This window comes from Vitis vinifera, chromosome 2 (assembly GCF_030704535.1).
Source record: "Vitis vinifera cultivar Pinot Noir 40024 chromosome 2, ASM3070453v1".
NCBI lineage: Eukaryota > Viridiplantae > Streptophyta > Magnoliopsida > Vitales > Vitaceae > Vitis > Vitis vinifera.
In genome coordinates, this window is record NC_081806.1 from 4405278 (window position 1) to 4471444 (window position 66167).

At 32.2% G+C, this 66167-nt stretch overlaps 7 protein-coding genes and 1 non-coding gene across 9 annotated transcripts; 2 read left to right on the plus strand and 6 right to left on the minus strand.

The window, feature by feature from the left end:
- The first annotated feature begins 3788 nt into the window (after positions 1-3788).
- On the plus strand, positions 3789-11941 carry LOC100244375 (AT-hook motif nuclear-localized protein 1). The gene is made up of 5 exons (XM_002274720.5): positions 3789-4803; positions 7129-7196; positions 7997-8128; positions 10328-10489; positions 11318-11941. The coding sequence occupies exons 1-5, from the start codon at positions 4401-4403 to the stop codon at positions 11591-11593; spliced, it is 1041 nt and encodes a 346-aa protein (XP_002274756.1). The 5' UTR covers positions 3789-4400; the 3' UTR covers positions 11594-11941.
- A 4364-nt stretch (positions 11942-16305) lies between these two features.
- On the plus strand, positions 16306-16864 carry LOC132255269 (uncharacterized). The gene has a single exon (XM_059743328.1). It carries the CDS (start codon positions 16315-16317, stop codon positions 16828-16830), a length of 516 nt encoding a protein of 171 aa, XP_059599311.1. The 5' UTR covers positions 16306-16314; the 3' UTR covers positions 16831-16864.
- A 3253-nt stretch (positions 16865-20117) lies between these two features.
- Positions 20118-23433, minus strand: LOC100256891 (ATP-dependent Clp protease proteolytic subunit-related protein 2, chloroplastic). The gene is made up of 9 exons (XM_002266344.4): positions 23283-23433; positions 23156-23199; positions 22953-23025; positions 22045-22165; positions 21464-21601; positions 21239-21355; positions 20788-20856; positions 20572-20667; positions 20118-20439 (listed from the first exon to the last, which is right to left on the minus strand). Exons 1-9 carry the CDS (start codon positions 23360-23362, stop codon positions 20302-20304), a joined length of 876 nt encoding a protein of 291 aa, XP_002266380.1. The 5' UTR covers positions 23363-23433; the 3' UTR covers positions 20118-20301.
- A 4305-nt stretch (positions 23434-27738) lies between these two features.
- On the minus strand, positions 27739-31022 carry LOC100263663 (uncharacterized). Its single transcript, XR_009467946.1, has 3 exons — positions 30769-31022; positions 30491-30548; positions 27739-27776 (listed from the first exon to the last, which is right to left on the minus strand). It is a non-coding gene; the product is annotated as an uncharacterized LOC100263663 (transcript).
- A 1903-nt stretch (positions 31023-32925) lies between these two features.
- Positions 32926-36661, minus strand: LOC100258514 (protein cornichon homolog 4). Of its 2 annotated transcripts, XM_002266525.5 has the most exons (4): positions 36404-36661; positions 34978-35159; positions 33335-33457; positions 32926-33233 (listed from the first exon to the last, which is right to left on the minus strand). In XM_002266525.5, the coding sequence occupies exons 1-4, from the start codon at positions 36473-36475 to the stop codon at positions 33194-33196; spliced, it is 417 nt and encodes a 138-aa protein (XP_002266561.1). In that variant the 5' UTR covers positions 36476-36661; the 3' UTR covers positions 32926-33193. The 2 variants fall into 2 exon arrangements, with proteins under 2 accessions (XP_002266561.1, XP_059599323.1); XM_059743340.1 differs by having other exon boundaries at positions 32926-33457; positions 36404-36628.
- A 572-nt stretch (positions 36662-37233) lies between these two features.
- On the minus strand, positions 37234-38850 carry LOC100253377 (uncharacterized protein At4g22758). The gene is made up of 2 exons (XM_002266560.4): positions 38368-38850; positions 37234-37545 (listed from the first exon to the last, which is right to left on the minus strand). Exons 1-2 carry the CDS (start codon positions 38738-38740, stop codon positions 37400-37402), a joined length of 519 nt encoding a protein of 172 aa, XP_002266596.1. The 5' UTR covers positions 38741-38850; the 3' UTR covers positions 37234-37399.
- Positions 38851-46906: 8056 nt separating this feature from the next.
- On the minus strand, positions 46907-48456 carry LOC100265823 (uncharacterized protein At4g22758). The gene is made up of 3 exons (XM_010663820.3): positions 47927-48456; positions 47484-47706; positions 46907-47329 (listed from the first exon to the last, which is right to left on the minus strand). Exons 1-3 carry the CDS (start codon positions 48254-48256, stop codon positions 47103-47105), a joined length of 780 nt encoding a protein of 259 aa, XP_010662122.1. The 5' UTR covers positions 48257-48456; the 3' UTR covers positions 46907-47102.
- Positions 48457-50089: 1633 nt separating this feature from the next.
- Positions 50090-53692, minus strand: LOC100855020 (pentatricopeptide repeat-containing protein At4g22760). Its single transcript, XM_003635506.4, has 2 exons — positions 51589-53692; positions 50090-50693 (listed from the first exon to the last, which is right to left on the minus strand). Exon 1 carries the CDS (start codon positions 53641-53643, stop codon positions 51901-51903), a length of 1743 nt encoding a protein of 580 aa, XP_003635554.1. The 5' UTR covers positions 53644-53692; the 3' UTR covers positions 50090-50693; positions 51589-51900.
- Between the last annotated feature and the right edge of the window lie 12475 nt (positions 53693-66167).

Consider the following 66167-nt stretch of genomic DNA (forward strand, 5'->3'; position numbering starts at 1 on the left):
CCAATTTGTCTGAAGAAGACCCCTTGGCCCTTACTATTGCTTTCTGGGTTGTGGCTTAGCCTTGGAGGCTGATATTTTTCTTATTGGATTTGGGTCTGTGAAAGGTTCCCTCACCGCAAGTTCCCCCTTTTGCTTTTTTGGGCTAGGCAGGCCGCTAAGCAGGCCACCACCAACAAACCTATTTGGGGTATAAGCTGGGCTTCTTTTGCCTGAGAAGTGCTTACCAGGTTGGTGGGCTTTTGGAGGAACACCTGTCTGTTTAAAACCCTTTATTTTGCTAAAAAAATTATCAGATTATACCATTTTAGCTACATCCTTTCACTATTAGATGCATCAATGCTTCACCACTTGGAGATTTATATTGTGAGAGTAGCAAACTTGCAATGATTGAAACAAGGCATTAAGGGCTCATTTTGGGACAATTTTTTTTTAAGTTTCAACACGAAATTGAAATTAAAGCCGAAGTCATAATTTTTAAAGGATAATATTGGTATTATAAAAGTTTTATTAGACAAGAAAAAAAAATTTTGCTTGACCAAAATGAAGTAATGTTTTCTTGAATTTCATATTAAACTCTTTGAATAAAATTAATCATACCGATATACAACTTTTTATTGAGTTTAAAAAGAGTTTTTGGATTTTCAAAAATCCATTCAAACAGGGTATAAGATTTACATAATGCATAAATACTCTTTATTTTTTAAAAAAATTTAAAAATTATTTGATTCAAAATCATCTCATCGTTTTAAAGCTCTTGCACTCCTCAATTTTACTTGCATGGGCTCACCCTGCAAAAAGCACAAATCCATGGTTTTCAGGAGACAATGGGTTAGGCCCATTCATTCGAAAAGTTCAAACCATGCACACTCCTCAATTTTGCTTGCAACGGCTCACCCTGCAAAAAGCACAAATCCATGGTTTTCAGGAGACAATGGGTTAGGCCCATTCATTCGAAAAACTCAAACCATGCCTAAGAGGCCAGGATGAACAGCGTCAATCCATGGGCTTGAGAACACTAACAGTTCAGTTATTCGGATTCCCAGGGCCAAGCCTAAGCCCAAGCCAGGATGAACAGCGTCAATCCATGGGCTTGAGAACACTCACAGTTCAGTTGTTCGGATTCCCAGGGCCAAGCCCAAGCTCAAGCCCCATTGGGGCGGCTCATACTCATAGTGCAGTCACGTGGTCAGAAAGCTACTGCAAATGAGCGCCACCCAAAAAGAAGATTCAAAAAAAAGGAATTAAAAAAAAAAAGAAGAAAAAGAAAAAGAAAAAGAAAAAAGAAAAAAGAAAAGGAAAAGATAAAAAAGCCTTGCGTGGCGGTTAAAAGTGGGGCCACGTAGCTAGATTGGGATGATGATGATGATGCACCCAACAGGGCAATCATTAGCAACGTGTGCCACCATGATTGGCCACCTCTCTTCACATTTCCCTCTCTTACTTCAACCCATCCCCACATTTCCCCTTTCTTTATCATTTTTCTCATAACTCAATCCCAATAGTCTTCCACTTCCACCTTTTTTATTTTTCGAAAATAATTTTGAAAAATGTTTTGTTTTCTACCATTCGTCAAAGTGAATGCATACCTAACCTCCACCCTTCAATCCACTGTCAAGCTTTTGAGCCTATAACGGGCTTCCAGCTCTCAAGCTCTCCACTGATCATTACCCTTTCCAAGCTCAGCCCACACTTCTTTGTATGGAGAGGCTGCTCTTCATTTTTTCCTTTTTTTTTTTTTTTTTTTTCTTCCCAAATATTTGTGGAAACCACAAAGTAAACATAGCTATTTTTTTTTTCTAAAAAAATAATAAAATTATTTTTTATTTTAAAATATATATATATAAATAAGAAAATAATTAGAACATCTACCAATTTTTTATTACTTAGGTATAGGAGGCTACACCAAGAAGCTAATTTTACTCATTTCAATTTCCCATTCCCAATGTTTTTCTCTCCATGGATTTACATGTAGAAGTTTAACTCAAGTTGAATTGGACCAAGGAGAGAAAAACAAAAATGGGAACCTATACCATATGCATATATGCTAATATACTCCTCAAAAAATAATTAATTAAATAAAAAGAAAAATATAAATAAGTTTGGTGGAGCTAATGCATACCCACCTTGTCACAATTATTTTAATAATAAAAAAATAAATAATATATAAAATTGGTTTGTTCTTATCTAAAACTTGGCCCTTTTTAAAATTTATTTATTAATTATTGGTAACTTGTCTAAATATAGTTTTACAAAGATGCCTTTATTCCTGTGAATATTATACTTGGGCCTTTGTATTTGGTTGCATTCACTTGGTCAATGCTTGGGGTCCCTACACCCTTAAATATATAGTTTTGTTGCCTTCTTGGAAGTTGAAATTAAAGCGTCATCACTCCATTCTCTCCCTCCTTTTTTCCTTTTTTTTAAATAATAATAATATAAACAACTTGGAAGAATAAAATTATTTTTTTAATTTTTTTAAATAATTTTAAAAACCATCATTGTAATTTTCCACTAGTGATGAAGTATTCATATATATATTTTTTAATTATTTTATTACAATAAATGAGGCATCTTGCATTGTTGACTAGTTGCTTTGTCCAGATCTAAAGTTCCCAGCCCTCCATACTATGCAATAAAGAAAATAGCAATAATTATAATAATAATTTCACCTTAATATTATAATTCTTAAATGAAGGGTTCCAGTAACCTAAGGAGGCACTTTGTATATTAAAATGTGAAAGACAATAGAGATCAATCATGGTGGTATGCAAAGGAAAATTAAATTTTTTTATAAGAGTGCGTTTTGGGTTGACATAAATATTTTTTTTTTTTAAATTTGGATTTCTAATATGTTATTTAAGAACGACAACGAACGAATGAAAAATAAAATAAAGGTTCTATTTAAAAATAATTTATGAGAGTAATTTTTTGAACAAAAATAATAAATTGAAACGATAAAAAAATTATTTAATAAAATTTTAAACTAATAAGGAACGGTCGGATATATTTAATCAAAATGTTAGGAATTTTTCAAATACTTTTTTTTGTTTTGTTTTTATTAATAATGATGAAAGAGATGGAGGCAATGGAAACATTAATTTTTCCCATTTAGTATACTTTTATTCTAATTTCCGAGAATGAATTCAAAAAATTGGTTTTATTCTAAAAATTTCAAAATTCTTATATTTTGGATCTAAGATCACAAGGTGCTCCTGTATGAGACAATGAACCCTCCAAAAAAAAAATTGTACTTTCCCTCCAATGCTCTAATTTGCAGATGAGGTCATTGACCAGTCTTCAATGGATGCCATGCCCGTTACAACAAGACAATCCATCATTGACTGACTCGTGTGATTTATGCATTAATTTTAATTTACTTTCAATTGGATTAATATTAACCATTCTTAATGAAGGCAAACGACACCGTTTTGCACAAGGAACATTGAATTAAAAAATATAAATAAATTATTTAAGAAGTGGAAGAGAGAAAAAAGAGGGACTGCGAATAGAACCTCTCTTTTTTTTTCTTTTTCTTTTTTTTTTAAAATTTTTTAAAGATTATTTATTTATTTAAGTTCCCTAACCAATAATGGTTGTCTGGGCACTTGGGCCCTTTTTTTCAATTTTATAATATATAAATATTTATTTATTTATTTCTTTTTCTTTTTGGACAATGCCTTCATGCACTGGCAACCTAATTTCACTTTACTCAATTCCAATTAATTTATATTTTCTTCACCGGACTCCAACCATTTTCTTAACCAAAACATATATTTTATCGATTGCTCCATAAAAAATTAATGGAAAAAAATAAAATATTTTACAATACCTAATATTTAATATTTTTATTTTATTTTTAATCTCATATTCGGACACTCTTAGGAAAGTTAGAGGCCAATTAGCTCAACAACAAAAGAAGTTTTCCATATTATCTGATCATTTTCCTTGCAATTTAACCCACCAACAAAAAAATTCAATCTGCCTCTTCAAATTCTTTGTATATTTTTTTTTTTGGAAAAAAGAAAAAAAAATCAGAGTGTTTCCAGAAAATAATTTCAACGCCATCAAAGCTCTGTTTCTGCTCAACTTTGCTCTCTATAGTAGATTTTTTTTTTTTTCGAAAAAAAAAATTTTCAGTTCTGAAGATTGTATTTTTTCTGTAAAAGCTGTTCGTTTGCAATCTTTGAACACTTGAGAAAGCTTCTCTAGCTGTGGAATTTAGGTTTTAAAATTTTTTAGCTAGTTTTTTTTTGTCTGGGTTTTGGAGCTGAAGTGGGCTTTTGAGTGTGTTTTTGGATTTAATTAATTAAATTCTTTTTGGGAGGGAGGCTTTTGGGTGTCTGGGTTGTGAGGAAAGGAATGGGTTTTTGATGAGAAGCGGAAATTTTTAGGGTTCATGCATGGAAGGAAGAGAGGGTGCAAGTGGTGCTGGTGGTGGGGCAGTTACAGTGGTAGGATCAGATGCTCCGTCGGAATACCATGTGGCAGCTCGGACAGAAAATCCTAGTCCAGTGGCCGGATCATCGCCGGCGGTGACACCTGCAGTGGCCGTGCCTCAACCTGCTCCGGCGCCGGCGCCGGCGCCCGTGCCGGCGGCAGCGGTAGCGATGATGCCGGCTAAGAAGAAGAGGGGTAGACCAAGGAAATACGGACCAGACGGGACGGTGACGATGGCTCTGTCACCAAAGCCGATATCTTCTTCGGCTCCTGGACCGCCGGTGATCGACTTCTCAGTGGAGAAGCGTGGAAAAATACGGCCGGTGGGTTCAGCGAGCAAAAGTAAGATGGAGCTGGAGAATTTAGGTAACAGTTCTACACTGCATATATCATTTCAAATGTGATATTGCTGTTATAGTCAAAATTTTCATGTTTATATTTGATGTTTGTGGCAATTGGTTGTTGTTTGATGCGATTTTGTAGTGGAAGTACTCTAATAAGGTTTGAATTTAGGTGGGTCGAAATGGGTTTCTGGGATATACTTGTTGGGGGTAGACGTGGGACCTTTTCTTAGATGCCCTATTGAGATCTTGATGTAAATGGTAATTCTGAAAGGATGGTGGGAGTTGCGAGTTGGTGTGTGAATGATGGAATCTTTCTCTTATGACTGATTTGGCAGTTCTGACCTTTTTCCCAAAGAAAATAACAAGAATAGGAGAGGATGAAAATTGTGGAAGGTGACCTTTGGGTAAAGTCTGTAAGTGATGGTAAAGAAATCTAGATTTAAGATCTTTCCTTCAACTTGCAGAGGTTGTTTTTCCCATGTTTTGCTGCAGACTTATTCCCGATTGGATGTATTGTTGTTGGTTCGTGCGATGTGACTATAGTTATCTGAAGTTAATGATATCTTGTGTCTTATTGAATGTGACTCCTTCTATCAAGTGGGGATAAGTATGTTACCTTTATTTTCTTGCTGAACATCTGGACTTATGGTTTTGTCCTTCTAGTTTTTTGCCACTTTTATCATCGGGATGGATTTGGTAGTCATTTTGCATAACACTCATATCAGAAACAGCACACCTGCTGTTGCAAATGTTGTTTTTGTGTTTATAGGTCTGATGGTTTTAGAGATACTGCATAAGATTTTTTTCCCTCGAGGGATCTATAAGATATATTCCTCTGTAAGAAGCAGAAATATAATATATGGAGTTTACAGTACTTTGTTAATTAGTTATAACTTATAACATAATGAGTGATAAGCAAGGTGCTACACCTACATATAGTGGTGTGTGATTGTATATGAGTGTCGGTTTGAAAACGTACAAAGATTCTCACTGCAGCCAGCACCAGTACCTTATGGTGAAGTAATCTTGATGATATGTGATACAGAACTACAACTTTCCTTTTTCATTTCATAAAGTCCACTTTTTCATCTGTTTGATCTTTTAGTTCACCAAGACCTTGACCTGACCATTATTGATGTGCTGGATTTATGCATCAATTGCAACTGGTTTGAATCAAACAACATATCAAAGTGGGACTGAGGAGAATCACCTTCTTTGTTATTTTTATTAAAAATATAGCTTTTTTTCATTGGTCATGTTTTTAAATTGACCACAAAAATTGATATGATATTCTGGTTGTTGTGATTTTCAAAGGAAAATTGACTAATGGTTTCATTGTTCGTTTACAATTTTACCAGTTTTAAAATTATTCTGTATTGTTTTATTAAAGGTTTTGTTTAAAATATTGTTATTATTTTCTTTTCCTAGCTCAGATGATGATTGTACACTATTTATATGACTCCTCAAATTAGCAAGTAATGAAGCTGGACCCCCCGCTGCACCCCTTTTCAGCAGTCGGAGCGGGCCCAAATTGGGAGATTTCTTGCAACCTAGTACTAAGGACACTTCTATTTCTAGTTTTTGTCCCCTTTTTGGCCATGTTGAACACATGGAAATATGTGCAGACATTTCTAGCTCTGGTGTGTGTAAAGTGTGCATAAATATAAAACCAATGTGGTTATATCACATGTTTTATGTGAGAAATGTTTTTTTTTGTTAATCCCTCCAGCTATTTGTCTATTTGACACCTTTATATACTACCGATGCACTTTGGTGCACCCTATTCTGTTTAGGCACTGTTGGTAATTTTATTTTTTCCTATCAAAAGAAAAAGAAAACTTGGTTATATTGTGAATTCACTTGACTAATTCATCCATGGGTGCAAAAATAGCCCACAGATTTTGTTGGTCTTAATGAATAATAGACAACTAAGGGAATTTGGAAGTTCTATCTCAGAATCTCTGGAATATCATAAACCGGATTCATGATGTATATACAGTTACATATGATATGGCAGTTGTTTCATGTCTTGAAATTTGATGGGTGAAAATCCAAGCTGTTCAATCAGTCATTGCACATACAATATGATAGCTTTCTAGTGCAAGCATATGAAATTCTGATGATTCCCTAGTCTCATATTATTTTAGTTTATGATACATTTATGTTTTTCTTAAGTTTTAAAATTTGGAAATCTATTGCACTGTCAGAATTCAGAAGGAGCCTCTTATTTTTTGATTGCATGATACATTTACAATGTTAAGTTTGTAAACTTAGAAATTTATTGCAGTGTCAGAATTCAGGTGGTCTGATCTACTAGTCACTAATCTTCTAAAAATTCTGGTTGTAGGTGAATGGGTTGCATGCTCTGTTGGTGCTAATTTCACACCTCATATCATCACCGTTAATTCTGGCGAGGTAAATGTTAACCACAAGACGTTTTTTAGTTGAATTATGTCAGAACCTGCCTTTTGATGTGGTTTCACAATGTTTTGGGTTCATCTTCTCATAGTTTTCAATCTTCACAATATCTTGATAACAAAATATTATTATATTTGTTTTGATTGGCCTGAATTTTATATGTTTTATGGAAATTATGTCTATCGAAACATGGAAGAGAAAACAGTAAAATATGGTGTTTCACCAACATTTTCTGATTTTTCTAAAAACCAAACTGGGGAATTGATTGTAGTAGAGGAGAAACAGGATCATGATGTAATGTCTTTGTTGGGTAGAAAAGTAGAGTTTAAAACTTTTCTTCATGTTCCTAATCCTGAATCTCAGTATATTAGTTGAGTTTCTTTTCTCATGGGATCTTGAAATGCTCCAACAATAAAGGAAACTGCAACTTATGCAATGAAGCTTCAACCAGGGGTGCAATCTTGGTTGAATGTTTATATATACTTTTAAGTAGATTGAAGGCTTTAAAATGAAACGCTAACCAGGTACATGTTAATAATTTCTTTTTGCTACAGCTTCTGCATGGAAAATTTGTAAATATAAGGTTCAATTTAGGTGGACTTGAATTTCTTATTTTACATGAATCAATTACATGGCTAAAGAGGATCAAATATAAAAAGCGTTTCAAGACATATTTACCTAATAAATAATAAATAAACAAAAAGCTGTATCCTTAGTACCTTCTTCATTATAACTTCAATTTAAGAATGGTTTTAGGTTGATGTTACTGCTCTGGTGGTTTTCCTTTTGTTGTTTAGGACGTTACCATGAAGATTATATCATTTTCTCAACAAGGGCCTCGAGCAATATGCATTCTCTCTGCAAATGGAGTGATTTCTAGTGTCACACTTCGTCAGCCTGATTCTTCAGGGGGCACCTTGACATATGAGGTACTGGTTGTGTCTTTCCTCTTGTGAAATATGATTATTCTTTTGCTTTAGTTGTAGTTAATGCCATTTATGAAGAATTTTGGATGTTTTATCCGTAGCTTGGGGTGTGGATGTTTTTCACTTATTTCAGGATTTTTCTATAAAATATCTGTTATGGAGATTTCCATCAGAATTTTGATGAAATTTCTAATGAATCGACATTTGTTATCTCTGCTTTTATAAGATGCAGTACATTCCCACTTTGTTTGGATGTTAGATGGGTGGAATGCGTAAGTACATGAAATATTGTTGGGAAGCCTAAGTTCCTTGGTTTTTTCTCCAGAACAGCCAAAAAATAAAATATTGGACAATGGGCCATTAGATTGAAGAACTCCATGATGAATTGGGAGTTACTGTTTTTTGGTTCTCCTTTGATAGCTGCTTTTTGAAATGCTGTGGTGTCATGTTTGGATCATGGTATCTTTTTGTCTGTATTATGGGCTTTCCCAAATTGAATGTTGCTATGGAGTTTCTTTGTTGAAATATGCAATAAGGGTAGTTTATTTAGAGAAAGTCTTTGTGGTCCGGGGGCTGTAGTGTTGCTTGAATCATCTCTGTAGAGCTAATAGATTATGCATATTGAATTTCTTAAGTGTGTTCTAGATTTTGTTTGCAATAATCATAAGAAAATGAATTGAACTATACTTACCACTTGGCAAATCAGAGGATGAAGGTGCCTTTCCTTTTCCTTTTTTTTTTTAAAAAAAAAAAATGAAAAAACAAAGATTTAGGGTGGAATCTCTTTGCATATGTGATCAGATTCTTATTTTTGTAAAACCTCATTCTGGAAATTAATGTTAATCTTGAAATTTTTATATAGTTACTGGGAAAAGAAGAAAGGTTTTGATTCACAGTGAGCTAAGTTGGCAGAAGATTTTTTTTTTAAAGTTGAATGAGGTGCAATAGATGAAAGGTTGGAGATATGGTCAAAGGAAGTGCACAATGACTTGTAGTAAATGGTGACAATATGGTTATTTGTGACAGAGACCAATGTTTGCACCTTTAAGGGGTCCAATGGTTCACTAGATAAGGGAAGGCCAAGGAATGCAGTTTGAAGTGGTGAAAAATGACTTGGCTTTATGATTTGACAGAATATCTGGTCCCAAGGGAAGGCTGGGCCAAGGATTGCAGTTTAAACTCCAAAACCCTTCTACATCAGTTAATATCCTTATTAATGCAGTTTGAAGTGGTGAAAAATGATTTGGCTTTATGATTTGACAGAATATCTGGTCCCAAGGGAAGGCTGGGCCAAGGAATGCAGTTTAAACTTCAAAACCCCCCTACCTCGTTTAATATCCTTATTGTCTCATGGTAGATAAGTTTTTTGAGGTCTCATTTTTATATTAAGGATTCTCTAGTAGACATTCATACTTGGTCATCCAAATCATTGATTGATGAGTATGGAGATAAAGGAAGGATACACCATGTTTCTTAATTTTTAAATAGCTTTCTAGACCAGCTGTGATCCACAGAGAGGCTTTTCAGATCATTGATTGGTGTGTGGAAAGAGGGAGAATACCCTATGTTCTAATTTTCCAAAACCTTTATATATCAGTTATGATCCAGTGAATATTGGACTCTTAAACAACTAGTTATACTCAAGTTACCCTGATAGTAGTGAATGGTGGCTTGAGTTACCCTGATAGACGTGGATGGTGATAATCAATGAAAGATTGAATACTCTAAGCATTTGTGTGATGGACTAAGTTTTTGATAGCATAAAGAAGTCACAAGCATTTGCCTGATGGACCGATTGATTGGAATGCATGAGGGATGAAGCACTAGAGATCAGCTACATAAATCCTTGACATTGACATTATTCTATCTAGGTTCATGTTCTATCATTTGCCCTCCAGCTTTCTTGCTGACTTGATACCCATTCTTTTAGGCCTTCCAGCCTTTCCCATTGTTGTTGCAACCCTCTCTACTTGAACCATATTACAGTTTTTAGGATGCAACTTGGTCTTTGTTGAACATGTTGATATTACCAGCAAAGTTTCTTTGATCCTTAAATGGATAAAATGTTTAATTGATTGTGTTGGGATGTGATGGTGCTTAAAATGAAGGCCTTGTGGTATTAGGTTACCATTTGTCTTTCTATTTAGCTTCTGCTGTAAATCATTTACTGCAATTCTAACTCTTCCCCATGTTCTTTTGCAGGGTCGCTTTGAGATACTCTCCTTGTCAGGATCATTCATGCCTAGCGATAGTGGAGGAACAAGGAGCAGATCTGGTGGGATGAGCGTTTCTCTAGCAAGTCCAGATGGGCGTGTTGTAGGGGGAGGTGTCGCTGGTCTGTTAGTAGCTGCCAGTCCTGTGCAAGTACGACCCTTCTCTCTTTTATTTCTTTCTTTCTTTCTTTTTTTTCTTTTTTCTGTTTTTTTTTTTTTTTGGTTGTTACTGTTGTTTTTAATAAGCCTGCAAGGGCCATTGAAACTGAGATTCAGGGAAAAAAAATGACCCTGGGTCGAGTATCTAAGGCCAGAGATGATTATGTGAGCCTTGGAATTGTTAAGCCTTGGGATGAGTGTGGATAGGTGTAACCTTGAACTAAGGCCACAGATAGACCCTGGATTGAGTATCTAAGGCCAGAGATGATTATGTGAGCCTTCTTGGAATGGTTGAGCATGAGTGTGGATAGGTGTAGCTTGACCTCACTTGTGGCCAGTTGCTTTTCAGATGAGATAGCTAATGCTTTGATCCTAACAATGATTAAAAATAAGATAATTACTCTTATAATTCACATGGTTCAGTGATCCTATATGGGTACCGAGAAAATCAACTATTCTTCATATGAGAATAATAAGCACAAACTTCAGTCTGATCACCAAATTGTTTGTGGCACCTCTTTCACAAAAGCCGAAAAGGCATTGTTAATCACCCATGAGATAGCTGTGGTTAGAATAGAACTTTTATGCCCTTGTCATACAAGAGATACCAAAATGGTAGTTTCTTTTACCACAAGGAAAACGCCCCAATTGTAAATACAAGTTCTGTTCATGATAAGTGCAAAAATTTTCTATCTTTAGAAGAATATGAGCCGGACCCAATAGTGGTTGCAAGGGAGCTTTATGGATTGGTTTATTTTGATATATGAGGAAACATGAGTTCTTATATTTATTCCTTTTTTTTTTGTTGTGGTAAAATTAGGTTGTGGTGGGCAGCTTTCTAACAGGGAACCAGCATGAGCAGAAACCCAAGAAACAGAAAATTGAACCTATATCAGCTGCCAGACCAACTGCAGCAGTTCCTATTTCTAGTTTAGAGATGGAGGAGCCCTTTGGTGGACATGGGCAGCGCCCTTCAGCTACCCCAAAACCAAATCTCTCATCCTCCACTTCATTCCGTGGAGACAACTGGTCTCCATTGCCATCAGATTCAAGGAATAAGGCAACTGACATTAATGTATCTTTGCCTGGAGGTTAAGCTAGAGAGGGGCTCACCTGATTGTGCAATATGAGGTTTGTCACTGACCACATTGGCAACCAAAGTCCACCTTTAATCTCACTTCCCACTTGTTTGAATTATCTGTAAACTTCATTGGCTCTTTATTAGCACTGGCATGTTGTTTTTCAACCACGGTTTTCCCCTTCTTTTCCAGGTAGGACCTTTTTTTTCCCCTGAAAATTAGTTGGCTGATTCGGTAGGCTTACGCCGATCTTCGGTCCTTTTTTCCTTCTTTTTTTTTCCTTTTTCATTTGGAGTATTTCGATGTACTATTCTCTCATGGAGTTTTACCGTCTGAGTGATGTATTGTGATTTATGTTTCTAACATTTTCAAATTTTCTCTTTGGCTCCACTGCTTAGCAATCTCCTCAAGTACTCCAAAACTATTATTAATATCATCATTGCCAGCCAAAACCATTCTAAAATTCTTGTTCTATCACACTAAATAAATTAAGCATACTTGAAAAATGTTGACTTTTGATGTTGGGAAGGGTTGCTGCCTGTTCTGTAAACGTACCAATTTTGATGACACCAAATGGAATGCGCTTAGGCAAAGCTAGATTGCTGAAGTTTTCTTGCAATGTAGTTCTCAAGCTTACCTAGCACAAGGCTCGCTTCATTCATGTCTATCCTTTCTCTTTTGTAAGTTACAAAATGTAGGAATTTAGAAAAATGTTTTTAAAAATATGGTATTTTAAAAACTATTTTTCAATGGAAAATTGTTTTTGAAATTGAATTTTAATTAATGTCTGAGAAAAGTGTTATAGACTTTTTAGAATTATCATATTTTAAAAAATGTTCTTAAAATGATTGCATTTTATTTCAATATTCCGTGAGATCAGGGGAGAAATAAATATCAATGTAAGCAAATAAATGGAAAGAGTGTTAAAACCAATTATATTTTGAACTTGCTAAAAATGTGAAAATTGTGCCCAAATATTAAACAGCCATTTTCTTCACATTTCACTGTCTTTGGAATTTCCCCAACATTTACCCAGGAAGGAAATGACAGCCAAAGCAAGGGTAAAAACTACAAAATTTTCATCTACATTACCGTCCAAATCCAAATTTCCCAGACTAAGCAGGTCTCCAAGGAGAACATACCACTGATTACTTTAGCATATGGTCAAAAACCAGAATTGCACCATGTACACATAGGCCATAGCAGTAAAGTGGGTATTTACTTCCTCTAGAGCTGAGGTGCATCATCCTAATTTGTTTGTTCTTGACAAAAAGAGAAGCTTACCATCATGCTGAGAAACTTCCTTGCACCACAAGTACCAGTTCGGCGTGAGATTTAAATATGTTTAGAAGCTTTTAGTTAACTCCCTCACATACGAAAGCGGGCTGGTGAATGAACCCCATGAGTACTGTCATTCCAGTAAGGAACCCTCTCGGCTCTCTCTCAGAAACTGCCTCGTACCAACCCTTTTCCCTCTCTGCATGAGGAGCAAAAACATCAGACACCCACCAACCTCTTTGCTGTGTATGTAGGAGAATATGAAGCCATCTGGGTTATCTTCACTTGTGTGTCTTCTTCTATGTGTGGCTACTGTTTTGATCAGTTGCACATTTTTCTTGTTGGTTTCGGCCTCTCAGCATCATAATCTTCACAGCTTTTCATATGATTTAATGGAAAAGATGAATTCTAGTTCAGTGTTTGTGTTTTTAATCTTGAACTTGATTATTGCTGCGATCCTCATTGAAAGCCCTAGTGCCTGTCTGGCTTCTCTTGGTGGAGTGAAGGAAGCGAAAGTGGAGGAGAAAGATATCCATGGTGATGTGGAAGATGGTGCTAGCAGTGATGTTGATAGAGAAAATCATAACCATGGAGAGGATGGACACAAAGAAGAAGATGAAAATGGTAACAAGCTGGAAGAAGACAGTGATTTGGAAAGGAGGATTGAGGAGTTCATAGCCAAGGTCAACAGAAGGTGGAGGGAAGAGTTGCTCATGGAGAAACTGATCATGGCCATGGAGTATCAACCTTCTTAATCTCCTTTGGCTAGTTTTCCTATCCACATGTATATGCCATGCAACCAATCTCTTCCACATAACTGCTTTCCTTTTTCTTATCTTTTTAAATCCCCATTTTGGTCTGGGATTCACCCGGTACCAAATTAATTTTCCATCTATGACCATGGTCTGATAATCAAGCTTTTTTTTTTTTTTTTGGGTGTTGTGGGGGCTGGGGGTGAGGGAAAGAAGGGATATTGAAGCTCTCTTACCAGAGATAATGCATAAAATATCATCTAGTTACATGATGAGCATGCATTTTCTTTCAAGCTTTCTTCAGTTGTTGTCTTTCCTATTATGTAAAAGGAAAAAAAATAATTCAGGAAGGAGTCTTGGAGAGAAAAGAAAATGGGTTGAACCCTTTGGAAGGCTCCAACAGTCTGAGATTTGATCCAACTTAAGGATGGCTTCAGTCTTGTTTTTGGGTAAGCGATGGTGATGGAACAACTCTTCTCTATTTTCCATTTTTTCCAAGGGAAAATGATTCATCTTCTTTTACAAATATACATTTTATGAAAATTTATGCTTGAAAGAAGCAAATAGAAAAATCCAATGAAAAGAGGTAGCAATGCCCTTATAAAAAACATGTCATGCCCTTATTATTCAAGGCCATCTTTTATCATAGAAAAATCTGTTAGAATTTCATCTTCATATATGCCCATCATCTATACATGTGAAAAAGAGTACTTAGCTTGGATAAAAGCTATATTAACATTAACGTTCCCTTTTTCAAAATTAAGGAATTTAATATGCTATTTGACAAGTTTGATTAAAAAAATCTAGTCAACAAAAATATATACTTCTATCTCAAAACCATTTTTGCTCTTCAATACCAAATTATGTCATATTTGGACCCATCAAAACGAAGACTAGAAGTAGAAAATTCATTTTTTTCTTATTGATTATATGCCATTATTTTGATCCCTTATTCCAATCATTGACAGTAGAAGGAATCCTACTGTCAGCACTCATTTATTTTTTTCTACTACTTGCTAAATCCCACACAAAAGCATAGAGGAAAACAAAGAAATTCATTAATGTGGCAGCAGCCATATCTGGTTATAAATCAGCAGTTGGGTAAGGGAAGTCTTGCATCTTTCACGGCCAATTCATCCCTACCAAATTAATGGAGGGAAAACTAACCACCCAAATGACACTGCCTAATATATATTGTAATAGAACCTATGACTTCTTCCTCAATTCATTTATGAAATGAAGCTCAAAATCACCGCTACAACCGTCTAGTCAACCTGGAAAAACTAGATAGAGATTCATTTTCTCCTTGAAAATTTTGATTATTCAGGAAATTACTTCAAGGCTTCTGGCTTCTTTTGCAATCATTAAGTTTGAGAAATGGGCTAGGTTAATATTCTAAGAATCTCTCCATTTTTCTGGGTCTTTGCCAAGAACTAGGTCAAGGATTACAGCGGTTGGTTTGTAGTTGAGTGAGAGATCCACCCATCTCTTAATTTTCAGCCATCTTGAATTTAGGCCTGGTCTTTCATCAATGGTGAACCGTGAACCTCCATGGCAAAGTTTCACCCGACAGATTTGTCCAATAAAGCGGCTAAAAATTTCCTTTGTTTCTAGATCAGAATAAGATAAATCACACAAAAACAGGTCAGGATTTAAATAGTTTCGCAGTATTATCTATATGAATTTCATGGAGTCGAAAATTTTGAAGTCAATGATCATTAATGTTCAAAATATAAAAGAAATTATGATTTAAATAACTACAAAATTCCCAAAAAGATCAATATCCAAGCCCATTAGTCCTCCAGCCTTTAAAACAGAAAATTCAATAACATAAAAATGCCTAAAATCTCTCAAGACCCTCCAGGAGCAGTGTAATGCGAGAGTTTTAAGGACATGTTACCAAACAAAACTGGAAAGTTGAAACCAGGTCTCAGTAATGTACTAGATGGAACCATCAAAGTTTATTTCATATCGGACAGGCAGGGTAGCTCAGGCCAGGGAAGGAATGCAGTGGCCCCATTTTCCATTTAACAATGAGGAGCAGAGGAAGCAAAAAGCAGTTCAGAACCTCAAGCAATAATAAGAGTGTACTTAAACTAGATTGATTACAGTTTGTTGATTTTCCACAGTTCCATGTGCAATGTTCCAGAAAATGGCAAGGCATAAGAATAACCACTACCCTAAATTATTGACAGAATTATAGTTTCTAAATGTTGCAAAGTTGACCAAAACTAGTAAACATGTATAGCTATAAAAATGGATTAAATATATGATAGTCGTTAAACCCATCATTTGGGTTGGGATCTAGACCATTCATACAGGTTTGACAAGGTCAGTTTCTGGCTCTAACTGGGCAACTATCTGAATACTTTCCTTCTAAAGGAATAAGAGGTGTGCCATCTCTAAAATGTTGACTAGGTATTTGTCTTTGTCGGACGGTATGCTTACAGTACCTTGCGGCTCAATCAATCATGTGCCGAGAAACTTCCTGGTATGCTATGCTTGAAAGATTTAACTTCATAAAATCAAAAAGACGTGATCAATTGTCATACTGAAATAATTGCAATACTGAATATATGCTCTATTAAACTTTCCAAGAAAAATCACTTCCTGGTTTCAAGTCTACTTAAACAACCTATAAAAGGATAGCCAATTGCAAGAGAATTAAAATCAAAGTATCACCACCAACAGATCAAATCCAACAGGGCATGAAGATTGAAGAGATATCCATACTTCCATTTCTTATTCTGTGTGTAGCTAGTATGCTCTTTCTGAGCCTTCGTTCATCACCATCAATCTTAGAATGTGAAAATCTTCTTGGATCCTCATTTAGCGTGGTCCTCATGGTTTTTGTGTTTAACACCATGATTTTTGCATTCCTAGTTGAAGGTTATATGCCGTCTTATGAAGAATTTGATAATTTTGATTGGTCTTTGCCTTTCCAACTCATGGTAGATGGAATGAAAGAAGAGCATGAGGAATATAGATGTAATAACATAGATACCGGTGATGACGATGACAATGATGATTATTGTTATCCCTGTTCAGATGGCTACAATGAAGATGACGACGATGATGGTAGTGATGAAGAGGTAGGTTGGGCAGATGAAGAACAAGATGACGATGATTTAGACAAAAGAATTGAGGAATTCATTGCAAAGGTCAATAAAGGATGGAGGGAGGAGTGGTTAAGGGAGAATCTTCATGATAGATTTGTGGTTTAACCAGATGTCTATGAAGGATAACATTAATCCTTTCTTGTCTCTACAAAATTAGATTCAGGTCTTTGTTATGTAATTAATTTGATATTTGTAGCATCGTTTGTTTGTTGATGCATCTACATTGAACTTTTATGTAGTTTTCTTTATATGCATATATTTTTAAATTTCCAGATGTTCATCCAGGGACTCTAGAATGTGCACCATGCCATTGCCTAGCAGCAATAAAAGAGTCTTGCAACACTGTCACCCATATGTACAGTTGTTTTATTATTATGATTATCTTTGACCTTGGGAGCAAAATTGTTCACAATTGAATCGAACTCAGTTTTGCAGTCCACACGCTGACTGCTAAACCAGAAAAGTGCTTTCTGGGAAAGAATTTGTTTGAAGCAAATTTGAAAGCTAGATACCAGTTAGAGGGAAAACAGAAACCACACTTGATGCATATGATTACAAACTATAAATTATCATTCTACTCTGCATGAAACCACAAATCAGAAATTACACTTGGATATGCATATAAAGATTACACTTGATGATGATGATGATGAATCATGAAACGGTGGGCAGTAAGAACGATTGTGATGAAACCCTTTTTAGCCTAAAATCATGAAATGCTCCTTATATACCAATTTCTATGCCAAAAACAAGACAAAAATGAAAAACTTAAGACATGGAATGTAGGAGGAAAAGAAAATAAGGTGGAAACAGGAAAGCAAAATTAAGGGCAAAAAATTCCTTAACTCAATAATTTTTTTCCATCAGATTTTTTTAATGTTATTCCTCTTTTATATAGAGAATAAAGAATTTTAAAATGTATAAGTTTTGAAATAATTCTCATTACATTTCAATTTCCTTCAAATTTTTCATGGCAAACCAAACAGGTGAAGTTGAGATTCCTTCCTTTTTTCATTTACTTTCTTGGTATTTTCCATGGTCATAAAGAAAGATGCAGTTTAGATGCAATTTTTACTTTTTCCAGAGTTTTGGGAAACAGAAAACTGTAGCAGTGGTTTGGAAGTTGCAAAACCCTTCAAGATGATTGCCAACAACCAGCTCAGTGACATGCTTAGTCAAGTGACCTTATGTCATTAAACATCTTTCATACATTTTTCAATCATAGAGTCCTGCAGTTTCTTCAACTAATAAGATTATGAGATGATTGAAACACTGATGCAATGATAAGTTAATCATGTAACTAATGTAAAATGATGTAATCGAGAACTCCTAAAGGGCCCTTCAAACACAGAAAGGAAATCATGAATTGGACCCATACAACAACAAATCCTAAAATCCCAATTATCTAATGATAATCCACATGAATCCTTGAAGGGCACCAAAACCATATCCTCAATTAAATTAAAAAATCTCCCATCTTTTCTGATCACATCAACTGAAGCTCCCATCAATCTGTCTTCCTTTTTGCATCTTTGTTTTGAATCAAATCACCCTTCCTTACTAGCATATCAGCTTGACTTTGCTGTTAATTTCAAAACCACTTTAAGTCACTCTCTCTCTCTCATCTTCTTGTGCTACTTCTACCCTCCCATAAATGCATTCATTTCTTATCCTATCTTTCATATCCTTTTGCCACTCAACTTCAACCTTTTTTTTTCTTCTGATAGGCAAATGGAGATTGTATTAATTTTAGAAAGTATACATGATGTATGCAAAGCAACCAAAAAACCAAATACACAAAATCAAGCAACCGCACCCTATGAAGAGTCTAACCAGTCCACAAAATCTAACAGTGACATGGAACCATCCCCAATATACAGTCTAACCCAATCCCAAAAAAGATACAAAAAAGAACTTTTAATTGTTTGGTTCAAACTTTCACAATTCTTATAAGCTCTCCTATTTCTCTACCCTCCATATAAATCAAAAAAGGCATAAAGGAACAACTTTCCAAGTCTTTTTTTTTTTTTTTTTTTGCCAACAAAGGAGTCGTCCCAACTCAAGAGCACCCTTAGCATCCTTTCAACTTTCAACTGTACCCATCTTTTGAACATAATATTTCTGGATTGCCAACATTCTTACTCATATCGCACGTCAATTATTATAGATGTCCCGTACAATTTTCTTTTAACCTGAGAGATGCCCAATGATCATTGCTAATCATTGGGAACAGGTGTTGCCTTTGTGAGCATGATTCTTAATCCTTTTCTTTTTTTTGATAGGCAAAGGCACAGGAGCATGATTCTTAATCTGCAAATCATGTCCTCTACATCATGATTGGCTCTTTCAGCTGTGGGCTGGTTTTCCCTTTAGAGGAATTTCTTGGATTATACCAAGTTCAGTTAGAGAGGTATTGAAAGGAACTTGTTTCTGCACTCAATGAAAGAAGGTTCTTGACGCTGATTCTGTTAGGTTTGGTCTGGACTGTTTGGGAAAAGCACAATAACAGGATTTTTTATGGATGGAACATACCAGTCTGGCTGTAAACAGTGGTTTTCTCAAGGAACTAGTTTGAGTAGTCTAATGGTGGCATACTCTCTTCCTCTTCTTCCTTGGCTGGATTTTGTTGATAGATTATGCATGGGTTAGTTGTTGTAAGGGCTGGTTTTAGTTGATTTTCCTTTCTCTAGGCATGGTTCATATACTTCGTGTACATGCTTGCCCCTTTTTTTGTTCAGTGCCTCTATTAAATATTAATACAATTCTATTTTGCCTACCAAAAAAAAAGGAAAATAAATCCCTATTGTGACTCAACCCAGATAACGAAAAGTTGATGGAAACAGTCATGGGTATTTCCTTCATGAAAAGGACATTGTACTCGTCAAATGGATCTTCATAGTTTGGGTTGTGTCTTCTTTAACAATATGGAAACACTCCTATCTTCATAATGTAAGGCTATACCACATCCTAAAAGCAGCTGGTTTACTGGTTTCAACATAGAATTCATGATAACTTGCCCACATTGAACCATCATCTCCACTGCAGTAACTTTCACAGATAAATAATGGATTTTCACATAGTTTAGGCTTCATAAAATCAGGAATGTGTAATCAGATTGTCATGTACTCTTGACCCTTAACTGTCCACTCACTAAGGAGCTAACACCTACCATTAATTGCCTATCAAATAAATAAAATAGAGTAATTAAAATAAACCACTGCAGTCAAAAGTAGAACTGACCGGGTGATAGTAAAGATAACTTAAAGACCATTATTGTTTGGGGCATTGTACCTGAAAATTTATTTGATCAGACCCAATAAATTAGAATACAAGATCCCAGTATAATAATGGTGAAAGTGGCCTGGCAATGGAAAATTCATGTAAAACCTTACTTTGAGAAAAAAAAAAATTCTATAAGTCTTCAATGGCCGATAAAATTCCTAGCAATCACAATAATAAACTCATGCATCAATTCCTCACTAAACAACTTATTATACAAGGACATAAATGAACTTCGGAGACTTTCTGGGTTGCTCAATAGTTATCAGCCAATTTGTTGGCAATAAAACAAAAACACTAACCGAGACCAGTTCCAGCATCTTTGCGTGGTGCATCAGCTTTAACTCGGGGTGGCCTTAATATACGATCAATGAGCCCATATTCAAGAGCCTCCTGGGCATTGAAGCGTTTCATCCGCCTTAAATCCTTGTTAATCTGCACATAGAATATATTTTCATGTCGATCATACTCTTTTCATAAGTAATGGCTAACTTGAGTAATCAAGGTTAGCATGATCATTAAACCAATGTTGTGCAAAAGTAACATCATTTGAAAGGCAAGCTACACCTTATCGATGGGCTGGCCCGTCTTATTGGCCAACTCTGAAAAAAGGTAATCTCTGATTCTAAGAAGCTCATTTGCTTCATTACGAATGTCATCAGCCTGTAAAAAAAAAATTACTATGTTCATCATAATGAACAAGGAAAAGAAAAAACAGTAATCTTGAAAAATACCAAAAACAGAGCTTTTTAATAACAATAATCGTTTGGTGCACAATCATACCTGACCACGAGCAGCTCCAGCTGGTGATTGTAGTGCAATCCTTGAAAGAGGCATTGCCAAGCGATTACCCTTAATAAAGCAAAAAAAAATATTGGATAAGAAAAAATCAGGGAGAACTTCAGAATTCAGCCATTTTTAATTAAAAAATCAATGTACACAGATACCAGCAAGCTATGTATAATATAGAACATAAGACCTGTCTATCAATGCAGTACCGTTACTGCTATCCAGAAAAAGACCAATCCTTTTGGATGCTAAAATAATATACTATCAGACCCTAAAGGATCTTTACAGAATAGATAGTAACTGGCAATGTGATGTCCATAACAGAGAGAATTAGTTGAATCTCTGATGGTCGCTACAATCCCTTCGCCGCATGCTGCATGAATTCTGGTATTCTAGCAATATTTAACTCACAGCATAATGGATAGATTCTGAAGAAGGATATTACCTTTTCTCCAGCTGCTAGAAGAAAGGTAGCTAGGTTATATGCAAAACCCAAACAATTGGTGCCAACAGGACTTTTCAAGCTTTGCATGGTATCATATATAGCCAAGCTTGGAGTAAGCTGCAAAACAAGCAAGTTTCTAGCAGAAAAATACCAAAACAATAACAAGACTTTTACAAGGTAGAAAAATGTGATCATAAAAAGCCTGATAGATGATAAAGAACTCACATCTCCACCAGGACTGTTAATATAAAAAAACATCCTTTTGGAAGATTCAATGCTGTCAAGGTACAACATCGTGGCTAATAGTTGGTTGCTAAATTCTTCATCTATATGTTGTCCAATGTAGATAACTCGTTCCCGGTACTGCAGCCCAATACATCCAAAGTTATAGAAATATAACAGTATAAGCGGGTCAGATAGGCAACCATTAGGAAACTTGACTCCCACAAGCAGATAAAAATCTAGGGCAGATACAGGGGGATAAACCGTTCAAAGAGGCTTACAAAAGAGACTCCAAGCAAATATATAGAGAGAGTATGCATGAGTTATTAAAGCACAACGATTTAACCAGCAGCATTCTTTTGTATATTTAGGCAGCTGCATGTCCACAGGGGTAAATAAACGAATCATATGGTCAGAAATATCTAATCAATTCAGCGACCAGGAGAATCTTTGATAAAAGAGAGATAGACCAACCCCTGATGTGCACCATGTGTATGTAAATAAACAGTGTATGTAGTGTTTCATGCTGATAGCTTGATAAAATAGTAGCCTGTTCGTTTATTATAAAAAATTTCCCAACTTACCAGGGCATTCCACAAATCAACCCATTGCCAAGTTCCCTCACCAGGAGTTCTATAGGGCACTCTTGGGGTCCCTATAGGCATCATTCGAACACGTGCTCGTGTCGATTTACTGTCACTAGTCCTGCAAACAGAGAGAAAATGTTACATTGAAAGTGGTGATGTAAAAAATGTGGTCTGTAGCCAATGAGGCTAAGCAAGAATTTTTTAGTCATTAAGATATTAATGCAGACCAGCAAGCACACCCAATGGAAGACCCTTCATCAACCAAAAACTAGGTTTGAAGGTTCCAAATATTGCAGTTCAAATACAAGTTATGGAAACTGTCTCAATGAAATACAAAGTACAGTGCTTCATTTTATCATGCAAACTTACAAAAACTTACAAGTGGTTTTTCCAGACTTCCAACCAATACTAGCAAAACATCTATATCGTAACACCAAGTAACCATAAAACACAACTATGCAAGACAAGTTATGACAAGAAGAAGAAAGACAACTAACATATAAAAGGACAGTAGAAAAATAGCCAATTTTGAGATGGCAAGACAACCATATTTTGAACAAATTAATCTTTCTTCGAAATTGCACTATATATATAAATTCAATATTTTGGTTCTAGCCTACATTAGCACCCATGTCTCTGTAGGATCTCTTGAAAATAATCAATCAAGTGTTCTTCTAAAATAATCCTCAGATATTAAGCAAAACAATTTCCCAGGTTAAATTTTTATTACTACAAACCATACTTGCAATTCAATTTTTCTAAGAACTATAAATTCCCCTTGTGTCTTTCAATGCAACCTCGTTTCTGTTTAAAATCTTTTGCACAAATACACAAGAGATAAACCCAATACCCATTACCTAATTTCAAAACTATAGAATGTAGAAATAAAACCAGCAAGGGATTACCTGGATTGGACGCTCTTATGAACTTTGTTGAAGAATTCAACTGTCAAGTTCGGCTTTCCAGTACCAAACGTACCTTTCCCAATAATTAAACAAATACATAACAAAATGTTAAAACGAGAAAAAAAATCCAAAGAAATACCAGGCGGAAAAGAAGAGAAGAAATCAAGAAACAATTCATGAATGAGAAAGGGAAAGAAGCAAACTTGCAGATTGAAGCTTCAATCCTGAAAAGAGCTTGGTCGCGCAACTGCCAAAGAAAAAAGAGAAGGGAAGCAAATTAAATAACAATTTCAAATTTTTATGAAACAGAAAGAGAGTGTGAGTGAAAACCTAAGAGGCGGCTGAGAGACTCTGGTTCGGGAGTGTAGAGATGAAGAAGAAGAGGGCGTGGAGTGAAGATGCACTGCCATTTTGGCGAGAGAGAAGGAACCCAAAGCGAAATAAGGAGAGAGGAAGAGGTGGATGGATAGAGGGAACCCATACTTTAAGTGGACTGGGAACCGGATCTACTATGACCCGACGACGACCGACTCACCTTATTTGGTCTTCCCAAGGATCTGATTCATGCCCTTTTTTTCTTTTTCCCTTTTCTTACTTCATTTTTAATGGGATATTAATGAAATAATATTTTTAAATATTATATTCAATTAGATATCTTATAAATATGATTTATAAAAAAATAAAACATAAATATAAAAAATGTTATACTTTAATATTTAATATTTATTTAAAATATAAATTATATTATATCCCGATACTTTATTAAATATTTCACATATTTAGTAGTATTTTAAAATAATTTTATAATTTATAATTTAATAACTAATTTTTATTAATAACATTTATAATTAAAATATTTAAAGTTTATAAATAAAAATATTATATTAAATCAAGAATATTTGTATATATTACTGTAGACCCCTATTTAGGCATGGGTCACTTTTTCTCTATTTATTTTCACATATCACATTTTTTAGCCAAGTGCCACTATCCCAATGGGCCACGTGTCACATCTTTAGTGGCCATAATGAATCAACCTCGCTTTTTGAAGCTGCAGTAGGACTTTGACACGTGGAGGAACTTCCTGGAAGGGAGTCCAGCAGGTCGTCAAGGAAAACGGATGAGAGAGAAGGAAAGTGGCTGCAAAAGGAGTGTTGCAGGAAAGGTGGCTGCGGTAGAAATCGTTGAAAAGGCAAATCCGAAAAAATGGGGAGGAGACAGATTGGAGAAAAAGAGAGGATAACCAGAGACTCGGGGACTCGTTTTTCAGGGGCAGCAAACTATGAGAGGGAGAGCTTTTTGGTTGTTAGAGAGGAGTTTAGCTTGAGAAGACGAAAGGAAAGAAAGAAATAAGAAAAAGAAAAGAGAGGGGCCGCATGGGAGATTTTTGGAGAACCTGTAGAGAGAGTGAGGTGCTTCCATGGTCGTTTGAGAAGGACTTTTGAGCAGAGCACCCACGAAATATGAAACAGTGAGTTGGAAGCCTCAAATATTCAGCAGAGAAAGGGATTTCTAGGTACGTTTATCAATCCTCTATATCTTTTATTGACATTTGAATACTCATTGATCTGTTTGGGGTGGATAATGAAGGTCACCAGTTTGTTTGTTGATATGTACGCCTGTATTTGTGTAGATTTGTCCATCTTTTAATTTGATATGCTTCTGTGGTGGTTATGAAATGCTTGAGAATCATGAGGGTGGTTGCATTTGATACGGTTTTACCCACCTGCTCAGAAGATTCATGGATGATTCATGAAGTGGACTTTCTGAGATTTTCCTTTATTTATTCATCTTCTTTCACGCTCTATTTCTCTACTTCCCTTGTTTCTTGATATTCATCCATGGTACGCACCCATTTTCTCATCCCTGCTCGAAAGAGATCCTAGAAAATCTGGAGTAGTTGTCATGGCAGCAAAGCTCACCTCATCAGCATCCCCACACCCATCTTCCTCTCGTTCATTCTCCATCCCACTCCCTCGCTTACATGGAGTCTCACGGGTGCATGTCATCCTTCACTCCTTCACATACCTATTAAAACCATTCACCCAAGCCCCCATATCCATACAGCCCATACCTATCCTTCATGCTACTCATAACCACATTCATTCCACCCGGACATATCGCATCCGGAATTCCTCCGTCGTCATTCCACCCGGACGTCCATCGCATCTGGAATTCCTCTCGCCGCCATTCCACCCGGACGTCTCCCACATCCGAAAATTCTCCTCCGCCAACATTCCATCCGGACATATCGCATCCCAAATTCCTCCGCCAACATTCCATCCGAACGTCCCCCTGCATCAGGACATATCGCATCCGGAATTCCTTCGCCGCCATTCCATCCGGACGTCCCCCGCATCCGGAATTCTTCTCCTCCGACGTTCCACCTTCCCCGAATATCTCACATCCGGAATCCCATTTTGTAATTCTTTTAAATCCTGGTGTTCAAATAGTCCTACTTGCCTCATACTTCATCCTTAGAGTTTCTTTAAATTCCAAAATCACATTTTTAATAAAGCTTTGCTGCTGCTTTCATTTTTGGCAAACAATTTTCATACTTCCTCGGTTTTGAAATAAACAAGGAATCAAGTTCCGTAATTTCGAACAATGGAGTTATCGTAATTGATTCAGGCAAGATAAAACGGGCTTTGGTGGGGGCCCCATATACTTGACTTCGTGACTGATTGATTGTTCGACTGATTTATTTGTCATGCATGATTGGTTTACTCTATTCCTTGATATGCGCTTAATTACATCTGTTCACTAACCATGTTTCATGATAGCACTTTGTCGTTTGCGACTAAGGTATGCATTCTCTCTTACTCTGTCCATTCCTTATGCATGCTTTGATTCTCATATGTGCATGATATTTCCGGGTATTCATTGATCTCCTAATTAATTGTCATGATTGCTTCATTTTATTAGTAGAGACCCATTTTAGGGACTTAGAGGGGTGCTACGGTCTTTACCGTACCTTCCCGATAAGTAACCTAACCCTCGAACCCAATCTGATTTTTCGTAGACCAACCTTTTCCAAAACAAGGAGTCACACTTAGGGTTTTTCTTTCTTATTCTGTTTACCCTTTAAAAATAAAACAAAAATAAGTGGCAACTCCAATTCAGATTTTTTAATAAATAAAAATCATTTCTTTTAAATGAAAATCGAGTTCGTCATCGAGTGAGAAACGCATTGAAATAGATCGAAATGCGAGGGCCACAATTACATAACATACATATAAGTATTATTTTATAGCATCTTTTATACATATTATTTTTAGTTTTTCTTTTACCTATAAATTCATCCTTTTTAAATCAAATTATTTGTTTTACAAAATAAAAAATATAAAAGATTTTAGAAAAATGCAGAAAATTAACAAGAACCATAAATTTATGATGTATAAAATTTATATATTTACAATATAAAGAGAGATAATAATAATAAATAAATAAAAAAGATAATATCACTTATTTTATTTCATTATCAATTTTATATTATCATATCTTTTAGAAGTGTTTGATAAAACTTTATACTTATTAGTTAATAACTATTTTAAATTAAATTATTGATTTAAAATATATTACTTAATTTTATTTTAAATATTAAAATTATTTAATAAAATTAACTTAAAATTTATTCCAAATCTTCAAATTTTCATTACAAATTTTAGATCGCATTACTTTATGAAACTTGGAGTCCCAAAAACAATCCTTAAAAAGCGAAATTGAAATCCTGGCTTTTGAAGTTTGTTTATACGATTTTCCTTTTATAAATATGAGAAGAGACCTAAGATCATTCAGGAAACATAGAATGATAGAGAAACTGCAATTTAGATATCGTATAGATGGGAGAGGAGTCATCACTAAATGAGAGGTAAGTATGGAGCTTATGTTGGCCGCCCCTCAGTTCTTAGGAGGTAATGAAAAACAGACTCCGCTCCTGTATTGACATCTCAATCAAGCAGGCTTCTCATAAGAATTCTGTTCTCTAAACTCGGAAATGGCACTTCGTATCATTTCAGCCACATGAGGTTGCACAAACAGATGAGTGCTATCCAGGACGTGTATTATAAATTTCTGTGATGCCGGCATTGAAGCATTCATGTTGATGATGAATTGTGCCATGGGTATGTCACTGCAATGGAGATATGAGCAAATTATTCAAGCAAGAAAGTGGGGTTGGGGAAGAACACACAAAGACATTCCACAGGCATAATAAAAATGGAAATCCATGTACTTAACATAATATGCATATGTTTTTGGATTAACAAACAATGAATTCCTACCACAACAAGAGCAAAAGAAAATAACAATAATATCAACAAGGAAATCACAAAGCAACTGACAGATGACTAGCTATTTGTATATTTCTATCATTTCAGTTAGGTTAATGCTCTTGGGGTTATCTAGGATGTTGTTCAAGAACTAACCCATTTTTTTTTTAATATGGAGACATTATTTTGATGACTTCAACCTCCACCTAAACCAACAGATGTAATATTAAAACAAAAAAGAGAGAAAAAAAATCCAATAGCAACTCCCCAAACTTCAAACATTTTTTAATGATACCAATAACTGTAATTGTCATATAGATCAGTGAAGTGTTATTGAGTTTTGATAGATGTCAAATTCCAGAAAATGAAGATTCAAATTGAAAAAAGGACATAACCATGATTCACTGAAATCAAACACACACTATATGACTTCTGCACAAATATGGCAATGCTAAAGTTATTCAACAGAGAAAAAAAGTAATTTTTTTACCATGAAATGAACAATCCTTTAGTGGCATTGACCATAATTTATCAGCAACCCTAAATGTTTGAACTGCAAAAAAAGCAAATACCAAAGGGTAAGAAGCACAATAATGTAAGCAGCATATATAAATCATCACTATCCAGAGTCAGCCAAAACCAAGTCAAAGAAATTCAGTTTTATATGCAACTGCAAAATGCTTAAAACACAAGGATCTTGGGTTATATGGCACTCAAAAGATTTAACTTCAGGCTCATTGTATGCAAAAATATAGCAAGGATGTTTTCAATGGCTAAATGGAAAAATGTAATCAATTTGCAGTAGAACAATCCGAAAGTGCTTTCTTGATATCTCCTTTCAAACAAAAACACAAATGTCCATGCCTGTAACTTCAACCGAATAAAGTTCTCCCACTCTCCTCTTTATCTCACCACAACCAGAAAATAAAACTTGCTTCTTTCAGGGAAACTTCAAACAATAGTTTCATCATGCCCTGGTATGGAAAATCATGGGAACAAGTCTTATTGAGGCTGTTTCACCCCATAGGATTGGTGGTGTGGGTGCCTATGTAGCTGTTCCTAAACCCTCAAGTCACAAATTAAGGATGTATTGGAACAGTATGGTAACAAATAATTAGATGAGGTTTAGACCCTGCATACAGTGCTTAAGGGCTAAGCAGGAAAGCATGTGCCCGCTTCAAGAGATAGAAAACCTATCTCTGAGTATTACAGAAGAAAAAAGATTGTTTAAGAGCATAGGCATTAAGCATCACCCATAAGCAACAAAAGTACTAGACAGAAATATCATATAAGACAGCTCAAGTATTGAAAGAGCATAAGTGTTGCCCAATACAAATCTAGAATCAAGTGCACTTAGACATTCACGTATGCATATAGAAAATACAAGATAGCACATAATTAATCTATATCTATACCATATATAAAATTGCAGCAGAGTTTGTAGATTTTTTCTTCCCAAAGTAGGCCTATTATATCACTTATTTCCCCTCATATTTCACATATTTATTATAACAAATTCACCTCAAAGATCAAAATAAATTCACCTTCTTATTATTTCTTGATTATGACTTATGAAATTAAATTCATTTTACTTAATTTGCACTTTAAAGTTCTTCATTTTCTATTTTTAAGATAAGAGTTTTTACTTTTACTCTTCCTATTCTTCCAAAGGCTTCCATTTTGGCAGCATGGCAGGTACAATTTATGTTTCCATGGTAAAATTAGTGAACATTCATTTAAGCTAAATCTTTTTTTATATGAATTGTTAAACCCAAGTCTGCCCCATTAAATGGTTAAAATGAAAGGATAAAGCATACAAAGCATGGAAATTCTATTGTAGATAAATTGGTCCAACTAAAAAAAAAAATATAACACCATCTATAAGTGATAAGCATAGTTGTGAAAAACTTATGATACACGATATGATATAATGATACAATACTTTTTTTTTTAATGGAAATTGATACATATCGCAATTTGTATCTTATTTTAAAGCATATCTTATGATACATATATGATACACAATACGATACATGATATTACAATACAATGATACATACCTCCCTTAACTATTTTCTATCATTTTTAAGAAAAAAAAAATTGTTAAAAAATTAGTATATTAATTAAAATGTGCTAAAAAATTTAAAATTGATCATAGAAAGGAGAAATAAGTAAAATAATTTTATATGAAAAGCTACATTTTTGTTGTCAAATGCTATATTAGAAGTTGAGTAAGTTTATTTTTACAATGAATATTGAAAAATTTTCATTTGAATGGTTTGAATGTTGATGATGAAAATGATAGTGATTAGTAAATAAAAATTTTTACTTAATATATAAGCTTTTTTTATCTTTTTTTTGGTGGAAAAGGAATGATGATGAACTTGAAAAGCTAAAACTCTGAAGATGAAACATAAAGGCATATATATATATATATCAATCAACAACACAATAGTGCATATGCCTAGTTAGAAATTGGAACTAAAAATTGAAGAACTTTATTTTTATGGACTATGTGATAAATCTATATATTAAAGTCATATTTTGTTAATTTGAACTTGTCAAAGCTCTAATGTTCAATGTTTTCATATGACACGATATTGTCAAAGGATAATATAAACTCATATAGGATTAATTGTAGAAGCTGCCTAAGAATATTCTCTTTTTCTAATAAGCTGAATGCATAAGAAATTGTGAAGAAAGATTGCCTTTGCAAGATCGTCCGCTTTACAAATAATGGATGTCCAACTTAGTGGCCTTCTTTGATTATTGTGATTTAAGAACCAGAACCTACTTTCAAATTGGGCCAATTATATGTCATTGACGCCTTCTACAAATTCCTCTCTTTCTCTAGCTCCTTTCCAGAATTAATTAATTTGTTCTAATATTTCCTCGACAACTGAGAAATTCTCCATGGTTATCCTATAATTAAAAAAGGCTTTAACATCATGATGAAAATGGTGCCCCAGTAATCATTTGGCATTTTCCGTCTGGTCCAAAATGAAATCCTAGAACACAAATTTTTCAACAATACCATTGACAGGATAAAAGCATTCAAACTGGTTTCCAAGATAATAGAGCAATAAAACAATTAAAAGGATGTTCTTGAGATCACATTGTTTTCTGATTTATAGAACATAAAAGGTTGATAGTAGTGTTTCTTTTCCAGGTGAATGGAAAACTGTTTTCAAAAACAGTTTCCAAACACGCCCAAAACTTCCCGCAATAGGATTCCCAATTTATAAAGCATCGAGAGTGAAATCCGACCCTGTGGTTTACCAAGAAAAACCACATTTCGATCACATCATCTCCCTCGCTTTGTTGGCTGAAAAAAATCCAAAAAAAAAAAAAAAAACCTCTGATCAACTAAGCCACATATGAGATTTAGGTGAAGTACAATCTTTCAGTACTCTCGAGCCCTGGATGGCGAAAAATTTACAATTCAAAATTTTCCCTCATCTTCTCATCGTTTCCTCAGCATCTAAACGGTTGTATCTAACATAGAAGTCGATTGATTGAATTGGGAATAGAGATTGGAACAGTACCTTGCACTCAGAGACGGATGGAAAGGCAGCGTTTGGAGAAGAAATGATTGAATGATTTTGGTCTAAACAGAGATCGGGCTTCTCCTACAGTCCAACTGCAAGCAAACCCTAAAGGCGTGCGCAACCTGAGTTCAGTCAGGTGAGGCGATAGTTTCCTGAGCCTCGGCTGCCCAATGTTTGAACCGTGAGGCTTTTACGAGCCCTGATTTCTAATATACAACTGGTTTAAATTGATTTTGGGGTTCACAAATTTCAAAAATAATTTAGCTTTTTTGTTTCCCTCTCTCTGTAGCTTATATTGATTAATACATTCATTTTTATAATTAGGTAATTTAGTATATCTCAAGATGATTTAGACGATATTATATTAAATTTATACTATTTTATATATAGGATAAATATTTATAGGAATTTGCTGTAAATGTTTTTTTATTTTTTAAATAGCGATTTGTTTTCAAAATATTTATGGAAACGGTACATACCATATCGGGCATTTATACATTATTATTATTATTTTCTAGATCTGAATTTAAAAAATATATATATTACTTTTCTAGCAAACTCTACTTTTAGATCCATCTTTTCATATGTAAAATATTTTTATAATATTACATTTATATTCAAAAGACTTCGCCACTTTTTTATTATTGTTATTAATTAATTTTAAAATAATTATATAATAATAATTATCTCACTCTCTAAAATTTTATTTTTAAATACCCATCTTGTTTGGCGAGTGTGTTCAAAAACAATTTTGAGAAACAATTTTTTTAGAATAGTTTTAAAAAAAATGTTATTTGATATTTTATAAAATAAAAATTTGTTTGAAAATTTAAAATAATTTTAATTTATTTTAAATATTTTAAATATAATTTTTATATATTTTATTTTTAATCATTTTATATGTTTGTATAATTATTTTTTAAAAATAATTTTTAAAGAATAAGTAAAAACCATTTTATATTTTTTTGAAAACATTTTCTTTTTTTTAAAAAAAGTCCGATTGAAAAATAAAAGTTATCAAAGAGGTCATATACTTCTTGTTTTATAAAGATTTTTAAAAGCTAATTAAAACTTTGAGTTATTAAAAAAATTACTATTACAATTTTTTTTTTTAAATAACTCTTAAAAATAGAAAATAAGTTTATACTTTATAAAAATGTTTCTACTTTTAATAAGAAAAAAGAAGTGTATCCAAGCAAAACCATTTTTCCTAGTGTTTCTTTGTTCACTTCATACTTCCTCCTTACTCTTATATGAGAAATAAAAACTCTAAAAAAATATAGACTAGTGGTGTTTGTTTTTTTACTTAATTCTAAATAGAATTTTAATGTTTAATAGTATTAAATATTAGATTGTTTATTTTTATAGTATTTTATTTCTATTAAATATTAAAAAGTAAAAAAAATCAATATATTATTTTTTCTATTTAGAAAAAACTACATATTTTGACTTTTTCTATTTAGTAAAAAGTTTATAATAAATTATGAAAAAATAGAAAAACAAACAACCTAAATTCTAAAACTAAATTGCTTTCAGCAAAAAAACAAACACCACTTTAGGTGATATTTGTTTTTTTACTTAATTCTAAATAGAATCTTAATATTTAACAGTGTTAAATATTAGGTGGTTTGTTTTTTTAACATTTTATTTCTATTAAATATTAAAAAGTAAAGAAAAATCAATAAATTATTTTTTATATTTAGAAAAAGCTAAATATTTCGATTTTTTCTATTCGGTAAAAAGTTTATAATAAGTCACCCTCAATTTTAAAAACAAATTGCTTTCAGCAAAAAAACCTTAAAAACAAACACCCTCTTAATCTACATTCTTAAACCCAAATTTTAGAATATTTTAGAAAAGTTCAACCTTGAAATAAAGATCCTACGTCAATTTTCCTTTGTGGAAATAAATATGCAACTCCTAAGTTATATTATTATTATTATTATTAAATAATGCACCATTATATTAGGTTGACCTTCAATCTCAAAATGACAACCATCTCTTAAAATCATACATTTCATGACAATTATTAATAACATTATAAAAAACTCATTAAAATCCTTACTCACCCCTCCTAATAGACTTTTATTCTATGCTCCATTTGGATTCACCAAAGTTTAACTTGAATAGATTTAGCCAAAAGTTAGCCCACGATTGAAAGAAAATATAAATGACTTAAAATTGCATTTTAAAAAATCAAAAAAATATCCTGCAAGCATACAACAATTTAGAGACATGCTATCATAAATAGACGAGGAAACCTACTTCCAAACCCTGAAACTTCTCCCAAAGCATATCAGTTACAACAACCTTGGTGTAGAAACATGGCAGCAATTGAATGCAATCATCCGATAGAAGGCAGCCATAATGGTACTGAGTAATTACACTGATGATATCCCGTAAAACAACCATCCTTGCCAAGCTAATCATTATCATGATCCTCCAATGCGCTCAAAATCATCCTACAATACACACAAAAAAGGTCAAACAATCTCATTCCAGTGGCCTCAGAAATGAAAGCAGTAAGTACATGTAGGCAGCAGCTTTTCTTTGATCAGAGTACCAGAATATGGAAAGGAAGAGGAGAAAAATTAGATAGCCAAGTTTGAAGAGCCGTTGCTTCTTTTCCCAATTGAGCAAGTTGAATATCTCAGTTACATCTATCAGGTGCTGTCTTCGTTGGTACCTAATTGAAGAAAAAAGAATCGGAATTAGATTGACACCATCAAATGTATTAGAAAATTGGTATATAAACCAAGTCACTAGATTGTGATCACTGCAGTTAGTTCGGAAATAATTCACGCATCACCAGGAGGGTTTTTAACATGAGTAAAATTACCCTAGAGCTAATACTCGATTTCCGATTGATGCAAATCAAAGAGAGGTAGCAGTAGCATACACACATTATGTGTTGCATAATTAAGTAAACTTCTAATCCTACGTTGTATTGCTTTTGTTCCAAATCATCTGAGGAGGTCTATGACGATTTCAGACCTAATGATAGGTTTCAGAGACTTGAGCAAATAATTAGAGACAAGAAAAAATTAAGTTCCAACTTGTGTAATTTTCATATATTTTAACAAACGATAATCTCAACTCCTAATCTCTTAGAGGGAGGTCACTCAGGAAGCCCTTCAAAATGCCATTAGACCAGCAGCTCAGTACCCCAACCTCAGCACCAAGAGCTCCCTATTCTTGATAATACATGAGGCACGCACCTCAAACATAAGGTAAACCTCAAGTTTTGAGGAGCGTGCCTCATGAGTCTCAAGAAAGTGCTGCAAAAGCTTTTACTGTGACCATAAGTTAATAAGGCTGAGCCTTCATGCATATTTTTCTCGAGGCCCAAACAAAGCATCAAGGCTATGAGATATTAGGTGCCATTTAAAACTTACATGTCCTTTACTATGAGTTTCAGTTGTTCTCAAACAACTCATTAATGATTTTAGACCAGCTCAAATATACACACCCTGAAATGCACAAGGATGAATCTACTTTCAAATCTGTTGAGCATACTAAGTTAAAATGGTCAATGAATGCTCAAATGTAAACTTCACATGTGCATGTGCATGCGTGTATGCATATATTCTTTGACTGATAATCAAACCTTATTCTTGACTGATAATCAAACCCTTTGGCTATTTTAGTTCCTAGAAAATTTGAGGGAAATGAGAGGGAAAGAAAATAAAGAGAAAAGGTAGAAGGAAAGAAAAAGTGAAGAAAAATAAAAATATATGTTTGAAATCAATAAATTATTTTTATATGGTGTTACTAACTCATTTCATTTATTTTAATTCTAATATCTAAAGATTAAATCATTTGAAAATTGATAAGTTTCCAACTAATTTTAATTATATTTGGCTTTCTTTTTTTTAAAAAAAAAAATTTCCATCAAAAAACCAAACATGAGAAAATAATTTTTCATAGTATTTTTTTCTTTCCTTGGTAATTTCTTGGAAGCAAACATTGACTTTATGAGATCATACAAAGAATGACTCAAGTTGGATGGATATGCATTCAACAGTCAGACATAATTTGATGCAAAAAGCAACAAGTCCATGGGATATTAATATAATGATTAACATTAAAAAAGAGTGATGTAAATTCATCCCCACTAAAGTAAACGTGTGCTAAAAACTCTGTGTTTGTCTTTTCTATCAGATGAGATCTAGCTACTTTTAGAGAAAGGACTAAGGGAACACTTACAGTCTCACATTGTAGTACAGGTATGGACCACACAAGAGTGACATAAACCAATGGCCTGTTAGGGAATAGAACAAGCATAAGACTCCTTGTGTGATAAACTCCGGCAAAACAACCTTGTTTATCCGAGATGCAGAGTCATAGGGGTTGATATAATCAAACTCCAGATCTGCCAAGCACATGAGCTGCAACAAATTTTACAACTGTCAATCCACTATTTTACGAGTACTCAAGAAACACTTACAGCAGCTTCAACCCATTCCTCATTTTCAAACAACTGTTCTGGAAATTTCCTTACAAATTCTTTAATTACATATATTCAACTCTCCATGCCAAAATCAAGTTTTAAAAGGTGAGCCGGAGGCAAAAAGGGATTTTCCTCATGTGAGCGTGGCACAGCATGACATAAGTATTGTAAGTTAAAGCATTTACTCAAAAAATAAAGTTGACAGTATAGATAATATGGATGAATTGGAAAAGGCACAAGACTCATTTCAGTGAACCCATTTAATCCAATACTCAAGCAGGTCACTATAACTCTTTCTGGATCAACAAATGAAAGGGAGAAATTAAATAACAACAAGAGGAAAAATTGCAATTATAAAACTCATCAAAATTCTATCAACAACATGTAAATCAAGTTTCATCAACCACACAGCATCAACTTTGATTCAAGTGCTAACACCCTCTTTTCCAATAGCAAACAGAGAGCAAAATCTACCTTTGCTCACAAATTTCACCTACAAAAAACGCTTAAAATTGGTCTGAAAACACAAAATATTTCATACTAGTAGCACTTGATGAGCCCTAACTTCTTCACAAGTACAGTCTTCATTACTAAGCATCCATTGTTTCCCTTATCATAAATTAATAAGCCAATTTCCTCAAACCCTAGTTCATTTACCATCAAATCATCAAAGTAGAACCAAGAAGCTTCCAATTTACTTTCACAACATGAAATCGCAAGAATTGAAAGCCGGAAAAGTTGATTAAGTAAAGAGATAACAAATTGCATCCTTTCCTAATAAGAGGGGAAAAAAATCCAAAATTTTTAAGTGGGCAATAAATTAATAAAACTCAATCTCTGTAAACCACATATTCTACTTCAGCTTCTTACATTAACTCCAATAGACCAATTCCCAGTCACTACATCTCCGTGATCCAAAAAATTCATTTCACACAAAATAAAACAAAAATTCTAGCTGTTGGTCTAAATAAAAATCAAAACCCTAGTTAAGTCATGAAATGAACAATGCGATACAAAATAAAGAAAAAGTTTGTATCCTCCTGTATTTTTTTTTTTTAATCCCATCATAGCATTCTTTTTCTTCAATCCCGTAAGATATATTTGAAAAAAAAATACTAAGTTCGAATGTGAATTAAAAGAGAAGAAATTGAAATGAAGCCTAGGGTTTAGAAAACGAAGGACCTGGTAAACAACGAGGACTAGGAGGGCAATGAGGATGAAGAAGGAGAATATCCATGCAAACAGATCCCCCATATCCTCCAGTCCTTGCTCTTTCCTTTGCCTTCGCTTCGGCTTCCCGTTTGATTCGCGAGAAAGATGCTAGGGCCGACGTCAAATTTGATGCGCCGGCAGCGTAATGCGCACCCTATGGGTTTCATTAGACTGGGCCGGCCACTCCATATGAAAAGGACGGTGAGCTGGGCTAAGCCGAGCCCATTATCTACTGATGCGTTGGGTTATCCAGTGCGGGTATGAACACAAAACTTCAAATAAAATTAAGCATATCAAATGTTTATTATTCTAATATTTATAATTAATTGAGTAAAAATCTTTGAACTCTAATAAAGATTTAAAACTTGAATGATCAAAAGTCGAGACAAAATTTAGTGATGGTGATTCTGACCAAATTGCTTGTTTTGCTTTTTAATTTATTCTCTGAAAATAGTGAAGGGAGAGTTCAAATCAAAATTGAATGACAGCAATAATAAATTGTGATGTAATCTGATAACTTGTATTTGGTATGATGAAATCATCAAATTACTTTAATAAAGACAAAATTGATGCTGCAAACTTCCCAAAATTTATTTCTCCAAGAAGATATCAAGGCCTCTCACATTTTAAAAATATTAATTTCACATGTAAATGGAAATAGAACATAATGCATTATTAATTTTTTTTTCCTTTTTTTTTTTTTTTTTTTTATATCACCGAAATGCCTCTTCAAGCATGAAGTGGGAACATGTCATGCCTTTGAACATGTTCAAAAAGAAAACGGGGAAGCAAAAATCACAGTGATGAAGCTAAGTGATTTACAACTGAGATTTTAGTTAACGCTAGAGAAACAAGGCGACAAAAGGGCCATTATTCCATTTGGTCTTTGAATTTGAGCCCCACACTCCCGGAGAGTACAAAATAGGAGAGAGCTGATTGATGGAACCAAAGCATGGCAGGAGATTTCTAAAGCAGAAAATCCATGAACTTGGTGAAGGGAAACAGAGACATAGCTTCTTCGTAGCAAGATGAATCGAGAGACTTGGCAGGCTTTTGACACAAGAAGAAGTTCCGCGACCCCAAGTTTATCAACTTCTCCCCCGTCTTCAGACCTGCACCTCCCCTTTTATATGTCAAAACATGCGTTTCTTTAATAATAGACTCATTTTTCTATTCCATTAAGAGTGTTTGATAATAATTTAAAAAATTGTTTAAAATCTTTTTAATACTTGAATAATAAAAATTTTCAAGTATTAAAAAAATTAAATACAATTCTTAAAATCATTATTTTCCAAATCAAATTCATTTGAATAATAAGGAACTTAAATATGATGATAGAAAGAAAAATAATAAAATAAATAATAAATATTTATTTATAAAATAAAATATTAAATACACTATTTTAAGACATCCTAGCATCATAGTTGTTATTAAAGAATATAATAAAAACATCATATTTTCTATTTTTGATTTTCACATATGTTTTAAAAATCATTTTTGAAAGCAATTTCTAAATAAGATCATAAAATTAAACCGTTGCCAAGGGGCGGTATAAATTTTCATTTTTATTTTATTTTTTCTTTTCTGAACTTAAAAATCTTAATTTTAGTTTTATTTTGTAAAATTTTAATTATTTATTTTCATATATGGGAAATATAATTATTTCATATATATATATATATATATAGACGACAACGGATGTGATTTCTCTAAAAGAGAACATGTGAAAAGTTAAAAGAGATTTTCAAGCAGAGAATTATTTTCATTTGTATGTTTGTTAGTGTTTTAGATGACGTCGAGGTCATCTTCCTGAACGAGCGCGGACTCACGAGATGACGCAGTGAGTGAAGAAACCGAAGAACAAGTGGCAATTAAGAAATTCTAGAAAAGACAGGGGAATCAAAACCTCCAAATTATAAAGATCTAGAACTTACTTTCCAAACTGAATTGCGAGTAATGAAGCTCGAAACACTCTGGATTCGTTTGCTTCACCAACGGCCTTCTCTTCTCCTTCACGTAAATCGCCAAAGCTTCCTTGATCAAATCTCCGACGGTGTTTTCCGGCGAGGTCACTACCTGAATTGGTCCGAAGCTATGTTGAATGGTGACATTAAGCAGCAGCTTCGTTAGCCTCCGAGAAGCACCGCTCATCGGCGGCTTCAGTTTTCCGGGAATGGAAATGAGGCCGCCGCGCTGGCGGGCGAGTTGCGAATGCCGTTCCGGAGGAGGAGTGAGCAAAGCTCTGTCGTAGTTGGACTGAACTCGTCCGGCGCAATGCAGGCTGTTCACCGGCGATTTAGAAGTCATAATTGTGCGATGTAAAAAATAAAGATTTTGGCTAGGGTTTATTCATGTGCGGTTAGGATTCAAAGATTGTGAAACGTAGGGTTTTGTAGCAACGTCGGTTGGAGGTGTTACATATCTGATATCACGTCATTATTTGTCCTCAGGCTTGTCACTGATTCGCCAGAAATTTCCAAGAAAGTGTGGTTGTGGCTTATGCCACTGGAATTTCACTTAATTACACAAACAGGACCTCACACATTAAAACCTCTCCTTCTAACTCAAAACTCATCCACTCATCACACCTGATGGTATAAATTACATTACCATAAACGTTGCAAACCAAACAATCTTTCATGTAATAATTCAGGCAATCAAAACAAACGCATTTAAAAAATGGTTAAGTACAAATTCACGAGTGTGTTAGAAGACTTTAAGAGAAAGGGCAATTTGGATATTGAAGCATTAACTTTGTGACGTTGCAATTTTGTTCTTGAAAAGGCTCAAAGGTTCTGGGAGTAGCACGTGTCAGGCTCGATGCCGCGTTCTCGGCATGGCAACGGGCCTCTCTAAAGAAATCGGTTTCCAATCGGTGGATGCTCATCCTGATCATGCATTCCTTTGGGCCTCCACTGCAGCTAGTTCTCTTTCTGCATCCAACTCGATGGTCGGGGACGAAAAATGTGAACGTGATGGGCCGGGCAATCATTTTATTGGGCCTATGGTTTTAGTATTACATTTGATTACAGTAATGGCAATCACGGAATTACCTTTCAATATTTGGAATTTTAATGACATAACATACAATTGGATGCATTTTTAGCCACGTGGACATAGGAAAGAGATTTTGCTGTCAAGAATTATTTGACATCGGTGACATTTATGCGAAAGACTATAAATGAGTCCATGACTTCATCTGCGACTTCCTTGATGAAGCATTTATTAGTAATGGTACTACCATAGTCATGACAAATTTGTATTTAAAAGAAAATAAATATGGGTACAGTTTTTCCTCCTATTTTTTATAAGAAAGAAAATATTTTCTATAATATTCTCTAGAATAAAATAAATATGGATACATCAATGTAACGAAAACGAAAAATTGTACGGAACTTTTTAATTTCAAAATTCAAGTATTTACTTGAGTTTAAAATTTAAGTTTTTAATTTAAAATTTAGTTATTTTTTAAATATGATATTATCCCTTTTTTTTTATTTACAAACGCTCGCTTCCATGCCTAATTTTAGGTTTTTTAGGTTTTCGTACAAGGTTGTTGTTGAGGCCTCGCGTCCATGGTGATCCACGTAGTTGCCAAATTGATGGACGCACGATCTCAACCAATATAGATTCTTGATTCAGTCGTTTCACCTGCAAAAGGCGTCCGGACGGGGTGTCCAGACGCACCATCCGATGGTTTTATCAGCCATGGTTCAGAGAGAGAGATAAATCAGTTGGTCTTTTACTAGGTATATCAAGCTTACCTTATTCCTTATGTGAAGGTTCATATATATAGTCTCAGAAGCTTTGTTCCCCTCTTTAATGGTGGGGAGATATTTTGTGTTGTTATGATGACACTAGGTGGTGGCAGGGCCATCATCACCCTACGGGCGGCTGATAGAGATCGTGGTAGGTGATCGTGGACTTTCCACATATATATAGTCACTTATATAGTCTCAGAAGCTTACCTTATTCCTTATGTGAAGGTTCATATATATAATCACTTTCCACTGACTTGTTGTCACTTCATCTTGTCCTTTCACTCTGTAGGTGGCGGAACGTGGGTCATGGCAGACTGTTGTATCCGGATGGCCTATGTTGGTCGTCCGGATGCATTTGTGGAAGTCGTCCAGATGTTATGCTTATGAGTGTCGTGTGCCTCTCCTTGAGGTAGTCCGGATAGGAGAAGCGCGCCACGTGTACTCTTGGGGAAATCCGGATATGGTTAAGCCGGATGAAAATGTGTGCCACGCGTCATCAGGAGATGTGTGCCACGTGTTATCAGGGGGAGGGGTCCATACAGTTGTGATTGGATTATGATTTTTGTGTTTTAATTTCACTTAATAAAATAATTATTTTTGTTTCCTAGAAGTTTAGGAAATAGGAATATTGTGCCAAATAAAACCAATTTAAAAAGGATTAATATTTTTTTTTCAAAAATATTACAAAAAAAAAATAATATTTATTTTTTGGGGAATTATGCAATCATATACCAACCCTAAAAAAAATGTTTTTTATAACTTTAATTTTTGCTTTTCAATTTGAGTGTAAAGTGGGGAAAAAAAATCACTGGTGTACTCAAATAGTATTTTTGAATTTGTTCCAAAATTATCCCTAAAAATTCTTATGACAAGTATATCTATTATTTTTTGTATTCTCTTATAAGATGTTTTAAAATGGTTATTAAATAAAAAAAATTACCATTCAAAATTTAATAGTTGGATTGATGGTCAAACCACGGTACCAATCATGTTATAAATATATATTTTATATTTTATTAAAATTAAATTACTTTTTAAAAATTATATATATATATATTAATAATATTTTATTTTTTATATTGATATGTCAAATTAAATGATAAAGATAAATCTATTAATAGATTAAATTTTATGAAATATAATATGTATAATATTTAAATATGGAGATATATTTAAGATAAAAAAAATAAATTATAATATTTAATTTTATTTACATATATGTATTTTATTATTTTAAAATTTTAAAAATTATTATATTAATTAAATTATATTATTTTTATATTTATCATTAATAATTATTGTAAAAATATAAGTGAATATAAATATTTATATTTGTTTAAATGTTTTAAATTTGCTCTTCGTCAACCATAGATCCATGGTTCAAGTTCCCTTCATGTTTCTTTTCTATTATAACCCATAACTCGTCCCACATTTGAATTCTAGAAGCTAAATGTGGGGTATAAATAGGTTGCACAAACAAAGTGTTTGGTGGGCTTGGAAGTGAGGGGCTTTGGCCAAAAGAAAAGGAAACTCATTTTGAGTTTTGCTCTAACACAATTAATCAATCCATGGGAAACCATCCAATTTGATGTTCATTTCACAATCGGAGAAGTTGACAGTATTAAATTGGCTATTAGCTAATTTTTTTTCTTTCTCTCACGTTACTTTTGCCTATTCAATGGTTTGTTGGTTCATCGAGGATCCGACTTCTAATTGGCTCATTGACCCAATCGGACCGGAGAAATTGACAATTCAATTGGTTGTATCGATGATCTGATCCAATTTTTAATACATTGTAGTTTTCTCTCACACCCCCTTATCCATGGTTACATATCTTATTTCTTTTTGTTATTTTTCCTTCTTACATTACTTTTTCCTAATCTTCTTTAACATTTCTTTTAATATACTTACGTATTCTCTTATAAAACCTCTTTAATTTCAATTTTTTTTTTTTACACTCTTATCTCTTCATATTTATTGATTTTAATCATTTTTTGGACATATTAAACTTAAAATGATGGTATATAATAAATAGTTAATAACAAGAAATTAAATAAAACATAAATATATAATGAACAAAAATGAAAATATTATCTCACAAATAATATACTTGATGATGTTAAATAATAATTATAATAAAACATTTGATAGTTTAAGGTTTAAATTTAAAAAATATATTTTATTATTTAGAAGTTTATGATATAAGATTATTTATATTAATATTAAATAAAAGATTTATTTATTTGTAAATCTGTAAAAGTAAACATATATTTATAATATTATTTTTTTTATTTTAGAATTTTAATATCAAAATCACAGTAAGTAATGGTGGTTTTAGCTTTCTTATTAAGGTTTTAACTTAATTATGGTTCTAAATTTTTGCTTATTTAAAATCTTTAATTTTTATTAACATAAAATTGAAAATAATATTTTTTACATAAAAATTTGTATTTAACATTTTATATTAATTTTTATCTTATTTTTTTTTACATTTATTAAAAGACGTGCATCCTTTAAAAAAACATGCATTTTAAAAAATATATATTTATGTTCATAAAAAAAAATTACGAACATTTTTTAAAAGGATGACCAGGACGCCATTTGAGTTTGTTGGGGACTAAGTATTCATTTGTAAAATCTTGAGAATGGGTTTGATGTCTTCCCCCTCCTTCATGATCAATATCCATGCTCACATACATTTATAAGAGAAATATGTCCAATTGTTTTAGGGGCGATAGGGACCAATTCAACCTTTTAAAGGTTTAAGTATTCACTTGTAGAACCACATGAATGGATTTGAGGCCTTCCCTTACCTCTCTAGTTAATTTCTAAGTTTATGTACATCATTAAGAAAAATATATACATTCTTAATAAATATGTGTACATTTTTTTAAAGGTTGATTAAGACCCCATTCAACCTCGTTAAGGTCTAACCATTCATTTATGAAATCCCAATAATAAATTTGAGGTCTTCACTTACCTTCATGGTCAATATCTAAGTTCATGTACATCATTAAAAATATACGTATATTCTTAAGAAAAATACATTTATTTTTTTAAAGGTAAACTAATACCCCATTTGACCTTATTAAACCTTAAAAATGGGTTTGAGGCCTTCCCTATCTTAATAGTCAATTTCTAAGTTCATGTAGATTTTTAAGAAAAATATGTACATTTCTAAAAATCTTTCTTAGGGGTGTAAGTAGGGGTTAGAACTTCGGTCATTAAGGCAAAAAAAAAAAAGGCTTCAATCCAATCCCAAGATTCCCTAAATGAATATTTACACCTAAATAAGGTTTTTCTGGTTTCAACTGACCTCCAAAAAAGTAAGTATTTTATAAAGAATGTACATATTTTTTTTTTAAGAGTGCATATTTTTTTTTAAGAGTGTATGTACATATTTTTTTTAAGAATGTACATAGGGTTCCAAATTGCATTTCGGGATAAGAGAATAACTCAAATTCATTTCCAAGACCCCTTAAATGAATATTTAAGACATTAAGCTTAGATGTTCTCCAAAAAAATGTATATATTTTTGTAAAGAATGTACTTATTTTTCTTAAAAATGTACATGAGGTTCCAAATTGTATTTCGGGGTGAGAGAATGGCTCAAACTCATTCTCAAGGTTCCCTAAATAAATATGTAAGACATAATCAGGCTTAATGGGATCCCAATTAGCCTCCAAAAAAATGTACGTATTTTTCTTAAGAATGTGCATATTTTTCTTAAGGATTTACACGTGGTTCCATATCAAATTGTTGGGTAGAGAAAGGCTTCAAGTTCATTCCCAAGGTTCCTAAATGAATATTTAGACCTAAACTGAATTGAATGCAGGTTCCAAATCCTATTAGGGGCTAATAGGGTCCTAATTGGCCTTTAAAAAAATCTACATATTTTTGTGAAGAATGTACTTGTTATTTATTTATTTATTTTAAGGATGGACATAGGTTCCAAATCAAATTTTGAGGTGGGGGAAGACTTCAAATCCATCTTTAAGGTTTCCTAAATGAATATTTAGACCCAAATAGGGTTTAACGGGAACCAATTGGCTTTCAAAAAAATATATGTATTTTTATAAAGAATGTATGTATTTTTCTTAGAAATGTATATATTTTTCTTAAGGATATACGTGAAGTTCCAAATCACATTTCTAGACAAGGAAGAGCCTCAAATCCATTTGCAAGGTTCCTTAAATGAATATTTAGACCTAAATAAGGCCTAATGGAGTTATAGTTGACATCCAAAAAAATATATGTATTTTGTGAAAAATATACATATTTTTTTTAAAATGTATATATGTTTCTTAAAAACATGCTTGAGATTCCAAATTGTATTTTGGGGTAGGGGTAAGGGAAAGACTTAAATCCATTCGCAAGGTTCTTGAAATGAATATTGAGACATAACAGGGCGTAATAGGGTCCCCGTTGGCCTCCAAAAAAATGTATATATTTTTGTGAAGAATATACATTTTTTTTTTAAAGATGTACATGGTTTTCATATAACATTTCAAGGTGAGGAAAGGCTTCCAATCCATTCCCAAGGTTCCCCAAATAAGTATTTGCACCCAAATAGGGCCTAATTAGGTCTCAGTTGGCCTCCAAAAAAATGTACTAATTTTTTTGTGAAAAATGTGCATATTTTTGTGAAGAATGTACATAATTTTCTTAAAGATATACATGGTTTCCATATCACATTTCAAGGTAAGGAAAGGCTTCCAATTCATTCCCAAAGTTCCCCAAATAAGTATTTACACCCAAATAGGGCCTAATTAGGTCTCAATTGGGCTCTAAAAAAATGTACTAATTTTTTTTGTGAAAAATGTGCATATTTTTGTGAAGAATGTACATATTTTTCTTAAAGATGTACATGGTTTCCATATCACATTTCAAGGTGAGGAAAGGCTTCCAATCCATTCCCAAGGTTCCCCAAATAAGTATTTACACCCAAATAGGGCCTAATTAGGTCTTTGTTGGCCTCCAAAAAAATGTACTAATTTTTTTTGTGAAAAATGTGCATATTTTTCTTAAAAATGCACATGAGGTTCTAAATCGTATTTTGGGGTGGGGAACAATTCAAATCTATTTCAAAGGTTCCCCAAATGAATATTTAAGACATAATAAGACTTAATGGGGTGTTAGCCTAAATTTTTTTTACGTATTTTTGTGAAAATGTACATTTTTTTCTTAAGAATGTTTGTAGGGTTCCAAACCCATTTTGTGGTAGGGAATGACTCAAATTCATTCCCAAAGTTTTCAAAATGAATATTTAGATCCAAATAAGGTCTAATGGTGTCGTGATAGGGCTCCAAAAAAATGTACATCTTTTTATGAATAATACATATATTCTTAAGAAAAATATGTCTGTTCTTCATAAAATATATACATTTTTCACCAAAATACGTACACCTTTTTCATAAGCCAACTAGGATCCCTTCAGGCCTTATTTGAGTTTAAGTATTTATTTGGGAAGCTTGGGAATAGATTTGAGACCTTTCCACACATCAAAATATAATTTTGAACCCTCTGTACATTTAAAAATAAAAATTGATACGTTCTTGAAAAAAATGTGTATTTTTCACAAAAATATATACATTCTTTTTAGACCAACCAAGGCCCCATTAGGCCCTATTTGGATCTAAATATTCACTTTAGAAACCTTGAGAATGGATTGGAGCTCTTCCCTCACCGTGAAATAGGATTTGGAACTCCATATTTATTCTTAAGAAAAATATGTACATTCTTCATAAAAATGTACATACATTCTTCATATTTTTTGGAGGTAAATTGGGACCCATTAGGCTCTATTATGTCTTAAATATTCACATTTATAAAAAATATGATTACAACTCAAAATGTGAATAGGACATACATATATAAATAATGTGACCAGTGTAGTAAGATATTAAAATTGTAATCTAAGCACGAATAATATGATTAGGATATGCAAAGTGTATTTAGGGTATGAAAAATACGGTTCGGCTAAAAAAAATAAAACAAAAATATTTAGTTATGAAAATTGAATCTAGGTAAAAGTAATGTAACCAGATAAAAAAAAAGGTGAAAAAATAAATAAATTGGAAAGAATATATATATATATATATATATATATATATATATATATATATATATAATCAAATAAATAAAAATAACATAATATTTATGTAAATATTTTTTCTATAAAATAAATATTGTAGAATATATTAAATTTTGTTAAATTTTTGATAAAATATATTTAATCAATTTTTATCTTTTCATTTCATTTATCAAGTTGCCAAATTATAATAATAATTTATTTAAAAAATAAAAAATTGACTAATCAACAAAGGTTGACAAAATTTTTAGATTCAACCATTTTTTTAAAAAATAAAATAATTAAAATTGACATTTATAAAGGTGTATTGATAGCTCAATTTGCTAAACTTGGCCTAAAGCTAATTGAGTTCCCAAAAATAAAATAAAAAAATAAAAAATAAATCAACCAAGCCCAACTTAAGTATCAAAAATACCTGTCACCCTCCAACATTGAGTTGGATTTTGTGCTGCGGTCAGCCGTTACCATCATTCTCTTATTATAAACACGCATCCGGATGAAACTGACCCTTGCATTCAAAAAAGAAACCCTAAGGGGGCCCCTCTATCACTTCCAAGCGACGTCGGCACACCTACCCCACCATGTCGAAGCCCAAATAAAAAATAACTCGGCAGACCGACATTTGAATAATTTCAATTTGCCAATAGTATTCAATCCATATAAAAGGTATCTTACAGAGAGATTGCAATATGAAAATAGGCAATAATATACCACTACTATACAAATTTCTTTAGGGATCTGTATAAATTATGGAAGTTAGAGTAATAAAAATTGTTACTCTAACAATGGGGATTATGGTGCTGGGGGAGGGAAGAACTCATTCGCAATGCAAGCAACCCAAGAGCTTCCAAAACCTTCGCATTCTTCTTACAATTTTTTTGATCCTTCGATCCAGGGAGGCCGGGGAAAAAAAAACAGGACGCTGAACAGGCGGAGCCGCTTCTGGGGTTTGTTCTCCATTGCTACTCCTACCACTGCTGCTGCTTTTCCTAAGATAGAAACTTCTGCTCCCAACATCCCCGATGGCATCTGATTTGTTCAGGCCTATTAATCAAGTCCAAAACATTATTCAGGAACTCTGATAATGATGGGATTTCAGATACAGTGCACCAATTTCAGAAGCCAATTCAGAAAACATACCATGTTTCTTCCCTAAGAAATTAAAATTGGTTTCAAAATACCCCCATTTGAGACTTACTTTGGAGGCAGAAATGGGAGTGATGCATTTCGAAAGCGGCAGCAGCGTCCTTGTGGAGCTGTGGGCTTCGCCCTTCTTTGCGATACTCGTCGATTACGAGCTGGATGGTGTCCTCCACACTGGACCCCAATTGAACCATAGTTCGGATGGGTCCTGGACTCCCTTCGACGGTTACATTCACCACCACTTTTGCGTCTTTTTTGTAACCCTGCACACTCCAAATCTGTCATAGAATTTAGACTCTTAGGGCGTGTTTGGAGTACCCCATGATCCAACAAAGGAAAAAAAGCCAAAAAGGTTCTCAACAATTTCGATCGTCGTTATTTTTTACCAGGGAATTGAATTCACAAACAGCAATCCAAGATTCTCCCAAATCAATGGAATTGATTTCATGAATTTAAGAACAGAAAGATAGTTTAGACAAATCACAGTTGACTCTCTACCTCCTGATTTTGCGGCGAGAGGGACAAGAACGAAGAGCAAAACGACGACGTCGCCAACACGTCCGTACACGTCTGGGGACGGAAGAGCACGCCATCGGACTCCAGATTCCGATTATCGTCTCCGTCGACGAAGAAGCTGACGGTCCAAAGAATAGGCTCGGAGGAGCACCTGTGCAGAACTGCAACGGGCTTCGACGGTTTCTTCAATCGCCGATGAGTCAAAGTTCGCCGATGCGGCGAAGGGGGTGGGTGAGGGGGTCTGGTTCTCCGTCTGATGGAAGGAATTCGTCGCCGGAAACTTCTTTCAGACATATATATATGTTCAAGCATTTAAAAGAAAGAGGAATACGAAGGAATCGAAAGTGTTTTGCGTGCTTTCAGAAAACAAGTTAGGTGCAGGGAGGAAACACCGAGGAAATTGCTTAGTGGGCTTTAGGAGAAGGAAAGGCAGATGATGATTGCTTTGAAGTTTGAAGCCTTCAAGGGGAGGGCATCCGCTTGCCTATTTCCGCCCAACTGTCTTTTCCTCTTTTTCCCCCTTTTCTTTCCGAGTTAAAACTTAAAAGTAAAGAATGTGGGGTATGGTTGTTTCTTTTGAGTGTAGTGTTAATTCTTCTTTTATTGTTCATTTCTAAGTATAATAATATTTCAAACCAATATGTTATTAAATTTATTGCCTGACAAAACAAGATATAACACGTATGACCTACTACATCATATTCGATATGTTTATTATAAAATATCATTTATCATTTCAAGATATGATCTCATTGGATGTTATATTCTATAAATGTGATGTTTTAAGGTATTATATTGAATGAGACATATGATTTATAAATTAAATTAAAAAATTGAAGAATATATTATTAATCATTGTCCGCGATTTATTTAAAAAATAAATTATATTACATCTCAATATTTGTTATTAACAAAAGATGAAATCTTTTACATATTTGACATTATTTAAAAATCTTTTTACGATTTATGATTTGGTTTTGAGTGTATGTCCCATTTTATGGTATATTTTATACTTATTTGTTAATATTTTTAACTATAAAATTATTATTTTTTATTAAATTGTTTTGTTATATCAAATGAGTAATATAGAAAATTGAAAAAAATAAAATAAAATAAAAAACTTTATGATTCATATCATATGTATATCTCATATGTTAACTCAAAATTGTTATATCCTAAAATATATATAAGTGATATAATATACTCTATTTCATGTTTAATTGAAGATGAAATATGATTTATTTTATTCATCACCAATCATTAATAAAATATATTACCTTATCTTTATTATATTTCATATTATATCCAACAAATTAAACATGAATTAAGGTTATAAATCATTTAGAAAATTTTGAGGTCGACTATTTAAAATGAATGGTCCTAAAAGGATATTGAAAAGTTTCTAAATCGGAGTTATGGTATAACTAGAGGTGATGAAAAGGTGATTGCAGCATTGAAGCCCAAAACTTTAACCCTTTTTAATTCAAGTAAGCCTTATGAAAAATTAGAAATGAACAATAGCTATCCAACATAAATGAGACAAAAGATTTTTATATAGAAAACTTCCACACAAGTTCAGAGATAAAAAGTAATCGAGTTGAAGATCTCGAATCTAAAATCCACTGTGTGAAAAATGTTGTACACAAATTAAGTGGTAGAAGCTAACCCTAGACTTACTCTTCAAAACCTAAGCCATGATTCACATGCCTAATGCAACACCTCATATGCTCCGACGGATTTGTCTCAATTCCTAATGGAATGTAGACCTCTTTTGATAACCCATTATTAGTTTAACATCTTCTTTGAGAGCTTTTAGAAATGGGAAGGTAAGTTAGGATTTTTCCAATATTTGCATCAAAACCAAAATCTATGTTAGGCAAGGTATTTATATCCTATGAATGCCTATGGACTCAAATTACTATTTATAAAATAAATTAAATTACAATTATAAAATAAATCCAATTACAATTGTAAAATTAATTCAATTACATTATAAAATTAATCCAATTTTGCAAAATTGGGATTTTACCATTTTTTTAAAACATTTTTACTCAATTTTAATAATTTTGAATCAACTACAGGTCTTAAATAAATTCTATTAGCATTTTCCAAACCTGTCCATACTTATTTGTGTCATTCAATTGATTACACAACCTTAAATCTTCAATGAATAGTGAAACACATAGTCTAGAAAAATCTTACTCCAAAATGAAGCAAAATTAACAACTTAAATTACATCTAACATTCCAACAAAGATGATTATATTCATTGCTTGCGATATAAGCATAGACTCATTCAAAGGGGCCCATACCAAACCATGGTCCAAGCCGCCGTCCAAATGCGCCTGTTTTATGTAGCCCATTGATCATGAGCATGGCCCCAGTAAATTGTTCCAGCCCCCATTGAAACTCCTTTTTCATCTTTTTAATGCACATTGAACACATAAATCAAAGCGGGAGCCTGACCTTCCCTTATCCATTTGACATATCCCAAGGACGTTCCATAATTGAACGATCCTACTCCACCAAATCTCAGGCTTTGGGCTCTGCAAGATGTTTAAGATAATAGCTTCCAAGGAACTTAGCAAGGTCTGTTTCGTCTTATCAACTAGGACGTGGACCAAAACTGAAGTGCCTGCAAGGAGTGTGGTCTGGAGGTTTCAGAGGATTCCAATCTAGTACCAGGGTTCATTACCTTGCAGTAAACATTTCATGTATCATTGCTGAAAATCCCCTTCACCAATAATGTTCTGCACAATTCACGGACAATTCTTGGAATGAGGAAGAGATCAATGGAACAAGAGAACACAATATTAAGCAGTGTTGTCAAAAGCAAAAGGCAATGTCAAGGCAAGAAGACTCCTTTTAGCTTAAGGCAAAAGGCAAAAACCAAGGCCATAGCCGGATTATAATAAGGCAATAAAAAATATACATATATATTTACCTATTCAATACGTAATCAATATAAGCACTGTCTTTAACAATCAATAATACTATTTATTTTTCATCTCTCATAATATCTTATAAAATTAACAAAATAGTAATAATTATTCAAGGTGTTAAATGGACATCATATTGTGTAGAGATATTCATCATGTCTAAATGGACATTCTAATTTTGTAGACATCTAAAAATCATAATAAAAAACAAAATAAGAAAATGAACATCCTAAAAAATCTTTGGGCATCATCATTATAGTCATCATTGAAATTAAAATTGTCATCACTTTCATCAAGACTAGATTGATAACCCTTCATCTCATTATTTTTATGATTGATAATATAATATTTCATCTTATACTTTGTTTAATCCAATGTTTTTTTTTTTTTTTTTTGATAGGTAAAAGCTTGTTTAATCCAATGTTAGATTAAATGACCTAATGGCCTAGCTGACCTCGACGATCACTTTTAATTACACTAAGTCATTATGAAAAATTATTCATGACACTGACAAGAATTGGGGAAGCTAGGGATCAAATATTAAGATGTCATTGATCTGTAGTAATTTTATTAATAAAAATTACTTAATTGTTAAGCAAAGAAGGAGATGAAGCTGCTAGCAATAAATGTTGTATTCATGCAACTTGCTTCACAGTAGAATAAATGAACAAAGATAACAGCGATGCAAGAAGAGTATAGCTACTACCTTTAACTGGTATATGGCGGCAACAATTGTATCCAGAATCTTACAATGGCTGAGTGGAAAAAACCTTCCTCGGTATCAAAAAATTTGCAGATTTCCATTTCTTTCCAGAGGTTTAGCTTCCATAAATTACAATGGTGCTACATCTGACTCTAATCCAACTACCCAAGTCATATACTTTTCCTGAGTTTATGAAACTACAAAGGGTAGGATATGAAAACTTGGTCCTCTGAAAACCAGAAGTATGAAGTGTTATCGAACCCAAAATGGAGCAAACACTGTTTTGTGAGTGCATGTTTCTTATAAAAAAGGGAGTCAAGCAGATTCCATCCAACTGCAACCAGGTATTTTGGAAAATCCCTTCTCCTTCGTGACCTTTCTCAATCTCTTGACATCATCCCACCTCTCACCAGATGCGTAAATATTGGAAAGAAGAGAACAATAACCAGTTGTATCAGGCTCCAATTCAAAGCAATGCTGAGCTGCAATCTCCCCAAACTCAACATTATTATGCAACCTGCAAGCAAGAAGCAAAGCTCCCCAAACCCCAGCATGAGGCTGCATGGGCATACTCTTTATTAGCTCAAGTGCTTCTTGTAGCCTTCCTGCCCTACCAAAAAGATCAACCATGATTCCATAATGATCAACCGAAGGCACAAGATTATACTTTTTCATGGAGGTAAAGCAATGGTAGCCTTCTTCAACCAAACCAGCATGGTTATAGGCGGTTAATAGCCCAATGAAGGTGATTGAATTTGGGAAAATCTGGGCATCTACCATCTCATCAAACAACTTGATTGCATCAATAGCTTTACCATTTATGCCACACCCCAAGATCATTGCAGTATAAGCAACTAAATCCTTCTTTCTCAAACCATGGAACAATTCATATGCCTTATCAATGCTTCCACACTTTGCATACAAGTCAAGTAAAGCAGTGGCCAAATGACCATCCATTTCAATTCCAAGTCTTCTCATATATGACTCAATCCAGGGCCCAAATCTCAAGTCTCCTAACTGAGAACATGCAGATATAACACTAGCCAAAGTCATCTCATCTGGTTGAACATTTACATCTGGATTAAGCATATTGTTAAATAGCTTAAGAGCCTCCTTCGGTCTACTATTTTGAGCATAGCAAGCTATCATGGCATTAAATAAGAGCAGATCTTTCCCACCGACCTGATCAAATAGTTCGCATGCAGAATCAACATCCCCACATTTTGAGTACCCAGAAATCATGGTCATCCAAGAAACATTATTTCTCTGCGGCATTGCATCAAAAAAGCTTCTAGCAGAATCTATGTCCCCAAACTCCACATACCCACTAATCATCGCATTCCAAGAAGCGAAATTCCTCTCGGGCATTTGTTGAAACAACGATAACGCCTTTTCCATGTCCCCTGCTCTGGCATATCCCGAAATCATCGAATTCCACGAAATAACATCTTTCTGCGGAATCTCATCAAACACCCTCTGGGCCACCACTAAATCCCCGGACTTCAGATACCCAGCTAACATCGAATTCCACGAAACCACATTCCTCTCAGCCATTTCATCAAACATCTTCCGTGCAATCTCCATATCACCCAGTTTGCAGTAAAAATCCACCAGAGCAGTCTCCACATAAATCCCATCACCACCACCACTAAACCCGAATTTCTGAACCTGACCATGAATGGAAAGCCCACCCATTCTGTACGCAATTCTAGCACACGCCTTCAGAGCAGAAGACAGAGCAAATGTGGTGGGCCACAGTCCCCACCTCTGCATTTGAACATAAAGAGCAAAAGCCTCTTTGAATTGGCCATGCTGGGTGGAGAAACGAATTGCGCAAGCCCATGAGAAGGAGTCTGGAGACTTGGAATGGTGGAGGACTGAATGGACATATTGAGCGACAGTTGCAGAGTAGTTTGAGGCAGAGAGGAGGATTTGGCGGGCCAAGATTGGCTCCAGGTGGCTCAGACCATGGATCAGTATTAGTGCGTGAACTTGCTTTGCTTGCTTCACTGATAAAGAGATTGTGCTCAGTTTGGAAAATAAGCATCTGGGTTCCATTCATGAATCATGAGGGGTTCACAGAGTCAGAAATAGAAAAATGGAAGAAAAATATCATCTAAGTTCCTTAAGACAAACTTAGAAATGGCCGAAAAAAAATTATCCTTTCAATTAAAATTTAATTCCTCATCTATGAGGTGATTTGTAAAGACACAAAAAATTAATAGGAAAATTAAAATATTTTAATTCATTTTTAAAACAAAATTTTAAATTAATTAAATGTTATTATGAAAATATTATATTTTTTTATAGTAAAATTAAACTTTCATGGTAAATATATAATTTAATATAAAAGGATATTTATTTTTACATGCCATATACATCTTCATATACAAAAATTTTAACTTGAATAAGAAAGGAAAGATTATTGGTAAAGATTATTTATATTTTTATAATATTGTTATTTACCAATAGTATATAAAATAATTAATTTATTAATATTATTATTTACAAATAATATGCTCACAATAATGAATGGTTATTATTATATATTAAATTTATTACAAAAAAATTATTAATTTGATTATATATATATAATAATAATAATTTTATTATCATAAAAATTCATTTCAAGTTATAGTTTTTATTTATTGGGAAGTGACTTTTTAATTAAAAAATAAATAAAATTGAGAAAACATTTTTGGGAAGAAAGACTTTGAGTAAAACCTTTTTTTTTTAAGAAATTGTCTCTTCAAGATATGATTTGAGTTACTTGAATCTACGATGTCTTAAACCAATGGTTAGATCCCGATATCATTTGAAAAATATTTTCCCAAAAGATATTTTTGTATGGTAATTTCTTGATGTGGTTGCTTTTTTGAGTACCAATTATTTTTTTGAACGAGTATCGAAAACGCCTATTTGATTGTGTGATTCAGTCCAAACCCAACCAGATAGCCGAGTCAACCCCAGCCCAAAGCCGGGATGGGATCGGGTTCTCAATTTATTTTCAAGGCTCACCCTCCCCGGGCCATAGGACTTTCAAAAGCCCAAAATTGGACTGGGCCTGCCCAAAAGCCTGAAATTGGGCTAAACTTGCCCAAAAGCCCATTCAATTAATTTGTCCTAATTTTCCATGAACAATTCTTAAATATCCTAATTCAATATAATCATTAGCTTCATTCTTTTGTTTTTTTTTGTCCTCACAAGACACAATTATTGAAGTATGCGATCCAACCATTAACATTAATTTCACTTTTTTATTTTTTACATAAGTTGACATTTATTTCCTTTCCTTATTATGAAAATAATTTATTTTCAAAATTCAAATCATAATTTTTTAATTTCCTTTTTGAAATACAAATTATTTTTAATTAGATAGAATAAATCAAAATATGACTAGTCATTCAACTTAAAATTCATGGATCCACTCACCTCCCCTTCGTACTACTCCCTCACTTATTGTTTTGCAATTGTTGGCTTTATAAATTTCTTAATCTTCATGACTTTTTCTCTTTCAGATTTGATTGTTGTGATTTTTTTTGGTTTTTGGTTATTGGGATTTTTATGATTGTTAGATAGTTGAAAACTACTAAAAAAAAAAAAAAAGGAAAGAAAACAAGAAAAGGAGAAAAGAGGCAAGTAGGATTTTACTATGTTTTTCATGTCATTCCCTTGATCCAATAAATTAGTGTTTTCTAATTATTATTTTTTAGAAAAATCAGAGAAAATCACATTCATCGAATTTGTGTGGTGTTTATTTTTCCACACCTCCTGATATTTCTCACCAACATTGCAATAATAACAAAATAAAAATAAAAAGAGATTTTAGTCCACAGTTTGGGGTGAGGGGTTGGTCAAAGAAGGTGACCTCAATCATTGAATATATTATTTAATTATAACTAATCATGTTAAGATGACTAAAAGATCAATTTATCTTATCGGCAAGCAACACAAGAGTATTTATTAGACAAAAAAATATTTTAATTTTTTAGTGGATGCCCATGTAAATCTTTTATTATTTGATGCATTATTGAAGATCCTGGATGATCTAGCCTATCATGCCAAAAGGATAAAAAAAATTGAGTTGATGAACTTTTGGTTTACGATATCATATAACTTAATAAATTTTATAGTTGTATGATACAATCCAAATAAGAAAGTTAAAAGTTTTTTCATTATAAGCTATTTACTATAAATAAAAGAAGTAGTGTAATAATATTCTATATTGTCTACCTTTATAGTTTTAATATAATATTCATTTCTATGAATATTTTTAAAACTAGGCAATTTTATATTTTTATTTTTATTTTTTGATTTGTTATAATATAAAGTATCATTTATATGGAATTTAGTTTTATTTGGTGGTATCATGTTTACTCTTCTAGAGCCATTAACCAAGTTTATAGTATCAAATATGGTATTTAAATTAGCTTTTGTTAATATCAACTTAAGTACGTATCTTTCATCTTGAAAAATTGTATGCATGGTTGCACACTCAGCAAGACATACATCATCCTCGTTCATCTTTAGATATAATAACATATAAATTTTAAATATAACTAATATTTAGGAAAAAAAAAAGACATAATATAAATAATGATATAATAAATGTAATAGCAAGATGTAAATATAAGACATAATAATATATTAATTGATCTAACAAAATATAAAGTAACATCAGTTAATATTAGTATTTTTATCATGTGAATGATCAATTTTTTTACTAGGACCTCTAAAAAAATCAATATTAATATAAATATGTAAAATTTATTTTATACAAACAACTTTAATATCAAATAATTACCTTCAGAGCAATTTGTATCTCGTGCTACAACATGTTATAAAACAAGAAACAAACTAATGAAATATAAATTGTAAAATATAACTAAGAGGAGAGAATGGAAGAGTGGAAGAAAGAACTTAAAAAATCTTTCTTTCTCAAGATGGTTTATTTATTATTTATTTTTCATTCAAAGTGTCTTTTATAAGCTTACGAGATTGCTTGCATTTAATACTCATCTTTAAGATGAATAAATGAAAGCTTTGATTCCCTTGCTAAAAAACATGGTGGTTGTTCACCATTCATCATTCTTTATTAAGCATTTACAACAAATTTCAACTAGGGATGTACAAATTATAATTAATTTTGAGAATTTAATCCATACTTAAATAATTTATCTTATATAAAAACAAATAAATTCATTTCATATATCAAATTTAAGTGTTGACATTATGCCAAATAGGTGTACTATATAGATGAATGCGATATAAAAGAGATTTAATAGATATGATTTATTTTTACATTATGGTGATGAGTTTTCTTTTGACTTGTTACCATATTATATATATATATACATTTTTTCGTTAGTGCAATCTGAATCAACTCCATTTAAAGTGCGTTTGAAAGTGATTTTAGAAAACATTTTTAACACTTGAATAATAAAAAATTTTAAATATTAAAAATATTAAAAGAGTTTTTTAGAATCACTACTAAATAGGTTCTTAATATAAGTTATGAATTCACTAATCATTCCAACCCAAATATCTAACTTGAGTTTTGACTTCATTAATTATTTCAACCAAAGTTTAACTTTTAATACGACATTTTTTCTCATTCTCATGTTTTATTGTATTATAAAAAAATTATTTTAAAAAATCAAATATAATTAAAACGAGTTAAAAATGTATGTATTTTAAAATTATTTAATTATTGTGTTAATAAATAAAATAAATATTAAATAATAAATATAAATAATTTATTGAATTTGGATATTATTTTATTTTTCTTATATTTTTCCCTCAAATTTTCAGAACCAAACATAATCTTAAATTTTGGAGTTTCAAATTTTATTTTCAAGGCTCACCCTCCCCGGGCCATAGGACTTTCAAAAGCCCAAAATTGGACTGGCCTACCCAAAACCCTGAAATTGGGCTAAACTTTCCCAAAAGCCCATTCAATAAACTTGTCCTAATTTTCCATGAACAATTCTTAAATATCCTAAGTCAATATAATCATTAGCTTCATTCTTTTGTTTTTTTTTTTCCTCACAAGACACAATTATTGAAGTATGCGATGCAAACCATTAACATTAATTTCAGTTTTTTATTTTTTATTTAAGTTGACATTTATTTTCTTTCCTTATTATGAAAATAATTTATTTTCAAAATTCAAACCATAATTTTTTAATTTCCTTTTTGACTTACAACTTATTTTTAAGTAGATAGAATAAGTCAAAATATGACTAGTCATTCAAGGCAAGTAGGATTTTACTATGCTTTTCATGTCATTCCCTTGATCCAATAAATTAGTGTTTTTTCATTTTATTTTTTTTAGAAAAATCAGTGAAAATCACCTTCATCGAATTTGTGTGGTGTTTATTTTTCCACACCTCCTGATATTTCTCACCGACATGCAATAATAAAAAATAAAAATAAAAAGAGATTTTAGTCCACAGTTTTGGCCCTTTTGGGTGAAGGGTTGGTCAAAGAAGGTGACCTCAATCATTGAATATATTATTTAATTATAACTAATCACGTTAAAACACATCCATAAGCCTTTAGTAAAGGATAATCTAACTATCAATTTATCTTAATAACAAGCAACACAAAAGTATTTATTAGACGAATAAATCTTTTAATTTTTTAGTGGATGCCCATGTAAATCTTTTATTATTTGATGCATTATTGAGATCCTGGATGACCTAATCTATTATGCCAAAAGATAAAAAAATTTGAGTCAATAAACTTTTGGTTTACGACATCATATAATTTAATAAGTTTTATAGTTGTATGATACAATTCAAATGAGAAAGCTAAAAGTTTTTCCATTATAAGCTCTTGACTATAAATAAAAGTAGTATAATAATATTTTATATTATCTATATTTATAGTTTTAATATGATATTCATTTTTATAAATATTTTTAAAACTAGGCAATTTTTATTTATTTTCATTTGTTATAATATAAAGTATCATTTATATGGAATTTAGTTTTATTTGATGGTATCATGTTTACTCTTCCATAGTCATTAATCAAGTTTATAATATCAAATATGGTATTTAAATTAGTTTTTGTTAATGTCAACTTAAAAACTTATCTTTCATATCGAAGAATTGTGTGCATGGTTGCACACTCTGCAAGATGTACATCATCCTCATTCATCTTTGACATAATAACGTATAAATTTTAAATATAACTAATATTTATGAAAAAAAAAAACATAATGTAAATAATGATATAATAAATGTAATAGCAAAATGTAAATATAAGACATAATGATATATTAATTAATCTAACAAAATATAAAGTAACATCAGTTAATATTAGTGTTTTCATCATGTGAACGATCAATTTTTTTACTAGGACCTCTAAAAAAATCCATATTAATATAAATATGTAAAATTTATTTTATACAAACAACCCCAAGTTTAATATCAAATAATTATCTTAAGAGCAACTCGTACCTCGTGCTACAACATGTTATAAAACAAGAAACAAATTAATGAAATATAAATTGTAAAAGATAATTGAGAGGAGAGAATGGAAGAATGGAAGAAAGAACTTAAAATATTTCTCAAGATGTTTTTTTTTTTTTTTTTGTCATTCCAAAGGGTCTTTTATAAGTTTACAAGATTGCTTGCATTTAATACTCATCTTTGAGATGAATAAATGAAAACTTTGATTCCCTTGCCAATAAACATGTGGTCGTTCACCATTCATCATTCTTTATTAAGCATTTACAACAAATAAATATGGTCGTTGTTCACCATTCATCATTTTTTATTAAGCATTTACAACAAATTTCAACTAGTGATATACAAATTATAATTAATTTTGAGAATTTAATTCATACTTAAATAATTTATCTTATATAAAAATAAATAAATTCATTTCATATATTAAATTTAAGTGTTGACATTATACCAAATTGGTGTACTAGATAAATGAATGTGATATAAAAGAGATTTAATAGATATGATTTATTTTTTACATTATGGTGATAAGTTTTCTTTTGACTTGTTACCATATTATATATATATATATATATAATTTTTTTTTTCCTTAGTGCAATCCGAATCAACTCCATTTCATATGAGTTGTGAATTCATTAATCCTTTCAACCCAAATATCTAACTTGAGTTTTGACATTATTGATTATTTCAACCAAAGTTTAACTTTTAATCCGACATTTTTTCTCTCATTCTCGTGTTTTATTATATTATAAAAAAAATATTTTAAAAAATCAAATATAATTAAAACAAGTTAAAAATGCATGTATTTTAAAATTATTTATTTTTTGTGTTAATAAATAAAATAAATATTAAATAACAAATAAAAATAATTTATTGAATTTTGATTTTTTTTATATTTTCCTTTAATTTTTCACAACCAAACATAATCTTGAATTTTGAAGTTATATTTTTTTGAAAAGATAGCTTTAAAATTGAATTGATGTGATATAGATTTCGAAATAGTTTGAAAAGGGGTCATATTTTAATAATTTTTGTCCAATTACTGTATGTTTTTTCAAAAGTCCAATGAAGCCCATGCTCGATGCGACCCACTCCAATTGCAGTCACAGAGAAGAGTTGCGCGACACATCAGATGGTCACCCCGATTGATGCAGTCTGAGTTGAAGAGTCCACTCAATCATTTCTAAGAACGAGTACGACAAATACAATGAAGAAAAAGAAACCAAGAGAGAGAAGAAAGAGTGAGGTGAAGCACTGCAATAGTCCACGCATCAAATGATTTGGTGCACATCACATCATCATCGCCACCGCAACCCCAAAAGACGCCCCCCTCCCCTCCCCTCCAAACAAAATGGTGGGTAGGCTCCACAGTCCACCCTCACCTTTTCGCAAAGTTAATCCCATCTGCGCATGATTTACAGTCATCTATCTTTTCGCCTTCAAATGGGATCCACGTTACTAGATTTTGATCCCTATCTCTCTCACTTTTATTGCTGTCGCAGTGAAACCTTCAAGCCCAAAGCCTGAAGATAATGATGAGTCTTGACCCTCTCCCTCCCTCTGCCTCTTCGACCTCTTCTTCACCCTTCTGCCTTTTCTTTTGGTCACTTCACTTTTTATCATTTGCAGCATTCCTCATAGATAAGAATGTTGCAATAAAAGATGGCCCCCTCCTTTTCAGTCCACGCTGCTGCCCCTTTTGAGTGTGCCGAGCCGGACATGAGTGCACATGCAATATTTTTATTTATTCAGTCATATATCATTCACTTTTATTTCCTCTGAATTTTAATCATTTAAAGATTATTTGTGGGACTGAAATGATGGAAAAGTAGAGATAAAGATGAGAGAGTCTGAGTTAGATTCCATGTGAAGGCAAAAAAGGGAAAAAGTCATGTATGAAAATCTTTTGAAATTATTTTCATGTGACGGGAAAGCTAAATGGTCAAGCCAAAGAGTATCATATAGTTGAGTCTTTTGGAAGATAATCTTTCAGCTTTCAAGTCCTCTTTACAAAATACAAAAAGAATAACGTATTTTTTTCTTCTAAAAGGAGGTGGGACTTGTTCAGTACTCAGTAGAGGAGAAATGGTTAAAATATAGGGTCTCCTTTCGGACTTATTTTTTAAACTATTTCTAAGTTTAAGAATAAAAAATAATTTTTTATTTTTTATTTTTTTTATAAAAAAAATTATAAATTTAATTTATTCATAATTATAAAACTATGAATAAATTTAAATTTAAATTATTTTTAGTAAAATAGGAATACTAATTATAATAAAATCTTAACTTGTATTTTTCATTAAAAATAGTACTATTTTTTAGTATATGTTGTAAATAAGACATAATTGATTTTTTTGTTAATTAAAAATAAATAATAATAATTTTATAGAAATAGTTTTAAATAACATCTTATTTGAATGAATTTAAAAACAAGTAAGGATGTATTTGATAACTTTTTTATTTTAAATATTTTTTTTAATTATTGAAAACTATTTTCTAATGTTTTTTGTACAACAAATATTTGTTTGAGATCGAAATATTTTTATCTTGTTTTTAATGTTTTTAAATATGTTTTAAAAATAATTTTTATATTTAATATTTTATTTTTAATCATTCTTCATATTTATATAATTATTTTTAAAAATAACAATTAGAAACAACTAAAAACAATTAAAAGATGTTATTTAAAAATACCATATTTTCTATTTTTAATAATAAAAAATATTTTTTTGGTTTTCTGTTTCAAAAAATAAGAAAACTATTCTAAAAAATAATTATTAAACAATTTTTAATATGTAAATAAGTCAAAATTTTCATTACATTTACTTATGTGAACTTGTTTTGATTCAATTTATAATTAATTGAGTTATTTTTAAATTCTAATTTATCCTTAAAAATGTAGATTTGTCAACGAATCTAAGGGCCTGTTTAGTACCTATTTTTCAAAACAGTTTTTTAAAATAGTTTATAAAAACTTTGATTTGATGTTTTATAAAACAAAAGTTTCTTTAAAAGCCTATAATGTTTTTATCATATTTTTAATATATTTTAAAAATATTTTTTATGTGTAGTATTTTATTTTTAATTATTTTAAATATTTGTATAATTATTTTTTTAAATAACTCTAAAAAACAATGAAAAATCATATAAAATAATTAAAAGATGTTACCATATTTTCTATTTTTAAAAACAAAAAATATAAAGTACTAATTTTTTGTTGTCAAACAATTTCACTTGGTTTGATCTTACTCGATTTAATAATCCATGTAGAACAATTTTGAAAAACTATAATTGTGTACAAATGTAAAATTATAGAGTCATAACCCAACGTGTTCCACGTGCTACACCCAAATAATTAATTTATCAACATTTTTAAGTTCGTTTTTCTTATAAATGACACCAACAAATGGTTGCAACCATTGAATTAATAGAAGAGTAATGTCTTTCTTGGTCACTAATCACAAAGCAATCGGTGGAGGTGACCTGGATCGTCCAATGTCTCATTGAATCATAACAAATCAAATCAAAACACACCAACGTGTTATACCTACTACACCCAAATAATTAATTTCTCCACATTTTTTAGACCCTTTTTCTTATTAAATGACATTAGTAAGTGGTTGCAGCTGTTGAATTCATCGAAGAGTAATGTTTTCCTTCCTCTATCATTTTGTTGCCAAGTATTTTTTTTCACAAGTTGGGTATATTTTTGTTGATGTCAAATCAACTGGGAGCAATGTTTTTCCCTTATTTCTTGCAAAAAATATCAGAACAGGTTGTCCGAACACACCCTTTAAAGCTTAAGTTAGATGATGAAAGTCAACTTGAGAGGTTGTCCCCTTTTAGGAGCTAAAAAATAGTCTCTATTGCGTGTATGCGTGTGTACCTTGATTTTGAGCTGGATGAGGGCTCTTATAGTGTCTAGAACGATGTCACATCTGTGTTGAGATGACTTCTTGACTTTCATAGTCATGATGACAGCACAGTTGGTGACAGAGCAATCATCACCCTTTAGGCGGCTGGCAAGAATTGCTAGTGGGGGTGACCTGATGGTTCATTTGTCACCTCAGTCTGCAGGCGGTATGGTGTAGCGTGTAGCAGGCCGCCTGTAGAGACACGATGACGTCCCATCGAGCATGTTCCTGGTATAGGGAGAATGATTGCTCATGGGAGTGGGTTAGGAAACCTATTCGGAGTGCATTGCGTAGTTTTAGAGGAATACCGAGTAACTGGCTACTAATACTTCTAATCCGGATTGGATATTCAGATCTAGTTACATTTGTCCATACAGAGATATAAGGATGCCACGTGGAGCCAAGGTGGCCTACCACGTGGTCACACGGGGAAGTCCCCTACAATTTTGTGGTAATTATTTTATTCTATATTCGGTGGAGAAATAACCAAACGTGTTGGAACTACTAGAACACATGGCTTAATATGTTGAAACCACATGGGATTGACAACACTGAAAATAATTTATTGATTTTTTTTTTCTTAATGAGAGATTTAGATGAACCAAAATTTTAAATTATTGTGCTCTGTTTGGTTATTGAAAAATTTGAGGAAAAGAAAATAGAGATAAAAAGTTGATGAAAAAAAAACTAAAGAAATATAAAAAATGTATCCAAAATTAATAAATTATTTTTATATGTTTATTCAAACTTGTTGCACTTATTTTCCTCTATCATATAAAAGTTAAATAACTTTAAAATATATAAATTTCTAACTATTTTTAATTAATTAATTAATTATATATATATATATATATATATATATATATATATTTTTTTTTTCCATATTTTCTACGGTGGAACCAAACATGAACAAATTATTTGTCTTGACATTTTTCTTTCTTTCTTTCTATTTTCTTGGAACCAAACATAGCCTTAGTGTTTGGTCTCAAATTATTGAAGAGTTTGAGGAGTTACTTAGAAAAAAACTATACTCCAAGATAATTTAAGAGTTAGTGAGATTACATAAAAAGACAATATAAAGTTATTATATGTCAAATTGTCCATAAATTTAAAAAATCAAAGGTCGAAACTGATCCATTAGAGCATTCAAGTTGTTTGCACCATGAACATGAATCATAATATAGGTATTAAATAATAAATCTTAAGATAAGCAACAAGGTAAATCTGTATATTATGATTTTATATAATGGATTTTTTATTCGAGGTTTTAAACTATGTGATATTTTATTTTCATAATTAATGTGAGGGTTTTCTATGAAACACCTTGTTTCTTACGTGTGATTGAATTTTCATTAATCATTTGTAATCTCATAGTGTTTAATTGAGTCATAAAGGTTTAAATTTTACAAAAACATTCATTCACCCCATGTAGGTGTTATTTTGCTATAACATTTTAGGTTTTTAAAAACATACAATGATAACTTTCACTTGTTTCTTTTTTTTTTTTAAAAAAAAAAATTGTTATTTATTTGAAAAAATGACTGTAAAAATAATGTTATACATTTTAAAAAATAAATTTTATTTTTAAAAGTTATTTTAAATAATCCGATGTAATAAGTTAATAGTTATTTAAATAAAGGTTTATGTTAACTAAACACAATTAACAATTTTGACATGACATAACAATGCGATACAAAGTTTTGACATAACGCAATAACATGATACAAATTTGAATTAATTTCATTCACCCTCAAGGCTCGAGCTAGATACATCTTATTATCATTAATTTAAAATTTCATCATATATATTCCATTTATTTTAAGTTAAAGGAGAGGTGAATAAAAATAACAAATAAGAAGGATAAAAAATAAAAATTTTAATTTATTTTTTATATCATAGACATATTATAATTATAATTATAATTAACTAATATTTTAAAAAATTAAAACTTAAAATTTAAAATAAACTAGGCTATGTTTGGTTTCACTAAAAAAATTATATATATTAAAAATCAAATGTAATTAAAATTAATTTAAAATATATATATTTTAAATTATTTAATTTTACTATAATAGAGATAAATAAAAAAATGAATTTGAATAAATATATAAAAATAATTTATTGCATTTAAATCTATTTTTTATTTTTCCTAACTTTTTCTTCTACTTTTTCTCTATTTCATTTCCTTTGTATTTTTTTTTTCAAATATTTCGAGAACCAAACACATTCTAAAAGTATTTTAAAATAAATTATACAAGTTAAAATGATGTGACTAAGTTTAATGAATTACAACAATATTATCTAATCTAATAAATTATGTTATCTAATTGAATGAATTTGAATAGTAGAATTTATATTCATTTATATATAATTTAATTAAAATTATTTATCAAATAATTAAAAATAAATAAGTAATTAACCAAAAGTTTGAAACCCATCATCATCCAAAAAAATAAATAAATGAAAAATAAGTAAATAAAAAGGGATCACGTGCCGTATGAGACGTACTAAAGCTTGATGAACGTACTAAGAGGGCTTTTATGAAAATTGATTATCGACAAGTTGGGCTAAATAGTCTTAGATTGTGGGCCCTTCTACTTTTGACTATTTTGATTCCGACTACTCCTTTTGCATGGCTGATGGCCTGACGCAGTGACATCATCACCCCCACCTTCCACCCCCTGGGCCGTGTTTGGGCGGCGTTTTAATTGTTACAATGCGTTTTTCCATACAAGTAAAGAATGATTAGATATTATGAAGTAATTCAACATCAGAATGCGTGAAAACAACATTTTGTATTGCTTTGATTTAAGACTTAAGAAACAAGTTCCATTATTTGAATGATTTTGCGATGTGACTGAAATTTATAATTGGATAAATGGATATTAATTTTCTTATTTTTTATATTAACTTTGATATTAAGATTTTTTGATTATTTTTCACTGGGAGATTTTATAATGATATATATATATATATATATATATATATAAAATCAACCTTAATTTAGATTAATTTGATTTGATATGGTTGAGTACATGCGTAAAGTTAAACTTGGGTTCGTTTTTTTAAAATAAATTTATTTTTTTTAAAAAAAAAAAACATATTTGATAATAAAAAATAGAGTGTCTGACAATTGTTTTAAAAAATAACTTTATAAACAAATAAAATATTAAATATAAAAATTATTTTTAAAAA

Bases quoted from the DNA above. Each gene is read 5' to 3' on its own strand.
- LOC100244375 (XM_002274720.5), top strand. From the start codon at position 4,401: ATGGAAGGAAGAGAGGGTGCAAGTGGTGCTGGTGGTGGGGCAGTTACA. The intron at 4,804-7,128 runs GTAACAGTTCTA...TTCTGGTTGTAG, and splicing joins GATGGAGCTGGAGAATTTAG to GTGAATGGGTTGCATGCTCT. The intron at 10,490-11,317 runs GTACGACCCTTC...TGGTAAAATTAG, and splicing joins TAGCTGCCAGTCCTGTGCAA to GTTGTGGTGGGCAGCTTTCT.
- LOC132255269 (XM_059743328.1), top strand. From the start codon at position 16,315: ATGAAGATTGAAGAGATATCCATACTTCCATTTCTTATTCTGTGTGTA.
- LOC100256891 (XM_002266344.4), bottom strand. From the start codon at position 23,362: ATGGCAGTGCATCTTCACTCCACGCCCTCTTCTTCTTCATCTCTACAC. The intron at 20,857-21,238 runs GTAATATCCTTC...TGCTTTATTAAG, and splicing joins TTCTAGCAGCTGGAGAAAAG to GGTAATCGCTTGGCAATGCC. The intron at 20,440-20,571 runs GTGTAGCTTGCC...TTCTATGTGCAG, and splicing joins CGGGCCAGCCCATCGATAAG to ATTAACAAGGATTTAAGGCG.
- LOC100258514 (XM_059743340.1), bottom strand. From the start codon at position 36,475: ATGGGGGATCTGTTTGCATGGATATTCTCCTTCTTCATCCTCATTGCC. The intron at 35,160-36,403 runs GTCCTTCGTTTT...AATTTGTTGCAG, and splicing joins TAGTCCTCGTTGTTTACCAG to CTCATGTGCTTGGCAGATCT. The intron at 33,458-34,977 runs GTAAGTGTTCCC...TTCTTCAATTAG, and splicing joins CTGTACTACAATGTGAGACT to GTACCAACGAAGACAGCACC.
- LOC100253377 (XM_002266560.4), bottom strand. From the start codon at position 38,740: ATGACTTCTAAATCGCCGGTGAACAGCCTGCATTGCGCCGGACGAGTT. The intron at 37,546-38,367 runs GTAAGTTCTAGA...GGGGAGGTGCAG, and splicing joins CTCGCAATTCAGTTTGGAAA to GTCTGAAGACGGGGGAGAAG.
- LOC100265823 (XM_010663820.3), bottom strand. From the start codon at position 48,256: ATGCTTGAACATATATATATGTCTGAAAGAAGTTTCCGGCGACGAATT. The intron at 47,707-47,926 runs GTAGAGAGTCAA...ATTCTATGACAG, and splicing joins TCTCGCCGCAAAATCAGGAG to ATTTGGAGTGTGCAGGGTTA. The intron at 47,330-47,483 runs GTAAGTCTCAAA...CTTGATTAATAG, and splicing joins CTCCCATTTCTGCCTCCAAA to GCCTGAACAAATCAGATGCC.
- LOC100855020 (XM_003635506.4), bottom strand. From the start codon at position 53,643: ATGGAACCCAGATGCTTATTTTCCAAACTGAGCACAATCTCTTTATCA.